The sequence below is a fragment of the Hypanus sabinus genome, chromosome 1 (genome assembly GCF_030144855.1).
Source record: "Hypanus sabinus isolate sHypSab1 chromosome 1, sHypSab1.hap1, whole genome shotgun sequence".
Taxonomy (NCBI): Eukaryota; Metazoa; Chordata; class Chondrichthyes; order Myliobatiformes; family Dasyatidae; genus Hypanus; species Hypanus sabinus.
Genome location: NC_082706.1, coordinates 110,859,286 through 110,931,374, shown reverse-complemented (window position 1 = coordinate 110,931,374; position 72,089 = coordinate 110,859,286). Strand labels below are relative to the sequence as shown.

Below are 72,089 nucleotides of genomic sequence, written 5' to 3'. Positions count from 1 at the left end.
ATCAGCTTTGCCTCAAACTTCTACCATGGACTTAAATTCACTTGGTCCATTTCTGGCATCTTGCTTCCAATTCTTGATGACTCTGTTTCCATCTCTTGTGACAAGCTGTCAACCGGTATCTTTTATAAACCTACCAGTTCCTATGGTATTCTTGACTGTATCTCTTCCCAGACTGTCTCCTGTAAAAGTGCTATTCCCTTTTCTCAGTTCCTTCATCTCTGCTGCATCTGTTCCTGTGGTCGTCCATTGTGTCTGGTGCTCCAGATGCAGCCTCCTCTACATTGGTGCGACCCCTCATAAATTGTTGTACTACTTCGTTGAGCACCTCCGTTCCATCCTCTAAAAGCAGAAATAGGTTGGCCATCCTTGCTAAAGCAGATAATTTTTTCTGTCCCCCTCCCCTCTTCTATTCCCTACTCTGGACTCATACTTCCTCTCACCTGCCTATCACCTCCTCCTGGGTCCCCTCCTCCTTCCCTTTCACCTATGGTCCACTCTCCTCTCCTATGAGATTCCTTCCTCTTCAGCCTTTGGCCTTTCCCGCCCACCTGACTTCACCTATCACTTTCCATCTAGCCTGTTTCCCCTTCCCCCACCTTTCCCACTTCCTTTCCAGTCCTGAAGAAGAACCTCTGCCTGAACCGTCAACTGTTTATTCATTTCCTTGGGATGCTGCCTTACCTGCTGAGCTCCCAAATCACTTTGTGGGTGTTTCGATGATTATAAGCAGTTTCTGATATCTTTCAGCAACTTTAAGATTCTGTATAGCTGCAGATTATTTACAAAGACAAATGATGGAAAATGAGCAGCAGGAAGTACTTGGCATCTGATTGTAACACTGGAGAGCAAACTGGGATTACCTTCTAGATCAGGGCCTACCAACCTTTCTTATATCATGGAGCCATGCCTCAGGTTGGGAGCCCCTGATCCAGAGGATGCCTCTGCATTCCGTGTTGCTGTCTGCTACTTGAATGATGGGCAGAATACATGTGTGGCAATTTTTCACAAGGCTGGATAGATGCCAGTTTGGGAACAGATTGATTGGAGGAGCAGCCAGTTCTGAAGTGCAGGTCCTCAGTACTATGGCGAGGATGTTGTCTGGTCCTTTGGCCTTTGCTGTATCCGTCGCTCTTAGACATTTCCTGAGATCAGAAAATATATTTTTAGGTTTCGTTTCAGTTTCTAGCATCCACGTTGCTTCTAAAGTTTTTGAGATCACATGGACTTGCTTGATGACTGGTTTCTCTGATAGGTCATCATTTTTCCGTGTGCCTGATGCTGTTTCTGTACTCCTCATTGAACAAGGGTGGCAATGGCAGGGGGAGGAATATCCCATGTGATGAGCTTATATATATATACTTGTAATATGTATTCCTGCTACTGATAGTCTACAGGATACCCTTTTCTGATATGCTAAATCTGTTCTGAGTCTACTGCATTTCAACACCTTTGTCGTCCCACAGAACACATAGAATGTGTACTCAGTGAGAAGGTGGGACATTGTCTCCACATTACCTCCACAAGGTAGTCCTCTTCTGTTATCTTAGACAAATATAGTCTAATGGCCGATCTTGGTTCAGTCAGTAACCACTACAGAATCACTTTGGCAGCAACATCCTTCAGGGCTCAGTCAGATCAGTCTGTGCTGGTGCAATCAAGCCACTCTCGGTGGTGGATATCGAAGACTTCAAGTCAAAATAGATCTTGTGCTCTTACTGTTTTCAGTGCTCACTTCAACATAGAGAAGCAAAGGTGAGGAAGGACAGGAGGTAGTAATCAGAAGGAGATTTCCTTGCCTGTGTTTATCTGATGCTGGTTCAGTCAGAGATATCTGTCAACCTGGAATCAGAGAAATCACCATAGTTACGTGCCTGGAGGACAATATCTGAATAGGTGTTGTACTGCACTGATCCCTTCCTCATTCAATTTCTCTGATGGTCCACTCTCCTATCAGATTCCTTCGACTTCATTCCTTTACCTTTTCCACCGATCATCTCCCAGCTCTCACTTCATTCCCCTCCTTCACCCACCCACCTTTCCCCTCACCCGATTTCACCTATCACCAGCTAGTTGGTGACCCTTTCCCTCCCCCAACCTTCTTATTCTGGCTTCTCCTCCCTAATTTTCAGTTCTGATGAAGTGTCACCTATTCATTCCCCTTCATAGATCCTGCCTGACCTGCTGTGTTCCTCCAGCATTTTGTGTGTTGCGTTACATGTCTATAGTTCTCTTCAGAAAGATAGTACTACAGTAAAGTGTCAGTCCAAGATATAGATTCAGATGTCTGGTGTGAGGTTTAGACTCAACATTCTGACTCGGGCAAGACTGCAGAATGTTTGATTTTAAAATGAAATTAATTGTCTTTAAATTGGTAATCATGTATAAATAAACAGGAACTTATAATAGGGATATTTATGAGGGATATTTCTCTGAGCATATGTTCTGATTTTAAATATAAACTAGCCTTGTTCTATATTGAAGATAAACTTCCAGAGGGACACTCTTAACAGATTGAAAACCATTAGGTTGCTTAACGGTCATGCTGAGGTTGAGATTGGCAGTTGCCTGTAGCATTAATTAGGATCATGGCAACTCTGCTGCTTTAATGAAAAAGAAAATTGGGGTAATGTAAGTCTGGCTGATGGGAATGTTCAGACTATTACTGGGATCAGTTTTTTGGTTCTCGGCTACAAGCCATCGATATTAACAGCTTGGATAAAGGAACCGAGTGTAATGCATCCAGCTTTGCTGATGATAAATAGCTGGGTGGGAAGTAAACTGTTAGCACAATGCAAAATGTTCCCCAAGAGCATTTCCTGGCATACCCCTGCAACTGTGCATAAGTTTGGGATTCCCATATTAACCTGCACAATCATGGAAATCCCAAACTTCAGCACAGCTGGTAGCCACATGGGGCTCCTTGTGTGTCTGACAGTGCAGTGTGATCTTCAACAAGCACAGGAGATTCTGCAGATGCTGGAAATCTTAAGCAACACACACAAGTTGCTGGAGGAACTCAGCAAGTTAGACAGCATCTAGGGAGAGGAATAAACAGTGTGAACTTCCAGATTCTTTGCACTTATTCAGTGGGGAAAAAAAACTAATTGCTATTTGATGGCAGTTTGGATATCCCCTAATTTTTTTTCGTTTGAATGAAAAAGATAGCTATAAATTGAGCAACACACACAAAATGCTGGTGGAACACAGCAGGCCAGGCAACATCTATAAGGAGAAGCGCTGTCGACGTTTCGGGCCGAGACCTTCGTCAGGACTAACTGAAAGGAAAGACAGTAAGAGATTTGAAAGTAGGAGGGGGAGGGGAAAATGCAAAATGATAGTAGAAGACCGGAGGGGGTGGGGTGAAGCTAAGAGCTGGAAAGGTGATTGGCAAAAGGGATACAGCGCTAGAGAAGGGAAATTATCATGGGACGGGAGGCCTAGGGAGAAAGAAAGGGGGAGGGGGGAGCACCAGAGGGAGATGGAGGACAGGCAGAGTGATGGGCAGAAAGAGAGAAAAAAAAGGAGGAGGAGGAAAAAGCTAAATATATCAGGGATGGGATAAGAAGGGGAGGAAGGGCATTAATGGAAGTTAGAGAAGTCAATGTTCATGCCATCAGGTTGGAGGCTACACAGCCAGTATATAAGGTGTTGTTCCTCCAACCGGAGTTTGGCTTCATCTTGACAGTAGAGGAGGCCATGGATAGACATATCAGAATGGGAATGGGACGTGGAATTAAAATGCGTGGCCACTAGGAGATCCTGCTTTCTCTGGCGGACAGAGCATAGGTGTTCAGCGCTTCTCCCTATAGATGCTGCCTGACCTGCTGCGTTCCACCAGCATTTTGTGTGTGTTGCTTGAATTTCCAGCATCTGCAGATTTCCTCATGTTTGCCTTTTATGTTCTCTATCTCCCTCTGGTGCTCCCCACCCCCTTTCTTTCTCCCTAGGCCTCCCATCCCATGATCCTTTCCCTTCTCCAGCTCTGTATCCCTTTTGCCAATCACCTTTCCAGCTCTCAGCTTCACCCCACCCCCTCCGGTCTTCTATCATTTAGCATTTTCCCCTCCCCCTCCTACTTTCAAATCTCTTACTATCTTTCCTTTCCGTTAGTCCTGATGAAGGGTCTTGGCCCGAAACGTCGACAGCGCTTCTTCCTATAGATGCTGCCTGGCCTGCTGTGTTCCACCAGCATTTTGTGTGTGTAGTTGCTTGAATTTCCAGCATCTGCAGATTTCCTCGTGTTTACAAAGTGAGTTCATTTTTTTCTCATATAATTGAGATAATCTGAATTATTTGTGAAATAGTCCAGATTATCTCAATAATATGTGGAAAAAATGGAACTCACTTTGTAGCTATCTTTTTGATGTTCTAACATTCTTATTTATTTCTTATATTCTTAACTAGTTCTCAAAACAATTCAGAGAGCAAAGCTGCCTGTTCATTGTTAGAAGAGGTCTGCACTGCATGATTCAGGATAGAGCCAGCTTCCCAGAGACAGTTCACACAGGCGAAACTTCTCCAGATAATATGCACAATTAATATATAGATGATGAGTGACCGGGCAAGTGAATTGTAGTATGATAATTCACTTTGGTGGTGCCTTAAGGTTGTAGCCAGGGGGAGATAATAGGGATAAGCTCTCACTACCTATTAAATACTCCCAATGGCGTACACCTCAAATAGCCTCTGACAACCGAGTCCTTCATGTGTGGGTTAGCTACTAAGCCCAGCAGAACCATTTCTACTGACAGGAGAAGGGGAAAGATGGGCCATGGTTGACAGCTCAGACCTCCACTACCTTGCAGCTAAACCCATTCTTGGGGGAGGCTTTGGGAATAAACCCCAAGGAAACATCCGCAGCTGGAGTCCCTAAGGTAGTCCCATATTGAGTTCAACACTGACCGGCAACTCCTACGATGCCGCTGGCGTCAAACTGTATCGGTCTCTGCCATCCCTTTGGATTTATCAGCTGCATGGAGAGGGGGAGCCTGTTACATGGCAGCAGCTTTCTTACCATATCGTACTGCCCTGGCCTGCATACTATCTTATGTACCACGTGGACAGCTAGGACGCAATAGAGCTCGACCTCGACCAATAGAAGGCCCTATTCATTTAGGTATGAAGATTGCAGTTGCCTGTAATTAGTTTGTAGGTTCTCCATTTTTCATTTCTTAGCCCACTAACTGATCCAAGTTCCCCTAGACTTTTCAATAACCTTCTTCACTGTGTACAATACCACCTAATTTAGTGTCATCTGCAAGCTTACTAACCACACTTTGTATATTCTCATCCAAATTGTTTACATAGATGACAAACACTAATGAGCCCTAATACCTAACACTAATACCACTCCCTGTGGTGCTCTACTTGTCATCAGTCTCCACTCTGATAAACGAATTTCCACCACTACCCTCTGCTTTCTACTATCAGGCCAATTATGTATCCACTTTTGTAGTTCATCCTGGATATCTTATATTTTAACCTTTCATGCATGAACTTTCAAGGTTATTTTCTCAGGATATGGTGTTAGCCTTATAACAGGACAGTTAGAAGAAGAAATTACTTCTATCTAGATAGAAGATGATACAGTTTTGGATTTTTCAACCCCAGAGGACTATAGGTTTTCAGTTGTTGAGCATTCCCTAGATTGAAATTCATAGATGTTTACACTGTAGGGGAACCAGGAGATCTGGAAGTCAGGCAGGAAGGCTGAGAATCTGCCGTAATCTTTCTTAATGATGGAGTAAATTTGAAAGATTTATTTCTGATGTTCTCATTTTCTGGTCTCCAAAGCTAGTCAAGAAAAACTGAAAATGATTTATCCATCTTCAAACCTCTTTTATTCCACTACAGACACCCTGTAGACCACAAATCTATTCCTTCAACCAAATTAACCACCCATACTGCTACTGAATGTTGCTTCTAAACACTTCAGTGACTTTTAGAGTAACATAAAGGCACAAGACACAACAAAATAGGGACAATCAAAGGCTGATACATGTTGGCCTTAACTCCTCATCAGTACCAATTCCTCATAACCTTCAATACCTCGATCTTTCAAATATTTATCAGTCTCCACCTTAAATATATCTCATGATCTGCTGAAGAGGATTCCAGTAATTGACTATGCTCTGACTAAGGACACTGCTGTGCACTTCAGTTTAAATGGCCAGTCCCTAATTTTGTAGATATGGACACTTTTTTGTGATTGTCCCACTCGAGAAAACATTCCTCCACTGACTCTGCCAAGCTCTCCCTTGGAACTTATATGTTCGAATAAGGTCACTCCTCATTTTTCTAAACTACAAGTAATAATGACCTAAGCCATCAAATTCTGCTGGTAGGACAATCCTCTCATATCAGTGAATCTCATCTGGATTGTCTCCAAAACTACCTTCCCTCAAGTCCCTTTATAGGTAAAGTGATCAAAACTGTGTACAATATTCCTCACTAACACCCTATACAACTGTTCAGAAAACTCCCTAATTTAAGTTAAAAGTTTTTCATTTGCTTTCCTAACTACTTGTTGGAGCCATCTGCTGACATTTTATAATTCATGTACTCTAGCATCTAGATCACCCTGTACTTCTCCACTTAAAATCCACCTTTTGATGCCCCTTACCTAAGTGTATAACCTTAACATTTCCCCATATAAAGCTACATTTGCCAGGTGTTCACTCACCCACTCACTCTGTCTATCTATGTTATGTTGCAGAATCACAATCCATCTATTTTTGTATCATCAGCAAGCTTGGAAACCTTAATTTTCATTCTCTCCTCCGGGTCATTAATGTAAGTCACGGACAGCTGAGGACCAAGAGCTGATCTCTGGAGTATTCTTCCAACTTGATAATGACCCATTTATCCCACTTCTTTTTGATTCAGCCACACAATAGCCAGTTTTCAATTCCTGTTCACACAGTTTCTTCAATGCCTATGGCTCTTAATTTATATATCAAGCTGTTACCTAGCACTAAAATATCTTTTGGAAATGTCAATACACTGCATCTACAGGTTCCCTTCTGTTAACTCTTCCCAGTTTGTTCTCAAATAAATCATGCAAATTAGTCAAACATTTATCTTCCATAAAACCACGTTGACTATTTTTGATTATATTTAGTTTTCCTAAGCATTTATTTATTTATTTTTTGATTATTGACTCTAAAATAGATGTTAAAATAATTGGCCTAGAGTTCGCCACCTTGGAACAAGGGAATTACGTTGATATCTTATGAGCTTTTGCTGTCCTCACATAATTTAGATAGGCTAAACTAGAAAAGTTAAAAAAATAACCAATGGGTTCACAATTCCTGCAACCAGTTCCTTTAAAGGCTATCAAACCATCAGGTCCCAGTGATTTGTCCACCTTTATTCCTGTGACTTTATGACTTGTGATTAGATTTTTACAAGTTTCTCCTTGTTATTTGAAATTAAACCATCTGTTATGGCAGGGATTTCCAACATCCTCCACAGTGATAATTGATTAAAACAGTTGCCATTCCTTTGTTTCCTGTTAGAAAGTTCACCAGCTTCACTCTCTTAGAGGCTCCTCACCTACCTTAGCTACCTTTATTCCTATTTATACAGTATATCCTATTTAAGTATCTTTTTGCCTATGTATATATTTTCCTGTTTTTTTGATATTACCCATAATTTTTCTCTCACTATCATTTCAACCTCTTCTTATATTTGTCTTTCACTGCTGAGACCTAAAAGCTTTTGAGTACTCTGGCCTACCCCTAAACCTTGCTCCTTCATGTACCCTATGTTGCAAACTAATATTACACCTAATCTCCTTTGTTAACAACAAATTGTCCCTTAGTTTTGTGGAATCCCTCCTCCTGAGAAATTCTTGCTGAATGCTATGGACTATCTGGTGGAATATCTGGCTAATATAGACAGATACATTGTTTGTTCAGGTATATTTGCCAGCAATCACTGTCAATTTGAAGAATGTACACTATAAACATGGTCTTTGCAAACTATGACATCATTTAGCGTGCCCCCATTCCTGAGGAGACGTTGGATTGCGTACTTAGAGAGCAAGTTTAAAAGAAGCGAGCGGGGAAGTCAAAACATTTTGTGTGCCACAATCCCCAAGGAGAGATTGGATTGTGTATAGGGGAGAGAGTATAACAAGGGGGACAGAGTTTAACAGAAGGAAATGGGGGGGGCAGTGGGGGGAGCCAGCATCATTTGTGCACCATAGTTCCAGAGGAGACATTGGATTGCACATAATTAGGCCAATTGAGAAGGTCCGATAAAAAGCAGAATGGTCATTGTGTGAGTGGGCCAGTGTTGGTGTGAGGAGAGGCTTAGGCCACTGGTAGATTTTTTTCACTATTTATTCTTTCTTTCCTATTGTTCATTTAGAGCAGAGGGGATGCCTGGCAGAAGAGTGAAATCCTCCTCTTGAAAGACTGAGAAGGTAGGGAGAGCATCAGCGTCCCTGATGACAACACCTTGCTGAAATGCATCCAGCTGCAGCTTCTAATAGCCCTTGTAATGAGTTGGAGCTGGAACTGAATGAACTCTGGGTCATTTGGGAGGTTGTGGGATTGAAAGACAGGGCATGCAGTGGACTAGTTACACCCAAGGTGCAGGGCACAGGTAACTGGGTGATCATTAGGATGGAGAAAGGAGATAGGCAGCCAGTGGAGAGTACCCCTGTGGCAGTTCCCCTCAATAACAGGCATACTGCTTTGGATACTGTCGGGAGGGTGGGGAATGATCTAACAAAGGAAACTCACAGTGGTCAGGACTGTGGTACGGACTCTGGCCCTGTGGATCAGAAGGGAGGGGGGAGAAGAGCAGTAGTGATAGGGGATTCCTTGGTCGGGGAACAGACAGGAATTTGTGTGGATGAGAACAATATTCCCAGATGGTATGTTGCCTCCTGGGTGCCAGGGTCAGGGACATCTCGAATTGAGCACACAGCATTCTTAAGTGTGAGGGTAAGCAGCCAGAGGTTGTGGTCCACATGAGTTCAGGGTGTTAGGTGCTAAGCTATAGGACAGGAACTCCAAGGTTGTAATCTCAGGTTTGCTACCTGTGTCACGTGCTAGTGAAGCCAGAAATAGGAAGATCATACCGTTCAACACGTGGCTAAGGAGATGGTGTAGGAGGAAGGACTTCAGATTTTTGAATCATTGGGTTCTCTTGCAGGGAAGGTGGGACTGGTACAGAAGAGGCAGTTTGCAGCTGAACTGGAGGGGACTAATATCCTAGTGGGAAGGTTTGTCAATGCTGCACGGGGTAGGGTTTAAACTAGAGTGAGATGGGAACTAGAGCCCCAGAACAGATGGTGAAGTGGATTAGGAGAAAGATGTTGTTATGCCTTTGTAAAAGTCAGGAATCAAAAAGTTGAGCGTGGTGAGACTAATGTTCTGAGCTGTGTAAATTTCGATGCAAGACGTATTGTAGGAAAGGTAGATGAGCTTAGCGCATGGATCAGCACATGGAATTGTGACATTGTAACCAATTGTGAGTCTTGGCTGTGCAAGGAGCAGGACTGCCAGCTCATTGTTCTGGGGTTCAGTTGTTTTAGTCATGATAGAGTGGGAGGGATTAAAGGGGGAGGGGTGGCATTACTAGTCAGGGAAAATGTCACAGCTGTGCTCAGACAGGACAGTCTGGAAAGTTCATCTAGAGAGGCTTTACGGGTAGACATGAGGAATAAGAAAGGTATGATCACATTATTGGAATTATATCATAGATAACCTGGCATTTAGGGGAACAAGTTAGTAAAAAGATTGCAGACTGTTGAAAGATACTTAAGGATTTGGCAGTAGGTGATTTTAACTTTCCACTTACTGACTGGGACTCCCATGCTGTCAAAGGGGCGGATGAACAGAGTTTGTTAATGTCTTCGGGAAGGTTGCCATAGTCAGTGCATAGATGTCTTCCAAGTACATATCACTTTAGTTTCAAGGTAATTATATAAAAGGATAGGTTTCATCCTCGGGTTGAGATCCTAAGTTGAAGAAAGGTCAAGTTTGTATGCAGGTATAGCAGACAGGAACAAATGGGTTACTTGAGGAGTATAAGAAATGCAAATGAACACCTCAGAAGGACATCAGGAGGGCTGACTCTGCTGTTATGGCTTGCACTCTCCTCAGGGCTGAGTGGACTCTATGGCTACGGCCTGCAGCCTTTAGGCTCCTGGACCAGCTTCACTTGCCTCAGCACGGAACTGGCTTGATGGCTATGGACTCATTTTTGGTCAATATTCTGTGTGTTATTTGTTTAGTTTTTTATTATTTGCACAGTTTGTTCTTTGTTTCACACGTTGGGTGTTTGACGGTCTTTGTTGTGCGGGATTGTTTAATGAGTTCTATTGTGCTTTTTTTTTGTTTTGTGGTTGCCTGCAAAAAGACAAATCCAGATTTGTATAAGTATACATACTTCGATAACAAAGGTACTTTGAATTTTAAAAGAAAGCATGAGGTTGCCCTTGTAGACAAGGTGAAGGAGAATCTTCAGGGCTTCTATAGATATATTAACAGCAAACGGATAAAAGGATAGCAAGGGACAGAATTGGTCCTGGGGAAGATCAGGGTGGTGATCAATGTGTGAACCAAAAGAGATAGAGATCGTAAATGGATTTTTTTGCATTTGTATTTACTTAGGAGTTGCAAACAGTCTATAGAGGTGAGGCAACGCAGCAATAAAGTCATGCCCTCTATACAGATTGCAGAAAAGGAAGTGGTTACTGTCTTGAGACAAATTATGGTGGATAAAGCCCCCAGGGCCTGACAATGTGTTTCCTCACACCTTGTGGGAGGCTGGTGTAGAAATTGTAGGGGCCCTAGCAGAAGCACTTAAAATATCTTTAGCCACGAGTGAGGTGCTGGAGGATTGCAGGATAGCTAATGTTGTTCCACTGCTTAAGAAAGGATCTAAGAACAAGCCTGGTTGTAGAAGAAGTGCAGCGTAGATTCACGAGGTTAATTCCTGGGATGTCCAGACTGTCTTACGCAGAGAGGTTAGAGAGACTGGGCTTGTACACACTGGAATTAAGGAGATTGAGAGGGGATCTGATTGAAACATATAAGATTATTAAGGGATTGGACAAGATAGAGGCAGGAAATATGTTCCAGATGCTGGGAGAGTCCAGTACCAGAGGGCATGGTTTGAGAATAAGGGGTAGGTCGTTTAGGACAGAGTTAAGGAAAAACTACTTCTCACAGAGAGTTGTAGGGGTCTGGAATGCACTGCCTCAGAAGGTAGTGGAGGCCAATTCTCTGGATGCTTTCAAGAAGGAGATTGATAGGTATCTTATGGATAGGGGAATCAAGGGATATGGGGACAAGGCAGGAACCGGGTATTGATAATAGATGATCAGCCATGATCTCAAAATGGCGGTGCAGGCTGGAAGGGCCGAATGGTCTACTTCTGCACCTATTGTCTATTGTCTATTGAAATTATAGGCCAGTGAGCCTGACATCAGTAGTGGGTAAGTTATTGGAAGGTACCCTAATGGCCCAGATTTGAGTATTTGGATAGGCTTGGAACGATTGGGGACGGTCGCCATGGCTTTGTGTGTGGTAGGTCATATCTAACCAATCTTATAGATTTTGTTGAGGAAGTTACCAGGAAAGTTGATGCCATCTACAAGGACTTTAGCAAGGCCTTTGACACGGTCCCGCCTAGGAAATTTGTTAGGGAGGTTCAGTTGCTCGGCAGTCAAAATGAGGTAATCAAGATGTGGGATTAGACATTAGTTTTGTGGGAAAAGCCAGATAGTGGTAGTAGGTAGTTGCTCTGTCCAACTGGAGACCTGTGACTAGCGGACTGTCAAGGATAACATTGTTGTTTGTAATCTATCAACAATCTAAATGATGATGTAGTTAACTGGATCAACAGGTTTGTGGATGACACCAAGATTGGAGGGGGGGGGGGGGTGTAGTGGACAGTGAGGAAGTCTAACAAAGTTTCCAGTGGAATCTGGAACAGTTGGAAAGAAGGACTGAAAAATGGCACAAATGGAATTTAATGCAGGCAAGTGTGAGGTATTGAGCTTTTGGAGGACCACATATTAGGGTGCTGAGGAGTACAGTAGAACAAAGGGATCTGGGAATAATTCCTGGAAAGTAGTGTCACAGGTACATATGGTCATAAAGAAAGCCATTGACACATTGACCTTCATAAGTCTATGTATTGAGTCCAGGAATTGGGATGTTATATTGAAATTGTATAAGATGTTGATGAGGCCCAATGTGGGGTATTGTGTGCTGCTTTTGGTCATCCACCTACAGAAAAGATGTAAATAAGATTGAAAGAATGCAGAGAAAATTTAACAAGGATGTTGCTGGTACTTGAGGACCTGAGTTATAGAGAAAAGTTGAATAGGTTAGAACTTTATTCCCTAGAACATAGAAGATTGAGGGGAGATTTGATTAGAGGTGTACAAAATTATGAAGGGTATAGAAAGGATAAATTTTTATGAACGGTAAAGATCGGCTTTTTCCACTGTGGTTGGTTGAGACTGCAACTAGAGCCAAGGCGAAATGTTTAAGGGAACATGAGGGAGTTCTTCTTCATCTAGAGGGTGGTGACAGTGGAACAAAACTGCTAGTGCAAGTGATGGAAGCAGATTTGATTGCAACATTTAAGAGAAATTTGGATAGGTACATTGATGGGAGGGATATAGAGGGCTATAGTCAGAGGGCAGGCTGATGGGACTAGGCATATTAATGGTTCAGTATGGACTAGATGGGCCAAAGAGCCTGTTTCTGTGCTCTAGTATTCAATGATTCTATAAGACTGAAGCATAAGACATCGGATTAAATCAAAAAATGGGGAAGATTTTTAGCATCCAAGGAAGTTTTGTTATTCAGCTTATATCTTCCCAAAAGTTGGAATTCAACCCTAATTTCCATTTTTCTTCAGTACAGGGGCAAAGACAGTTTGAAGTGAGTGCTTTCTGCTTCAGTAGTCAATTCATTGAGAACCATAGCTAAAAATAGCTGACAAGCTACAGTGTGTGTTCCAAGTCAGCAAAGCTGTATATTTTTAGACTGCACCTGCAGACAAAGCTGTATCAGTAAATGCAACGCTGCTCGTCTTCAGCCCGGAAATCAATGGCCCACAGTACTATTCCCAGTATTTGCTGGCCAGAATATCTTCGTGGTCACAATCACAGTCATGGATTTAACGTAGACTCTGCTGAGAATAAAAACTTGAATTTTCCTTTCATATCATCTGAATGGAAGGCAGACACTGACTCTTGGGAATGACAGAAGTAAATGATAATAAGATTACTAGACAATATGTTATTTTGATGTCTAAATGTATTGACCGTCATGCTTTTTTTTTAACATTGCATACTACACTTATTGAGTATATTTTCAAAGGGAATTTTCATTTAAAGGGATATCAGACAATTTATTTTTAAATGAACCTTTGAACTGAGATTGAATATGGAACTAGTGTTGCTATTTTGAAAGAATGAAATTTGAGATATGTAGTTAACATTGCACAACAAATTTGCTTCTGCTAATTTTAATGGAGAAAAACTGCTATTATTGACATAATGAGATCATGAATCTGTCGAGTACTCATGGAAACAGGATGCAAGATTCAAATCTCTATTTAGCTGGTTTATCTGCAAGTGAAGAAACTTGTATATAAGAGAAATATAAATTTTATAAATTAATATTTGATGATGAGCCATGGAATTGAATATTGTGCCTGGGAGATATCCATCATTTGTTCATCTTAATGTTCTGATAATTTTGACAGGGCTGCGTTGCATGGCCCAACATAAGCAAACATCTAAAATATTTTCTCACTGTGTGGAGAATGCTACATTTCACCCATGCTCTCATTGATTAAAAGGGGTAAATAGCCTATTCTTCACTCCATGTTAAGAATATATATGAGAAATAAGAGCAGGAGTAGGCCATAAGTGCTGTCATTCAGTTATCTCATGGCTTTATCAAAGATTTGATTCCTATATTATGTGATGTTTGAATTCAAAGATATATTGATTTTAACCCAATCTTTGAGCATCCATATGCTCTGAGTAAACAATTACAAAATTTCATAACTTTCTCAATGGAAAAAAAAGTGTCATCACGTCGCTTCTAAATACTCCTTCTCTGTTCTGATGATCCTATATTCAGTATAGCTTTACTAAGGCTTTCACAAAAATATAGATGTTTTATTGATTCCCAAGAAAATTACAGTGTCATGGCAGCATTACAAGTGCACAGTTATACAAATATTAGAAGAGAAGTAAGAAAGAATTTTTGAAAAATACCATTTCAAACAGTCTAACAGAATTTGGCCATCACTTCCCCAGCTATAGATTGACAGCTGATGGTAAAAATGTCCTCATGTAGCGCTCTTTGGAGCTGCGCAGTTGTCTTAGTCTATTACTACAAGTGCTCCACTGTTCGGCCAAGGTGGCATATACAGAGTGAGAAACATTATCCAGAATTGCCAGGATTTTCTGGAGGGTCCTTTGTTCTACCACAGCCTCCAGTGTGTCCAGTTTCTCTTCTATAACGGAGCCAGACTTTCTAATCAGTTTATTGAGCCTATTGGCATCACCCGTGTTGATACCATTGCCCCAGCATACCACTACATAGAAGATTGTACTGGCGACAACAGACTAATAGAACATGTGATAGAGAGGCCTACATACTCCAAAGGACCTCAGTCTTTTCAGGAAGTAGAGATGACTCTAGCCCTTGTACACAGCATCTGTGTTGGTGCTCCACTCAAGTCTGTCATCCAGGAGCACCCCCAGGTACTTGCAGCTCCTCACCACATCCACATCTTCATCATCAATAGTAACAGGGAGCAGTGCAGGTTTAGTCTTCCTAAAGTCAATCACCATCTCCTTTGTCTGACTGACATTGTTCTGCAGATGATTCAGCTTGCACCGTTTGACAAAGTCCTCCACCAGAGCCATGTATTCATTATCCCATCCTCCTTTTATACACCTATCTATTGCTGAGTCATCACAGAATTTCTGCAGATGACATAATTCAGTGTCATATATAAAGTCTGAGGTATACAGGGTAAACAGGAAGGGAAGCAATACAGTCCCCTGTGGGGCCCCAGTGCTACTTATAGCCATGTCTGACACACAACTCTGAAGCCGGACAAACGTGGTCTTCTTACAGTGCTTCATACTTAATGTGCATTCAAGAGGTTGAGACACTGTTATTAGGCTGAAATATGTGTCTGCCAGCTTGAGCACTGCATTCTCCTAAAGACGACATTGATTATGAATGACCAATAAATTTAATTTTGCTGTTTGTATACGAGAGCCACAAAGTTTACCTGTTTTTGTGTTGGCATCGATTTTGGTGAACAGCCGCCCCTCAAGATCTCATTTACATCAGATAAAAAGGCATAAGGTTCATTTAGCATTGTTCTATATAAAATATCTGGTGCTCATCTACCTGAACTAGAGGGTTCCCTAGGCCCACCTTCCAAATCACCAATGAATAAAAATGGGAATTATCTCTTGTTAAGTAAAGCCCCATTAGTGAAATGGCATTACAAAGATCTTTAGGACTATGAAATCAAATATAATAGGTGAAAGAATTTCTATTGCTTTCATGACTTTACCTCAAATTACATTCTCTGAGCTACCTCTGATGTGTGTCCTGTTAGCCTGTAGAAAATGTAACAGCATCCTCCAGCTGTGGATAGAGCTGAGGAAAATCACTGGTAAGTAACGTACCTGCTTTGAATTAAACTATGCCTTACCTGAGTAGAAGTCAGAAAATGCTTTTTTTTTTGTCCCTGCTGCTGGTGGAATCTGGGCATGCATAGATACGCTACAGAGCTTTCTGCATCAGTTCAGTAAGTGCCCTTCAAAAACCATTTGCTTAGCTGTATGGATATCTCCATAAAGAGGCCATGGTGAAGAATCTCACATTCATTCTTTCTTCAATGGCAGGACCCTGTGGTTGGTTAGTGGCTGTTAAATGAACGCAATGGCACCACAATGATCGTTTGTAACAAACCTGCATTACATTGTTGATCAGCATGCTGGCACTTTTTATCAAAACTTGAACATGAATAGCAATCTCAAGGAGGCAGACCAGAAGTGTGTGTAGCTGCACTGGGGTGTTAACATCAAGTGGCAAAATGAAATGATGGAACACAGTGTTACTGAGGGTTCTAAGTCAAAAAGCTCTGCACCAGTGCACCTAATATCATTTTCACTGTTGTCACATTTTATTAATGAAAATGTGAAATAAAAACCTCTAAATATATTAAAGCTTTGAATGGCGTCTGTGCACCGTTTTTGTTATGTAAATATCCATCAGACATAATTCTCAAAGAAGGAATGACACACAGCGGCTTCCAGGCATATAAAATAAATCCCTCAGCTGGTCCCTACGACAATCTTAATACTGCATCAGCTGAGTGACATGATATGGTTGCTTTGATCAGATATGAAACCAAGGAATGATTTGCATAACATTAGCCTGAGAGGCAATTTTCTGTTGGCTGTGAGAGATTAGGAGAAGGTCCTTGCAAGTACCACAGTCCATAATGAAAAATGGTTATGCTGGCTACTGCTGAGGAAGTGGCTCTGTGCCATGAACTGGTAGGAGAGCTTGCCTGCCCAGAAGCGAGAAAACAAATGCAGCCTTATCATATGGACTCACATCTGTGACTTTTTTGTCATGGTTTAAACTGCTCCCAGCTTGCCAGTGACAAGGGAGAAACCTTTCATCCTATCATTGTAGATGGGAGTAAAACACGGGACACAGAGGTTAAATGACAGCATCCATGGCTGCTGCACATAAACTGTAGTTAAAACTCTTTTCATCTTGTTCTGAATAAATTTTCTCTCACCGCCAAGTAAATTTCTGTTTGCTTTTAAATAAGGTCAACAATGCATATTCTATGATAAATTCATGCGTGCAACTTTCAATAGTTAACAGTCAGAACATGCTTTGCTGATTTTTCCTTATTTGCTCTTCGTTTGTTCAGGCAGCACAGTGAGCAATGGGTTGTCTGGGACTCTACTCCTCAGAAAAGTATATGTTAAGAGACTTGATGGAGATATTGAAAATTATTTTGAAACTTTTATTTATATTAAGAATTAATTAAACAGAAAACACTCTAAGACACACTTTTAGTGTGTTATCCAAAACTAACCTATTTTTGTTTGCTCCTGTTTAGTGAGGCCGTTAATATTGGGCCAATTCCAATGTACACAGTTGAGAACTTAGGACTTCATAGTTCAGAAGAGGAAACTTATAAAGAAATATTGGAAGAGATAGCCAAGAGTCAGATTAAAGACAGAAAGCAAGGTGAAGAAGTTTAGAATAATCCTACTGCTAAGGCCTTTGTTGTTGAAGGCACAGCTAGAAATAGTAGAGCAACTTAAAAGAGGAAATAAAAGAAATCAGAATTGGAAGAACCCAAATATCTTAAGATACAGTATGGTTGGATGTAGGTATAGAGATAGGAGGATGTCAGACTGAGAGGCAATAAACTACTGAGCATGAGATATGGGGTAAATGATCCTATTTTAGGTTAGGAAAGCCTTCTAAAGTCTTCGATGATCTCAGGTTTATGGATGGTGAAACTTCAGAAGCCAGCCAAAAGAACATTGGAGTGCTTAAGGTCAGAAAGAGCACATAGAAAATGAAGATTTCAGCAAAAGATCAGATGAGGCTAAGGGGATGTGGTCATTGGAAGGAAGGTAAAATAATGAAGATGAAATGGATATCTTATGAAAGTGCCTATTGATCTATGCCCAGACTGCATTTCTGGAAATCTGATCACTTAGCTTCCTACTCCTACCTGCATATAGGCAGATATTAAAAAGAGCAAGGATCCAGAGACAAGGACAACAAAGCAGTGGTTGTGGTAGGCTGAGGAGCGGCTGTGGGATTCCTTTGAATTGGTAAACTGTGCCTTGTTCAAAGACTTGTCAGAGGATCTCAACAAATACACCACAATTGTCATGGACTTTATAAAAAGTCATAGATGAGTGTGTCCCTACAAAGTCATTCAGAGTCTTCCTTAACCATAACCATCGGATGAACCATGACATCTGCAGTCTTCTGAAGGCCATTCAGGTCTGGCAACAAATTTAGGCCAAGAGGTCCAGATACAATCTCCAGAAAGCCATCTCACAAATGACTTGGTAAATCTGAACCAAATTTGAATCACTGAAGGATTTTCAACAGCTGTGGCAGAGCTTGAATGCTCTCACCACCTCCAAAGTGAAACCAAATAACATAGGTGACTATAAGGCTTTGCTTGCAGATGAGCACAATGCCTTTTATGTTCACTTTGATCACCAAAACCTGGAGGCACCTTCATAAACTCCAACAGCCCCCCGATGTCCCTGTGATTTCAGTCTCTGAGGCCGATGTGAGAGCATCCTTCAGGAGGGTGAAACCAAGGAATGCATTGACCCAGATAGGGTACCTGACTGAGTATTAAAGACCAGTGCTGATCAACTGGCTAGAGTGTTGACTGATCTCTTTTTTTGCAGTCTGAGGTACCCATCTGTTTCAAGCAGGCTTCAATTATACTAGCGCAAAGAAGGACGTTGTAACCTACCTCATCCAATAAGACTTACATCCACTATGAGGATGTGTTTTGTGAGGTTGGTGATGAAACAAATCAACTCCTGCTTGAGAAGTGACTTGGATTGACTCCAATTTGCTTACCTTCACAACAGATCAACAGCAGATGTTACTTTATTGGCTTCTCTCTCAATTATGGAACATTTGGACAGGAAAGATGCATATATCGGGATGCTTTTCATTGATTAAATCTTGTCTTTCAATCTGTCATCCCCTCAAAACTGATCAATAAGCTTCAAGCCCTAAGCCTCAGTACCACTTTGTGCAACTAGATCCTCATTGAAGACTGCGGTCAGTTCAGATTGGCAACAATACTTGTTCTGCAAGCTCCCTCACCACAGGTGCACCATAAGACTGTGTGCTTAGCCCCCTGCTCTACTCACTTCATACTTATGATTGTAAAGCTAAGCATGATTCCAATGCCATATTTAGGTTTGCTGACGATACCACAGTCACTGGCAGAATCAAAGGTGATGCTGGATCAGCAGAGAGAAAGGAGGTTGAAAATCTGAATGAGCGGTGCCATCCACTACAACCTTTCACTCACAGTCAGCAAGACCAAAGAGATGATTATTGACTTCAAGAGGAGGAAATCCAATGTCCGTGAGCCAGTCCTTCACGGAGTATCAGAGTCAGAGAAGGTCAGCAACTTTAAGTTCACCGGCGTTATCTTTTCAGGTGATCGGTCCTGGGTCCACTACAAAAAGAGCATGGCAGTGCCTCTACTTTCTTAGCAGTTTGCATTGATTTAGCATGTCATCTAAAACACTGACAAACTTCTATAGATGAATGGTGGAGAGTATATTGACTGGTTGTACCACAGCCTGATATAAAACACCAATGCCCTTGTAGAGAAAAGCCTACAAAAGGTAGTGGATATGGCCCAGTCTATCACAGGTAAAGTCCTCCCCACTATTGAGCACATCTAAACGGAGCGATGTAGCAGGAAAGCAGCATCTATCAACAAGGACGCTCACCATCTTGGCTATGATCTCTTCTCACTGCTGTCATCAGAAAGAAGGTACAGGATTCTCAGGACCTGCACCACCAGGATCAGGAACAATTATTACCCCTCAACCATCAGACTCTTGAACCAGAGGGGATAACTTCACTCAACTTCACTCATACCATCACTGAACTGGACTCATTTTCAGTCTCATGTTCTTAATTTCTGTTGCTTATTTATTCTTCTTCTTACTATTATTATTTTTATTTCTTTTTTTTCTGAGGTAGATCAGCTTTGACTGGTCTCCTAGTGAACTCCAATTTTTAATAAATTGCCTCTATTTCAAACAGTAGCTCCATGTGACCTTTCAGTTTTGCTCCCACAAAAGTCAAGCATGTAAAAGGTGACTCAGCAGAGTGTCACTGGAATCATGTGGGATCACAAAAATAATTACCTTTCAGATGAAGGATTAACATTTCAGTCACATTTACTTGTTCAGATGAATATAGATATAGCATGTTGCTTTTCAAAGAAAAAATTCTCCTGTTGTATGGCCAGATTTTAAGGCTCAATCAACAACAATTTAAAAAAATTAAATTAGCTGGTGGTTCATCTCATTTCCTATGTGTGGGCCCATGTTCAGAGAAATGTGCCTGTTACTTTTAGCTGCAATTAATCATGATTGCATTTTTAAAGCAACTATTGAAATATATGATATCCTGAGAAATAAATTTTATTCTGACATAAATCAATAACTTAAAGCTCCAAGACCTGCCTCAGTGGATTTTCAGTCATACTTGTTTTGCTTATAACTTCGATTGGAGAATTCTTGGAACATTCCATGACCAAGAAATATTATGTCAGAGATATATCTTTCAGAAGCTATGTCAAAAAAAGTCAAATTCAGTAGGACCTGAATGATCCCACAACATGAACTGGAGTTTTCCTATTGTCTTGCTCAGAACTTATCAGAGGATCTGAATGAATACATCCCAGTTGTCACAGACTCAAGAATGAATGTGTCCCCACAACGTCATTCAGAATCTTCCCCAACCAGAGGCTTCAGAAAAACAAAGCAAAAACAAGCAACATAAACGACAGCAAGGTTTCACTCCTAGATGAGCGCGATCTATCAACAGAACATGGAGACACCTTCATGAACCCCCACAGCCCTTGACAACCCTGTGATTTCAGTCTCTGAGGCCTATGTGAGAGCATCCTTCAGGAGGGTGAACATACTTGGCCAAGTACCGAAGACCTCTACTCATCAACTGGCTGGAGTTTTACAGATTTGTTCAACAATTAGAGGCACCCACCTTCTTCAAGCAATCTCAATCCTACTGGTGCTCCATCATGGCAAAAATTTACCAGGGATACAGAGAACTTACTATGGGGATGTTTTCAAAGTTTCCTTGAAAAGCTGCAATCTCTTCTTACCTATGTAAATCCACAAGCCTCTTCTTCGGGAGAACATGGTAAGCCAGGGAAACCAGCCAAAGTAGCACATGGTCTCCTATACTGTCCACCTACCCGCCTCTTCTAGCACTTTCTGCTGCACCAGATGTAATAACTGTGTGTTTCACATTGACCTTATCAGCCATCTCAGATCCTTCAGAACTGCAGTAGAAACAAATAAGCTTTGACCCAAGGAATCGAATAGAAGAGGAAGGTGTTTCAATGAGACATCAACCCAAAATTCCTGCTGATTTTATGGAAGGTGGAACAAGGGTAATTTGCCTATTATCCTAATGCCTATTATACCTGTACCTTAACCATCATCTCTAATTCTAGGTTATTTTGTTACTAGTCCATTACCATTTTGGGGATCTTGTAATCACTAGTTGTAGCATTTTTCCATTACAGCAATGGTTATCATGCAAAACAATTTAACTCCCAGTGAGACACTTTAGAATATCCATATGTTAGAAACTTATCACATATAGTGTAATGAATTTATAACATACCAAGACAGGTTTTCCTTCTTTACATGTGTAGTTTTCTTCTCTCTATAACTTTATAACCCAGGAACATAAATCTGCAGTACAAAGTACAGTACTGTGTAAAAGTCTAGAACAGATATATATAGCTTAGGGTGCCTAGGACTTTTGCACAGTACTTTAGTAATTTTAAGTATTGCATTGTACTGGTATTGCAAAAAAAATCATGACATATGTGAGTAATGATAAATCTGGTTGTGGACTGAGAGTGGGAGGAAAATGATGGTTGGGAAAAGGGGAAGGGAGCAGGGAGGGAGTGGAAAGTACCAGAGAGACATTCTGTTAAGATCAATAAACAAATTGTTTGGAATCAAATGACCTTGCCTGGTGCCTCAGGGCTGGGTGTGTCTGCGTCCCGTCCCAGGCACTCCTTCTCTACCACCTGCACCACACCCCTCCTGCAGCACTCCACCCTCATTATTCCCAACATCCTTTGCACACAGCAGATTTACAAATTCGCTCTCCACTTGTGATAATGACTTTTGCACAGTACTGCAGGTGCAACTTCTGCTTTGCAGTTGGAATATGGAAACTAGAATAAACTGCATGACAAAAATATCCTTAATGGGTTTGAATAGTGACTGACAAGATACCAAAACTTATTATAGTGAACCCCAAAATCTGCACTTATCCAATCATCCATGGTAACTTACTGCATAAATGAGTCCTGATCCTCAATAGCAAGGCTGAATAATGGCAGAGTTTCTGAATGCCATCCTGTTATATGTTGATGGGTATTAGGGTACTATTGAGAAGCAACAAGCTCTGACCAAGATACTGCAGCAGAGAAGCTTTGTCTTAGGTAATTGCCCACAACTGTATCTAAATGGTTGAACATTTGAATGCATTTCAAAACTATCACAAAATTGAGTGCCACAGTAACATAGTTTTAGCACAACACTATTACAGCTTGGGGGTTTCTGGAGTTTAGAGTTCAATGCTGGCACCTTAATGAGTTTGTATGTTCTCCCCATGAAGTGCAAGAGTTTCCGCCCACAGTCCAAAGGCATACCAGCTAGTGGGTTAGTTGGTCATTGTATATTGTCCTGCTGTTAGGCAAGGGTAAAATAGATGACTTGTTGAGCTGGAAGGGCCTGTTCCATGCTGTACCTCTAAATATATAAATAAAAACAAATGGGATACCTTCAGTACATGTTGTAGGATTTAGGTCCTACTAAATTTGCTTCCTTTTCACATATCTTCTGAAAGATATAACTCTGAGGAGATAATTCTCCTTGCTCATTGAGTGGTCCTAAAGAAACATCTTCAGATTTAAATATAATGTTGATCATTACAAACAAAACAAGAATGACTGGAATACACTGGGGCATTTCTTGGAGCTTCAAATTATTCACGTAGTGATTCTGTTGGGGATATAAAGACTGAAGGACATATGGTAGTATTGACATCTTATGGGGTTATCATGTGAATCAGTTGAAAAATATAGAATTGCTTGCTGTGAACTAATTTCTATAGACTTCCTCATGTTAAACATCTGAGATCACAGTCCATTTTAATTGAACTTGCGATCCCACTTTATCAAGTTGCATCATAATTCGCACAATGATCATACCTGAAAGTGTCCTGGTACATGTGCACCACAGGCCAAGTAAGTTCTTGTTCCACTCTTACTGAGTAGCCCAATATCAGCAATACTATAACAAGCCTCAGTTCAAATAATTCCATGATATTACAAATTAAGCACAGAACGAAGTTCCCACTATAATTTTTGAATAAGCGCTATACAAGAAACATTGAACATTGAATAAGGTGTAGGGTTTGCTCTGCTAAACTCGGATAAATTACAATATTGTGATATGCAGAGCAAAATTCCCTTTATATTGCCTATCAGGTACCCCTTAGATCATCTAAAGCACAGGTTGTAGAAATAACTACATTTTTGATAGCATCTTGCACATACTTATGATGTCCCATGGTGCAATACAGTCAACTAATTATATTCTGAATTGTGGGCACCAATAGCAAAAATAAAATAGGGCATTTTATTCATGAAGGGTGTTTTTGGTGCGAGATTTATGGGGAAGGTACAGAGTAAACTTCCATGATACAACCACCATATGTCCATCTGGACTCTTACTGCATCAATGTGATGTTTTAGTCTCATTACATTAGAAAACAGAGAAAAAACTTGTATTACCATAACCTCTTGCATGTAATGAGTATTACCTGTCATCCAAAGCTTACTTTAAAAACAACAGTGACAGTTGTAACACAGCGAAACAGGGCCATCAGTTTACACAAGACAGGATCACACAAAGAGCAAGGGAGATCATTAACCAGTGAATCTGCTTCGGTGAACAAGGGTTAGGGACAACCATTGAGCAGACACAGAACATTCCCAGTATTCAAGTAGGTGGACAGGGCATCAGCTTAATTGCAAAGAGCAAGGTTCAAAGTAAAATTGTTATCAAAGGATGTATGGGTTACTATATACTACCTTAAGGTTCATTTCTTGCAGGCATTTATAGGAAAGAAAAGAAATACAATATAATTTACAGAAAACTATGAGTGAACAGACAAAGTCTGACCAACAGCCAAAGACAAACTTTGCAATTAAAAAATAGTCCTGAGAATGATTTGTAAAGAGTCCTTGAAAGTGAGTCTGTAAGTCATAGAATCCATTCAGAGCAGTGGCAATTGAAATTATCCACATTAGTTCAGGAACCTGATGGCTGTAGAGTAATAACTGTTTTGAACTTGGTAAAGAAGACTTGGGTGTTGGACTTAAGGCTTTTATACCTCCTGCCCAATGGTAGTAGTGATAAATTAGTCACTCTATGTTGCATCTATCCTCATTGCATAGAAGCTCATAGTATTGATATTCCTTGATTTAAGAATGATTGATAGATGAATTTTCTGTACAACTCCATTGCATCTTCAATTTATAATTTACAAGATCATTCTCCTACATAGAACATATAACTAGACAGTATTAGACAAGCCATTTGGCCAACTATTTTGTACTGATTTTGATGTCAAATTATACCAAATGTTCTCTTTCTGCATATCACCTATATCCCTCCACTCCTTTCATATTCATGCATCTATCAAGGTGTTTCTTAAACATCACCATATAACATGGGAGCCACTGCAATGTAGCAGTTAGCACAATGCTGTTACAGCTTGGGGCATCAGAGTATGGAGTTCAATTCAGGTGCCATCTGTAAGAAGTCTTTGTAAGTCCTCCCTCTGGAATGTGTGGGTTTTCCCCTGGTGCTCCAATTTCCTCCCACAGTCCAAAGATATATTGATAGATTAACTGGTCACTGTAAATTGTCCTGTCATTAGTTTAGGTTTAATTTGGGGTTGTCAGGGATTACCGGGGTGGCACAGCTTGAAGAGTTAGGAAGAGCCTACTCCACATGAGAACACTAAATAAATATATATGTTTTCCATGGAATTCAGGAATGACCGTGTTAGAATATTCAGCTAGGGATTGAGGGTCAATGAATATGGAATCCAGAGATTGGAGGATGTGGAATCTTGGGGATTGAAGAGGGACAGGATGTAGAACCAAAGGGATTGTAACGTCTGTCATCTGGAACCCTGAGGATTGGGACCTTAGGGATTCTAAGATTTGAACCTGGAACCTCAGGGATTAGAGTGTGGTTGATCTGGAGTCTTGGGGACTGATAGATCAGTGCCTCGAATCTCAATGGAGAGGAGACGCACTGGACATTACTGATGAATCTTCTGGAGATTTTCAAAGAGGTAACAACAACCCTAGGTGAAGGATGTTGACCATGGACTTTAGTAAGATCTTTGACAAGGTCCCACATGACAGGTTGATCTAGAATACAAGGTAATATGGGATTCAGGGGAACTAATGAGATGCATTCCAAATTGGCTCAATGACAGGGAGCAAAAGGTCATGGCTGTAGGTAGATTCTCTGACTGGAGGCTTGAGATTAGAGGTATGCCCCAGGGGTCAATGTTAAGAACTATGCTTTTCATTATTTATGTAAATGGCACGGAATCTAGCTCTGTAGCTCTGTAGATATGTATACAGCTAAACGAAACTTCGTTCCCTATGGCCAAGTTGCAAAACACAGTTCATACACTCTCACACAACACATATAATTATGATAGCACATACAGTCGCTAAATAATATTAGCACAAGTCCCAGAGTTACATGGCCCTGAAGATTGGTGGCCATGGGAGGTTGTTCTGGAACCCTATTTTTCCAAAAACAAAGGCAATCCAGCTTGTCTTCCTGGGAGCAAGCTCTACAGGACAGCCTGCCTGCAATGGCCAGCACCCAACCCAGGTCTCTCCCACACTGCCTTCGCCTGGAACACTGCAGCAAGTTTGTCCTGATTTAAGGCATTTGGATAGGTGTATGCAGGGGAAAGGCTTGAAAGAGTATGGCTGAGCATGGGTAATTGGGATTAGCAGGCAGGATGCTCCACTCAACACGAACCAGTTGGGCCAAAGGGTCTCTTGCTGTGCTGTATTACTCTATGAGTCTATGACTGGTCTCTTACTACAGTCAGGGTGAAGGCTGAAACCTCAGGTGACTTGGAGGTCCATGAACTTCAGAGGATTAAAGCAGTGAGGGGAATAGAAATATGATGGTATCAAGGGATTAGGTGATTATTGTAAATGGAGGATTTGGATCCGGGTCTTGGTGCGTTAGTGGGTGAAATTAAGAGGTTGGGAAGGGATCAATATTATGGGAATTTGGGGATGGTAGATAATAGGTAAGCATGACGTTTACCTTTTATGGTCCCAAGCCACCATTCTGGAAACAGAGTTGTTGCGAAGTCCATAACAAAGAACAATTTCAGTTCGGCTTTGCTTGCCTTTCATTGCATCACTCCAACAAAAACATTGCAGAACAACTGACTCATCCTATACATGGAAAAAGTAGGCATCATTTCAGTCACTTTCGAAAACGAGAGGTTCAGATCCATGTGAACTATCACATTCAACTTCAAGTCAATTTTCAGTCAAACATTGTTAAGAATTTGAATTTCAGTTAATGTGGAAGCAGGTTCATGGGTTTGGTGAGCAAGAAGGAAAACACTGACTGTGAATAAACATATTAATCATTTATTTACAAACAGTAAAAGATTCAACCAAATAGCTAAGTCCCTCCAAATTACACAAACTATAAAAATATATATTTAACAAAAAGATATTCAGCTAAGAGTGCAAATCTGGAGCATACTTTCCGAATGGTTCTTCAGCACAGGTCGTGACCTCAAGGTGAAGAGGAGCCCCTGGAGACAAAAGGACAGAGAGGCCAAGCCTCGTGCACTTGCTATTCTCTCACACCCAAGCCAGAAATTGGTGTTGTGGCGCCAACTTTTACATAGGCCAATCAGTGACCAACAAGGTGGAAGCGGCTTTCAACTAGCAAATAAACCACCACACCCCCCCCCCCATGTGACAATATATCATCAAGTCATTGCACCAAATGTTAACAGGCTTCACTCCCAGGTTGTGTATTTGGAAGTCTTGATGCTACTGGGTGAAGAAGTAAGATCATTTGCTTCCAACCGATATTCCATGACCAGTTAATGGGAGAGGGTTGGAGACAGATGTGAAAAATGAGTTTGGATTGGTCTTGCTTTTTTTTTCAATTAAGCATTTTTCCCCACTTTTCATCATTTTTGTTTAGGTGCAAAGACAGGACATGTTGACAATAAGAAAGAGGTGAAGTTGGTGAGACCTCCAAACAGTTTTCATCCAGAGGACATTTAGTTGCTCAATAAAGGGAGGCAATAATTCAGTATAGCATTCTGCTTCATTTCTGCAGTATAAAAATATTAGACACTAAAAAGACACATAGTTTGGATGTCAGTCTTTTAGATTCAATGTAATTTGTCACCTTATCTGCCCTATCAGGAGATCAGCTAGCACTACTTAGAAGAAAAGAATTCTTCTCTGGCCTGTGTTTAATATCAGTCTCTCTGTCAACATTACATTTTTTTATTATTTCATGGCTGCTCTGTGGATTGGATTGAGCAAATTTCCTGCCACATTTCCTACACTGTAACAATGACAACATATAAAATAATTTTTTATTGGCTTTGAGCTCTTATGTCCCGAGGGCCTGAAATTCTCTTTTTTTTCCATACACACTGGACGTTCTGTCCAGTGTATTGGTTTATAGTAAGAAGAAGACATAAGTGCACTTGTACGCGTGTATATGCACACACAGCCTGAACTGGGTTTCTTTAAGAAACGAAAACTCTGAATCAGCAAAGAGAAACATTGCACAAAGCATGTAGATGTGCACTGAATTACTGATCACTTAGATATTTGCCTGAATGACTTCAAGCACGTCAGGTCCCCCTAGTTACTTAGCAGCAAAAGTGTCATAGTTCCTCCACCAGATAGTTACCATAGCAACTGTGACATCATTATAGACATAGAGATGCATGAAAATTTAAATGACTAGAACTGGTTGCTAGGCTGTTAACTCAGAGATGTTACTGGCACTGTGTCAAGGGAATGGAATCTGCTGAACACTGTACTTTCATTGTGAATCTCTAACTGGGAGGCCCGCTGGTCACATGGGGCCCTTGCTCTGTGAGCAGGCACTGGTCCCAGTTGTACTTAATTCTTGAACGTCACAGGGCCTTTGCAGGATCTTCAGTCAACTGTGTTGTAACAGTAGGTGCAACTCATTTTGTTTAAAACCAATTAACTCCTATTTAATTGTAAGCAAGTACAGAAGAACAGGCATTGAACAGTTAAAATCAGATAAGGTGCTATATTCCCATTGGACACCTTATGAATGGGAGAGGAAATTTTAAAAAAGAGCCAGAAATGAGCTTTGTTCTGTCCCTTAAAATTAGTTGCACGAGGGATAATAGTTTTGGCATTGTCTTAGGTAATGCATTGAGGATAATTGGGACAGTTTTGGCTTTAGAAATTAAACAAACACATTTATCAAGTTGTTCCCCAATTAATTCAGTCCCATTATCTGGCTTTCAATTAGCTGCTATCAAATTCCTTATAAACAAATGTTTCTTTTTCATGTCTACAGCTTCATTACAGTCTCAGCTTGGGATAGAATTGAGTTCCCAGAAGCTTATAAAAAGAACACTTCAATGTCCAACACATGAGTAACAAAGATGCTGACAATCAGAATCCTGTGAAAACACATTGTCAATGGTTACCATTCTCAAGATAGCATTGAACAAATTTATGTTGCTGAACACCCCAGTTAGTGAAAAGAGCCAATCTACCTTCCTCCTGGAACCCACGAAAATGGGATACAATGGAAGGAGCATTCTTGGCCATCCATTCTACATGGGGTGCCAGGTATGCTTTTTGGGCCCATGTACAAACTTACTTGTCCCTCCATGAATGCAGCCCAGACATGTAAGCAAGCATCCAGAGAATGATCCTGGGAATGAAAGGGTTAATGTATAAGGAGGGTTCGATGGCTCTACGCCTGTACTCTCTGGAGTTCAGAAGACTGAAGGGAGATCTCATTGAAACCTATTGAATATTGTAAGGCCTAGATAGAGTGGACATGGAGAAGATGTTTCCCATAGTGGGGCGTATTGGACCAGAGGAAACAACTTCAGAATATAAGGACATCCCTTTAGAACCAAGATGAGGAGGAATTTGAATCTGTGGAACTCACTGCCTCAGATTGTTGTGGAGGCCAAGTCATTTGGTATACATAAAGTGGAGGTTGGCAGGTTCTTGATTAGAAAGGATGTCAAAGTTTATTGGAAGAAGGCAGGACATGGGATTGAATAGGATAATAAATCAGTGATGATAGAATGAGGAGAAGACTCAATGGGATGAATGAGCTAATTTAGCTCCAATGTCTTATGGCTTCCTGGTCTTAAAATCCCTCAAAAGGATATCTACTAACAACTCTCAGACAGAAATTGAAATGTGTTCATATGTTGCAGATCTCTGCCCTTAGAGCTCAATCCTTTTCTGTAGTAGCTCATCATTCCCACCAGGCAGAGTCAAAAGGAAAATTAATGCAATGCACTTGTATTTTTAGATACGGGAGACTCCCCATTACAGCAGTTTGAATAATGGAAATTTGCCCTTACACAGTTCACAAATCACTGCCAAAATATCTGGGATGCAGAATAGAAATCATTCGTATAAAACATATGTGAAGTAAGTGCTAAGTTAACTTTCTTACAGCTCTCATTTCAGCAACAGTCTTATTATCAGGGTCTTATATGATGTAAAATGTGTTGTTTTGGAGCAGCAGAACAGTGCAAAGAGATAAATTTATAATAAGTTACAAAATAAATAAATATTGCCCTACTGCAAGCTTAATTGGTATAATGAGCCACCCAATGGGGAATGGAGCATGCAAGAAAGGAATGATTCAGATTTCAATACTAGCCCATGACCGGTTTACTTAGATGGAAAAGATGCACAGCAACAGTGGTCCAGGCACAAGACAGATCACCCGGGTTCCACATCCCTGATCACCTTCTAATGCCACCTCCTAAGGGAAAAAAATCATTGGATATGACGCCCATCCTTACCTAATGGTCAGCCAGATTTAAACGTTAGGTTGCACATGAAGAATAGTCATGTGGCTAAAGTAAAAAAAGAAAAGTGGTTCTGAAAGAAATCCGAGAAAAAAAGGGAAATCTACAATTTCCAGAAACGTGATTAAAAAGAACATATTTATTATTTATTGATATACAGCACAGAAAAAGCCCTTCATGCTACACTGCCCAGCAATCCCCCCAACTCAATCCTTGCCTAACTACGGGACAACTTACAATGGCCAACCGGAACTTCTTTGGATTGTGTGAGGAAACTGGACCTCCTGGAGGAAAGCCACAGGGAGGATATACAAACACTTTACAGACAGCAGCAAGAATTGAACCTGGCTCACCTGTACTGTAAAGCGTGCTAACCACAATGCTACCGCGCTGCCCCTTTGACTTGGAAAAGTAATAAACAAATACAGAGCTTTCAGATATATTTAGCTTACAGGTTCAAATATTAGTTGTGATTTTTGCATGTTGAGAACCCTATTAGCTATGCACACTAAATAATTGGTGCATTATCATTACTGATTGTGTATAAAGTGACACTAGGTACAGGAGTGTCATACGTAAGATGACCCTGACAGGAAATGATAAAGTAGTGGTTGTGGGGGATGTGGTGGAGTCAGTTAATGGGTGGAGCTATTGATCAGCCTGATGGCTCGGGGGAAACAACTGTTTTCAGTCTGGTGGTCCTGGCATGGATGCTGCATAGCCTATTCCCTGATGAAAATGTGACAAACAGTCCATGAGCAGGGTGGGAAGAAACCTTCATTATATTGCTGGCCTTTTGCAGTGCCTTTCTGTATGTGTGTCCTTGTTGGTGGTTAGGCTGGGGCTGGTGATGCATTGAGCAGTTTTAATTACCTGTTGTACAGTCCTCCTGTCTACCACAGTGCAGTTTTCATCCCACACAACAGTGCCGCATGTTACGATGCTCTCAACCACCCATCTGCAGAAGGTCACGATGTCCGTGGTCCAGAAAATCTCACATAATCGATCCCAGATTTCAAAGTGGCAATCATGCACATGACTTTGAATGTAGATTCTTACACTTACACAACTAAATCCTCATCAGTACCAGTAACCAGTAACCAAGCACCCCATTTACAATAATCCCATTGTGTTCTTTTCCCAAACTTATCAAGTTCATCCAGACTCTACCATTCACCACTCACACACATACAGAGGCCTATTAATTTACCAACTCATGCTTCTTAGGATATGGGAACTCCCTACAGGCAATATGTAAACCGTAAGAGCAGATTCCAATCTGACTAGGTTGAACCCAGTTTTCTGGAGCTATGAAGCAGCAGCTCTAGTTTTTAATGGAATGAGTATCCTAATGAGGGACAAAGGAAATAAATAAAATAAGAGAACGGGTACTGAGCCATAGCGGAAGCTCTGAGATGCAACCAAAGTCTTGGTTATGAATTAGATTTTAAAAAGGGGTTTACTGGAAGCTGGAGAGGCAAATGAGGAGTTTTGGAAAAAAAATGTCCCAGAGAGAGGGCAGGGTGGAGAGGGAAGATGGGTAGTTAAAAGTTGAGCTATCCATGATAGGATTTAAGTTTGTAACACTAAAGATGAGGTTGAGAAATATACAAGTAGTAATGGAAAGAAGAAGAAAAAAGATTATACCTCATCTACAAGGTTGGGAAAAGAATGATCATCCATGATTGAATGGCAGAACAGACTCAATGGACCAATGGCCTAATTTTACTCCTATGTCTTATCGTCTAATGGTCTTAAATCACAGACATGAAAAAAATCTACAGATTCTGGAAATCTAAAACAACATGCGCAAAATATGGGAGGAACTCAGCAGGTCAGGAGGCATGTATGGAAAAGAGTAAACAGTCGATGTTTCAGGCTGTGACCCTTCTTCAGGACTGAGATTAGTGTATTTTTTCCAGAAAAATTTATGGTCTTGCAATACACCTTACTGCCACTAGGTGCCTGTATTATACTTTGTCGATAAGGGAAGTGACGTTTTACAACAAGTGATTTAAAACATTTGTACGACCCCTTAATCATTTTGTGCAAAATTGCTGAATTCAAGTGGCAGACCAGCTCTATGCAGTAAGCTTAGAAACTCACCAAGTATTCCACTCTTCCAAATTATTTTCCTTACTTAATACACAAAACTATTTGATTTCTATTTCAATAGGAAATTTTATTCCAAGCATGAGAAGCAAAATGTTGCAGATGCTGGAAATAAAATGTAGAAATTGAAAATGCTCGAAATAGTCATCGGTCAACTTACATCTTTAGGGAGAGAAACAGAGTTAATGTTTCAGGTCGAACTGAAAAGGAGACAAAAAATGCTTGTTAATCTGTCCCTCCCTTCCTGATGAAAGGTCTCAGCCCGAAATGTTGACCATACACTTTGCCATAGATGCTGCCTGGCCCGCTGAGCTCCTCAGGCATTTTGTGTGTGTTGTTCGTTAATCTGCAGGGAGGATGAAGGAATGGGAATCAGAATTACATTCATTGTGGGTGGGTGTTGCTCAGGTTTATTATCACTGACATATGTAGTGAAATTTGAGCAACAGACAATATGCTTTAGGAACTCAACAAGTCAGACACCATCTTTTATGGAGTGAATAAACAGTCGATGCTTCAGGCTGAGAATCTATAGAATCTCTTGGGCTAATGTTATGAAATTTGTTGTTTTGCTGAGGTACAGCGCAAGACATAAAATTTGCTGTAAATTACAAAAACTAATTGTGCAGAAGACAAATACAGAGGTAAACAGGAAAAAGTCTGTAGATGTTGGAAATCCAAAGCAACACACATAAAAAGCTGGAGAAACTGAGTAGGAATAATGATGTTCATGGGTTCATGGACTGTAAAGAAATCTCATGATGGAGGGAAAGAAGTTGTTCCTGAAACATTGGGTATAGGTCCTAAGGCTCCTCTCCACATCCCTGATGGTAGTAACAAGAAGAGGCTATCACCTGGATGGTTAAAGTCACTAATGATGGTGCCACTTATTCAAATGGATACCATTACAAAGAAGGCAAGACAGCACTTCTACTTTCTTAGAAGTTTGCAAAGATTCGAAATGTCATTTAAAATTTTGATAAGCTTCTATAAATGCTCAATGGAGGGTCCACTGACTGGTTGTATCATGTCCTTGTATGGAAACACCAATGCCCTTGTACGGAAAAACTTACAAAAATTAGTGGATACAGCCCATTCCATCACGGGTAAAGCCCATTGAGCACATCCACAATTAGCACTGTCACAGGAAAGCAGTTCCCTCATCAAGGATGCCCTCCAACCAGTCCATGCATCCTTCTCATTGCTGCCACAGGAAGGTCCCACACCTCGGAGTTCAGGAACGATTATTTCTACTCAAACAGTTGGTTCTTGAACCAAAGTGAATAACATCACTCACCCCGAAAACTGAACGTATTTCATAGCCAACGGATTCACTTTCAAGGACTATACAAACTTTATTTATTATTATAAATAGTTTGTATTTTCATAATTTGTCATCTTTTACGCATTGCTTGTCCTTTATTTGTGTATAGTTTTATATTGATTCTATTGAATTTCTTTGTACTTACTTTGAATGCCCACAATAAAATGAATTTCAGGGTAGTCTGTGGTGACATATATGTACTTTGATAATAAATTTACTTTGAACTTGAGCCAGAACTTCTTGAAGATGTCCTTGATAGTGGGGAGAGTAGCTTCCAAACTTCTACAGCCTCTTGTATCTATCTGAGCTATCTCATTCCTGTATGACTCCCCATTGTCATCTGAGGTTCTGTGAACAACAGCGGGGACACCAATGAATTTATAAATCACATTTGAGCTGTGCTTAGCCACTCATAGAGCAGTGGGCTAAGCATGCATGAGGTGTACTGGTGTTGTCAGTGAGGAGTTGTTTTCCTGTTGGCTAGGGGCTCCAAAGCAAAGTGAAACTGTATCCGCTGTAGGCCTATTGTGGTGGCAGGCGAATTTCAGTGGGTCCAGGTACTTACTTAGGAGCTAATTTTAGCTATGATCTCAAAGTACTTCACCACGGTAGACCTGAGTGCTACTGGTTGATATCTGTTGAGGCAGCTCATCCTGCTCTTCTTGAGCATCAGTATGATTGATGCACTTTTGAAGTAGGGGGAAGCCTCCAACAGTGAGAGATTGAAGATGTCCTTGAATACTCCAGACAGCTGTTTGGCATAGAATTTCAGTACTTGCCAGGTACACCATTGCAGACTGATGCCTTGCAAAGGTACACTATCTAAAAGGATGACCATGGGGATAAGCTACAACCTGAAGCATTAACTCTGTTTCTTTTCCCACAAATGTAGCCTGACTTGCTGAATATTTCCTGTATTTTCTGCTTTTTAATCTTATTCCAAACATAACATCCAAGCTTTATTCTTTGACAGATATGATAAAGTAATATTGAAAACCACAGTTTACTGACAGCAGTCAGGTTAATTTATCCTGACTCTTTCCTCTGCAATACTTTTATTCCAAGCAACACACCACATTACAAATTACCTGGTCAATAATAATGGGAATTCTTCATGAGTTGTTTGTGCTTCTGTGAGGGAACTGGGTGCAGCAGCAGACGTAACAAGCATAATGGTGTGATCCAAAGTTGCTTTTCTGAGCAAGATGACAATCTCCCAAATTCTGTTGCATTCCCAACAATCTTCATAGATTGAATATTTAGTGGAAAAAAACATAAGAAATTAACCTTGCCAGGAAAACATCTTTTATTAAATGGAAATTCCCTGCATTCTCTCTTGTATTATTGTAGAAGGTTAAGTTAAATAAGATTCATTTCAACATATTGTTAATCATTTTATTATTCAAATAAGCTACATTTTGCCAGCAAACTCTTGGCAGTTAGCTAGTAACTCAGCTGGCTCAGCCTGAGTAGGTGTCTGGTAGAAGCAGTGTCATCATCTGACATCAGAGACTGGATTGTTTCTTACATCATTTTATGAAACTGGGGAGCTGGAGATTAATGCTGTGTCCAGTTTACTGACAGCAGTCAGGTTAATTTATCCTGTGTCTTTCCTCTGCAATACTTTTATTCCAAGCAATACAACACATTACAAATTACCTGGTCAATAATAATGGGAATTCTTCAAGTGTTGCTTGTGCGTCTGTGAGGGAACTGGGTGTAACAAGCATAATAGTGTAATCCAAAGTTGCTTCTGCTGCCTGGACCTTTTAAGAAGAGCTTTGGAGCCCTGAAGTGGTAAATGGATTTGTGATCATTGGACTCACAATCACTTTTAATATCACTGACATATGTCATGAAATTTGTTGTTTTGCAGCAGTATCTAAAAAAAAACATAAGTTATAGTAGGAAATGTATTTTAAAAATTTGAGTTAAATAAGTCGTGCAGAAGGAGAACAAGCATAGTGAGGTAGTGCTCATGGGAGAATTCATTGTCCATTCAGAAATCTGATCATAGAATCAAAGAAGCTGCTCCTAAAACATTGAGCGTGTACCTTCAGGTTCCTATATCTCCTCTCCGATGGTGGTAATAAGAAGAGAGCACGTCCTAGGCGATGAAGATCCTTAATGATGGATGGCAGCTTTTTGATGCATCACCTTTTGAAGATGCATGTCCAAGATGGAGCTGACTGAATTTGTAACCCTTAACATTGCCCCCCTCCATATAAGACGGCAGCTGCTGCATGCTGTATGTAAGCACAAAATTGATTTCTGTCACGTTTAGCAAGCAGTAAAGGACAAGGAGGAAAAGCATGAGGATGACAAAGAGTAGGTCAAAGAGTATGTAGGATTATTAAACATCAGAGCCCCCCCCCCCCCACTATTTTGCATGATCTGGCCCTCCCATATATATGTAGCACTAGCCTGACAACCTTTGCTGCCAACATCCAATTACCTTCTCTCAGTCCCACCTTTTTAGTCTTTCTATCAATTTACTACAGACTTTAATGCCAACATTTAGGAGCAAGAAATTGTATCCAGCAAAGCAATTCCATTTGTGTTTAATAACTAACAGAGAGAATTAAAAATCACCCATGTGTAACCACTCAGTGTCTGTCTTCTGTGCTCATTTCCCTATCTAAAACTCCATCCTGGTGCTGCAAACTGAGGGATGGAAGGCTACTGAGCTACCATTGAGATATCACATGCCCATTTTAATTGACTTCAAGCAACTATAAACTTTGAGAGTCCTGCCATGGATAGTGGAAGTATGGTCTAGTTGGCAATGTTGCCCCAGTGAGAAGTCAAGAAATTAAGAATTATGTCATCCTGCAAGTCTCTCTCAAAGGGTCTAAATGACTCCCTCAACATCTCAGGTCAGTACCTGGGACTTGTCATTCAACTTGTTAAGCTCCTATCCCCAATCTACCTGTCCAAAGTAGATATGGTACTAGTCTCGAAGTCAATGCTTGTTGAGGATACCTCTGCAAGAAAGCTGATTGCCTTTTGAAGTTAACAGTTTTTCACCACTAGCAATGAGAGGCATATGGGTGGTAAAATCAACTTTGCATTCCCATGCAACTTTTAGGATGAGATAGAAGTAAAGAGAAGCAACAAGCCTATTGCAATGCACTATCCATTCTTCTCCTCCACAGGGAGGTGCGGGTTCACCAGCTCCTGGGGTAGAAACAAGGGTGCGCAAGGGGACCTGACAGGGAAGTGGAATGGCAAGGCTGGTAAGTTGTGCAATAGAGAAAGAGGCCAAGGGCCATTGAAAAGAACAAAGGGTTGTTATGTATTAAGAATGAGGAGTTGGTGTGAGAAGACTGGAATTCAGAAAGAATATTCAAGATGCAGTATAATCAATAGACAGTATGCTGTAAGGAAAAAGTGACCAGCGGAATAAATCTTGAAAAAAAGAATTAATCTGATCATTGGAATTCTGTGGGGTTTACAGGTGCAACTTGAGAGGTTTGTTGCAGGAAATTTAATTTCTAAAGTAAGACAGAAGAACCAATAACAGCTTATCTGTCATTTTCTCTACCAGTACATTCTTTGAGTGCAGAGATGAAATATGTTATAACTCAGTCAGGTTGAAGAGCTTCTGTAAAAAAAAACGGTGTAATTACAGATGGGAAAGGACTCAAAGTTGAACAAGCTCATGCTGAATATTTTTTTCAAAATCAAGCAATGGCAACAACTATGAGCCAGAGAAGCAAGCCCCCTCACTACAGAACAGCCCTAGCACTACCACAATTACTTTTTTGTTTGGTTATTCCACTTATACTGAATGTTTTCAGTTACCTTTCTTGATGATGTTTCAGAAATTCTGTTACCATTATGGTATATTCTTAACCACTTAATTTTCACTTGTATCTTTTGCTTTTGAAACTTCCTAGTGGTTCTGTTGTTGGCAGAATCTCAGATGGCAACAGAGAGGCATTCAAGAGCAAGATACAGTACATTGGCTCATTATGTGCTTCGCAAACAACAATTTCACTGTCAGCATCAGCATGACCAACAAATTGATTGGTGCCTTCAGCAAGAAGTCTTGAGAACACACACCAGTCCTAATAGAAATGTCAGCGGTGAAAAGGGTGAGCAGCTTCATCATCAGCATCTCCAACAATCTATCCTGAACCCCACACACTGATGCAATCAAGAAAAGGTGGCTCTATTTCTTTGGCAATTTGAGAAGAGGTTGTATGCCATCAAACATTCTTACAAATTTATACAGATGTACAGCAGAGAGCTTTCCAAATTGGCTCCAATGCACAGGGTCACACGAGGCTGCAGAGAGTTGTAAACTCGGCCACAGGCACATCCCTCCCTGCCACTGAGGACATTCTCGAGAGAGTGCTTCAAGAAGATGGCATCCTTCATTAAACACCTCACCATCCAGGAAGTGCCCTCCTCATGTTACTACAATAGGGGAGGAGCCTGATGATGCACACTCAGTGTTTAAGAAGAGTTTAAGACCATAAGACATAGGAGAAGAATTAGGCCATTCAGTCCATTAAATCTATTCAGCCATTACATCTTGGCTGATTTATTATCCCTTTCAATCCCATTCTCCTGCCTTCTCCCTGTAACCATTGACACCCTGACGAAGCAAGAACCTATCAGCCTCTGCTGTAAATATACCCAATGCCTTGGTATCCACAGTCATCTATTGCCATGAATTCCACAGATTCACCACCCTCTGTCTAAAAAAAATTCCTCCTCATCTCTGTTCTAAATGGATATCCCTCTATTCTGAGGCTGTGGCCTTTTGTCCTAGACTCCCCAACGATAGGAAACATCCTTTCCAAAGGCTCTATCTATGCCTTTCAACATTCAACAGTTTTCATTGAGATCCCCCTTCATTCTTCAAAGCTCCAGTGAATACAGGCCCAGAGCCATCAAACACTCTCCATAGGTTTACCCTTCCATTCCCAGAGTAATTCTCTGTGAGCCTCCATTGGACCTTCTCCAACGTTGTAATATATTTTATTAGACAATGGTCCTGAATTTGCTCACAATGCTAATTGTGTTGTCTGACCAATGCCTTATAAAGCCTCAGCTTCTCCTTCTCTGCCATCAGAATTTCCGAATGGTCCATTATTCATCTTGTACAATATGTTTTTCTTTTTGTAACTTATAGCAATTTCTGTCTTGCACTGATGGTATTGGTGCCACAGAACAGTACATTTCACAACTTAGTATGTCAGTAAGAATAAACCTGATTCTGATTCTGATATACAAAATGTTTTGCTATGCCCCAGTTTGTCATATTTCTGGTTACACTAATGGACTAGTAATTCCTGTCCAAGAAAAAAAGATCTCGTAATAGCAGAATTTGAAAAAATTAAAATTTTAAAAATCGTCAAAAGCTATCAGAATCATTGTCGTAGAACTGTACAGATCATCGTTTGCCCCACCATGTCCACATTGCCCATTTAGAACCAACATTATCCTATTTTCCAGCCCTTGCCCCAAGTCTTCTAATTCTGATTGATGCAAATACTGCTCAAGTATTTTATAAATACTATCAGTAGCTTGGCCAGAGCAGGCCACAGCCTCAACCTCAGTGCTACACAGAGCGGAGTAAATGTTTTGGATCAGTGAGCGGAACTGGCCCGACCCTTGCCTCTGGACCTGACACCCAGAGTTATCAGTCTTTCTGGCTTGATGTTTAAATCGTCCAAACTTCGGCTCTTCCTTACTTTAAGACCCGGGCTCTGTCACATTGATACACTCTGGGCCTGGACTCCACTGCTATGTTTCGGCCCATAGCTGGCCTTTCCAAATTGGCCCTTCGCTTAATATGATCAAACTTCACTCTCAGTTCAGGTGGATGGGCCTCAAATCTGTCTCCTCCTCCACTCTGCTCCCCTCGACTTCACCTCAAATATGCCACAACCTCAACCCGACTTTATCTCGCACCCGCACGCTTTGACTCTCGACTGAGCCTCACCTTCTCTCGCTTCTTCATTGTTTGCGATGATCATTTACCATAATTTTTTATAGAATAAGGGTTATTAATAAAGTACTTAGTTGTAGTTCTTGCTTTGTTAACTGCCAGTAAGTAGTCACTGAACTTCAGCAGCGCCATCTTAATCCTACTGGGAATAATTGTGCTGGGGATGTATTATCTTTATATAAAATGTTCCTTAACGGTTTGATTACTTACAGACCTTGCTCCATCATTCACAAAGTCTCAGTTCTAAAGATTTTATACATGTGGTTGTAAATCTTTCTTCATTTCATTGCTTGTATGTGCACTGTGTTACAGTGGCTCCATCTGTTTGTCTTAATGTCATTTCACCTGTTTCTTGCATTTGTTTATTGTCCTGGCGAGCAATACTGCAAAGTAACAATGGACATTAATCTGTTTAAGAACATTTTCACCATCCTTCTGGCTCTTGGGATGCTTTATTCCTTCAAGTGCTTTGACTACAGATGTGGAGGCAAAATTGTGTACACGAGGGAGCAGCTACTAGCAGCCAGGAAGCAGCCTTTGTTTGCCCAGCAAAAGCTTGATATTCCGGATAAGCAGAGATGGAGATACCAAGGCTGCAAATTGGGTAAAAAGCAACATAACAAACGACAGAGATGCAAACCATATCTCCTCTCTATCATTATGGAGAACATAAGATAACTGGCAGATAAAATGGAGGAACTAGCAGTACTCACGAGAACATAGAATGAATATTGAGAATGCAGTGTTATGTGTTTCACCGAGACATGGCTACACGAGCAAACCCCAGATTCCAACGCTGTTGTGAATGGATTTACAACTGTATGAGGAGACAGAGTTAACCTACAGAGGAAGGGAGCCAGGTTTGCTACAGTAAACAGTGTAATCCCGATCACATTTCTGTAAAAAAGTGAATCTGCAGTCTGGATGTTGAACTGCTTGCTGTGAGTTTGTGAACGTTTTGTCTATTGCGTGAGTTCAGCCACACCATATTGCTCGCTGTCTACATTCCACCCTCCCGACACTGTCCCGATGCTGTGTGTGACAATATACACACTACCATCACAAGACTCCAGACTCAACACCCCAAGGCCTTCATTGCAGTATTGGGAGACTTCAACCACATTTCTCTCTTGATAGTCCTACCCACCTTTGATCAGTTTGTCAAGTGTCATACAAGAGAAAATAAAACACTGGATTTCTTGTATGCAAATGTTAAAGATGCATCCAGTTCAATAGCTCTCCCGCCTTTGGGAGATCAGATCACAACCTGGTTCTCCTCGTATATCAGCCCAAAGTACAGCAACAGCTAGCTACCACCAAGATAGTAAAGAAATGGCTTCCAAAGACCATCGAGGCCTTGAAAGTCTGCTTTGAGGTAACTGACTGGAATGTGCTTTGTGAACCATATGGGGAGGACATTAACAGATTTACAGTACTGATTGCATCACTGGCTACATCAGCTTCTGTGTGGACACTGTAATACCATCATGGACTGTTCGCTGCTTACAACCATGGGTCACCAGTGACCTAATGGCTCTTCTCAACCACAAAAAGAGAGCCTTTAGGTCAGGGGACGGGGAGAAATGGAAATGTGCAGAGGGAGCTTAAGGAGAAGATCAAGGTGGCTAAAGAGGAATACAGGAGAGAGAGAGAGCTTGGGCAGAGTAGCACACAGTAGGTGTGGAGAGGCATGAAGAACATCACTGGCTTCAATCAGCCGAGCAGTAGAGCCTCGGAAAGCAGCCACAAATGGGTTAATGAGTTAAATCAATTCATCAATAGGTTTGACAATTGCCCTCCTGTTCACACTCCCCTCAGCACACCAGTCCAGGTGCAGAGGCACACATGCTCCGTCCTCCAACCTCTAATTCAACACGCAGATAAATAACACAGGCTTCCAGTGTCTACGTCCCTTCCTTGCCCTGCTCCCACCATCCACACCTCCACACCTCCACATACCAACTGCTGTCATCCCAATCTTCCCCCAGCCTCCACCTTCCATCAACTCCCCATTATCATGGACTACTGAGCAGATGAGAAGCACTCTGGGGAAACTCAGACTTAACAAAACATTGGGATCGGATGGTGTGACCCCCAAGGTCCGGAAGGTATGTGCTGAGGAGTTGTGTGGAGTTTTCTAGCACATTTTCAATCCGCTCTCAGCCTGGAAAATATCTCGACTGTGTGGAAAAATCATGTGTGGTCCCAGTACCCAAAAAGGGTCAACCGAAAGTCTTGAATGACTACTATCCAGTGGCCCTGATCTCACACATCAAGAAGACCCTGGAGAGGCTGGTCCTGGTTCACCTCTGACCCCTGGTCAGATCTGCCCTCAGTCCCCTGCAGTTTGCCCACCAGGAGCACATTGGAGTTGACGATGCTGTCATCTACCTGCTGAACAGAGCCTACTCCCATTTGGTAAACAGGGCAGCACTGTGAGGATTGTGTTTTTTTATTTCTCAAATGCCTTCAATACCACACAGCCCTCACTGCTGGGGAAAATGCTCCATTCAATGATGGTTGGCACTTCCACTGTATCCTGGATAATGGATTACCTGACTGGCAGACCACAGTTTGTGTGGCTTCAGAACTATGTGTCAGATATAGCTATAAGGAACTGTATTGGCTCCCTTCCTGTTTACCCTGCATACCTTGGACTTCAGGTACAACACTGAATCATGTCAGCTGCAGAAATTGTCTGATGACTCAGCAATAGTTGGACATATAAAGGAAGGACAGAAGGATAAATACAGGGCCCTGTTGGGGATTTTGTCAAGTGGCTGAATTATCTGCAGCTCAACATCAGTAAGACAAAGGAGATGGAGATGGACTTTAGGAAGATTAAGGCTTCAGTGTTCTCTGTTAATATTGATGGTGAGGAGTGCACCTGGACAACAGACTTGAGTGGAGCACCAACACAGAGAATGTAGACTGTGTACAAGAATGGCCGGAGTCGCCTCTTCCTGTGGAGACTGAGGCCCTTTGGAGTATGCAGGCCTCTCCTTCACACATTCTACCAGTCTGATGTTGCCAGTACAACCTACAGTGAAGTGCTGGGGCAATGGAATCAAAGCAGGTGATGCCAACAGGCTGAATAAACTGATTAGAAAGGCTGGTTCTGTTATAGGAGTCCAACTGGACACAGTGGAGGCTGTGGTAGAACGAAGGAGACTATGGAAAATCCTGGCAATTCTGGACAATGTTTCTCACCCTCTGCGTGCCACCTTGGCTGAACAGAGGAGCACCTTTATTAATAAATGAAGACAATAGCACTGCTCCAAAGAGTACCACATGAGGTCATTCTTACCCTCGGCCATTAAGCTCTATAGTGAGTCAACCTATAGCCAGAGAAGCGATGACCCCCTCCTGTTAAGACTGTTTGTCTTAACTTATTTTTTATTCTTTCTAGTTCCCTTCTAATATTTATAACTGTGCACTTGTAATGCTACTGTGACACTGTAATTTCCTTTGGGATCGATAAAGTATCTATCTATCAATTTCTTTTTGGGATATAGTTGAAGGAAGAATTTATTACTTGACGTGAAATGGCAGTGTACATTTTGAATGACCAGAACTCTTTTTTTATATCAATCAATTTTTTAATCTTATAGTACATTTAACATCTCAGCCAGCATTAAATTAGTGAAAATCATAAAGCTCCAGCTGCTGGAGAACTGAATTAAAACCAGAAAATGCTGAAAACACTCAACAGGTCAGATAGAACCTTCATCAAAGCAATTTTGATCAAGGGCCTTTAACATGAAGCATTTACTTTGTTTCTCTTCCCACAGGTACTGCCTAACCTGCTGAGTGTTTCGGCATTTTCTGTTTTTATTAAATAGGTGCAATTATCCATCAGTCATTTAAAGTAAACATGCAGGTACAGCAGGCAGTGAAGAAAGCTAATGGCATGTTGGCCTTCATAACAAGGGGAGTTGAGTATAGGAGCAAAGAGGTCCTTCTGCAGTTGTACAGGGCCCAGGTGAGACCACACCTGGAGTATTGTGTTCAGTTTTGATCTCCAAATTTGAGGAAGGACATTCCTGCTATTGAGGGAGTGCAACATAGATTCACGAGGTTAATTCCCAGGATGGTGGGACTGATATATGTTGAAAGATTGGAGCGACTGGGCTTGTATACACTGGAATTTAGAAGGATGAGAGGGGATCTGATTGAAACATGTAAGATTATTAAGGGATTGAACACGCTAGAGGCAGGAAACATGTTCCCGATGTTGAGGGTAGTCCAGAATCAGAGGCCACAATTTAAGGGTAGGCCATTTAGAATGGAGTTGAGAAAGAACTTTTTCACCCAGAGAGTTGTGGATCTGTGGAATGCTCTTCCGCAGAAGACAGTGGAGGCCAATTCTCTGGATGCTTTCAAGAAAGAGTTAGATAGAGCTCTTAAAGATAGCGGAGTCAAGGGATATGGGGAGAAGGCAGGAATGAGGTACTAACTGTGGATGATCAGCCATGATCACAGTGAATGGCGGTGCTGACTTGAAGGGCTGAATGGCCTACTCCTGCACCTATTGTCTATTGACTGCTAATACAAACGGAATATGCTACTGGACTTAATCAAGTAAAAGGTTTACCCTGGAAACACAAGGGTGCAAATGCTGGAATCTGGAGCAACCAACAATCTGCTGAGTAACTCAGTGCCTCAAGCATCATCAATGGGGAGAGTAATTGTAAAGGCTTTCCTCCAAAACTCTGCATGATGCTGTACGAATGATGTTGAACGATAAAACAGTGTATGTAAAGAAGAGACTTTGTGAGCCTTCTCACTCTGCAAAGTTGGCAGAAAGTTCCACCAGGTATCAGAGGATGTAAATGAGTATGCCACATCTGTCATGGATAGTCATTCGTGGATAAGTGCAACCCAACAAAATCATTCAGCGTCTTCCTCAACCAGAAGCCCTGGGTGAACCTGGAGATCCTCAATCTGCTGAGGGCCATATTAATGGCTTTCAGCTCTGGCGACTAAATAAAGTACTACAAGAGATCCTGATACAACCTCTGGAAAGCCATTTCACATGTGAAGATGCATTTCTGGACCGAACTGGAATCACAGAAGGATGCTCAAATACTATTACCTCCAACAAAACCAAGCAGCATATGTGACAACAAAATTTTGCTATTAGATGAGCTCAATGCCTTTTCTACCCAACAACCAACAAAACATAGAGGCACCTTCACAAACTCCAACAGACCTTGATGACCCTGTGATTTCAGTCTTTGAGGCCGACATGCAAGCAGCCTTCAGCAGGGCGATCCCAAGGAAACCATCTGGCCCAGATACATATCTGGCTGAGTACTGAAAATCTGCACTGATCAACTGGCTGAAATGTTCACCGAGATCTTTAACCTCTCGATTTGTCAGTCTGAGGTATCCACCTGCTTCAAGCAGGCTTCACGTATACTGGTGCCTGAGAAGAACGTGGTAAACTGCCTCATCTAGTAATGCTTACATCCACAGTAATGAAGTATTTTGAGCAGCTGGTAATGGAGCATATCATCTCCTGACTGAGGAGCAACTTGGATCTGCTCCAGGTTGACTGCCGGTGCAGATGGTGACTCATTGGCTCTTCTCTCAACCCTGGAACATCTGTGATGATGCATACATCAGGATGCTCTTCATTGACAACAGCACTACATGTATGATCCCCTCAAAAACCAATCGATAAGCTGTGAGACCTGAGCCTCAATAAGCTTCTTGTGCAAATGGATCCTCACTTGCAGACCCCAGTCAGTTCAGCTTGGCAACAGCATCTTGTCCACAATCACCATCAGCACAGGTGCACCACAAGGCAGTCTGTTTAGTCCCCTGCTCTACACACTTTATACTTATGACTGTGTGGCTGAGCACAGCTACAATTCCATATTTAAGTTTGTTGACAACACCACTGTCATTGGCCAAATGAAAAATGTCGACAAATCAGCATGGGGCGGGGGGGAATATTGAAAAAGTCGTGGATACAGCCCAGTCCATCATGAGTAATGCCCTCCCTGCTATTTACGAGGAGTGATATCACAGGAAAGCAGTATCCATCATCAAGGACAACTACCATACAGGCCGTGCTCTCTTCTTGCCATCAGGAAGGAGGTACAGGAGCCTCAGAACCCACAGCACCGGGTTCAGGAACCATTTTTACCTCTCAACCATCAGGCTCTTGAACCAAAGGGAATAACTTCACTCACCCTAACAGTGAACTGGAGGACTCACTTTCAAGGTTGCTTCATCTTATGTTCTTGATATTTATTCCTTATATATTTTTTATTGTTTATTTTGTGTTTGCACACTAAGTTGTATTTTGCACATTGGTTATTGGTCTATCTTGTGTGTGATTTTTCATTGATTCTGTTACGTTTCTTTGTACTTACTGTGAGTGCCCACCGTAAAATTAATCTCAGGGTTCTGTATGGTGACATATATGGACTTTGTTAGTAAATTTATTTTTGAATGATGTATTTATACAAAGAAGATGAGGCTGAAGCATTTGCAACTATCTTCTAGAACTTCCAAATGAATGACCCATTCCAGCCTCCTCCTGTACGCTAAAATCACTAGAGTTTTAGAAGCTTGGTTCATCAACAATCTTCTGTAATCAAGTCAGATATTTGGACATGGCTACACAGTGATCATTTCCATTTGCTCTTCAGATAATGAAGGAGCCTACTATATCCTATTGCATCAACAATGTAAGGACCTAACCAGCTTGTCATGACAATCAACAGTGTTACTGTCACCAAATCCTTGAAATCAACATCTTACATATAGATGTTGTAGCACTTACTGTTCAGAGGCTGAGTATTTTGTATGAATGATTCACTGCTGAATCACCAAATCCTCTTCTTCATCTACAAGGAACAAATTATGGTGATGATTCATTACTTTTAGCTGAATGACAGCATTAATGCTTAGGAAGCCTAATAACATCCAAGGCAAAGATATCTGTTTTATTCATAGCTCAGTGTTCAAGTTTTATTCATAACTCATAGTTCAAGTTCATACAACCATACATACCCATGAATACAGCCAAACAAAACAGTGTTACTTTAGGGCCAAGGTGCAAAACACAGTATGAACAGTCATACACAGCATAAAGCATATGGCACATATAAGATAACAGTAAAGTACATTCACACAAAAAATATAATCCAAATATTGGTACCCTAGAACAGGTGCTATTTTCTCCCAGTAGGGATTAGTTTTTAGTTCCAAGTGCTCCTGCCACGTTTTGTCACCCTGTAACCTTATCCTTCAATCTCTTTGAATTACGGAGGACAGCATGTGTATAAATGTCTCTCTCCAGCAGACTTCATCATGATCATCATGACTCCAGTATTTCTGTTTTTTTAATGTTTCTTAATTGTACATGTGATTTTTTTGTGTTCTATCGCTGAGCAGCAGTGAACCATCTGATTGGCCTATCAGTGTTTTCTTTGGTAACTAGTTGACTTGATCAGCATTTCTGATCTGGCTATTGTTCACGATTGCACTTAATAAAAAAAAAACCCTATTTGTAATTTATTACCCGGAACTATCATTCTGTCTGCCAATAATGTACCATGACTACAATATACTGCAGCTGTGTTAGAACACGTCCTTCCTTTACACCTCTGAGATCAGTGACTGACTATGTAAAGAACCCGCACAAGAACACAGCCAGTTAGTGCTTTTCCTCCATGCTGTGATGGAAATGTGTTCTTTCATTCCTGTAGGGTCAAAATTATGGAACTTCTTTGTTAATGGCATTGTGGGAGTAGTTTCCCTCAACCATGACATGGTTGAGAAAGATTCACCAACACTTTGTCAAGTATAGATGAGGTAATAATTATACACTGGCTTTTCCATGAATGACAAAATTAAGAGTACCATATAATAAACTGCATGTTACACTCTGCTTCCAAAGTTCAGTTCATTTGTAATCTCTATAGTGTGTCCAACCTTTGTGATCCATGGCTAATTTCCAGCTCTTAGTGCTGATTTGAATCCCATTTCACAAATACACACCAACAGGTGCTAATGATTAATTTATCTTGAATCTGAATAATTCCTTTTGTCCACTTACAATAATACTGGCTGGTTTTACATACACACCATTGCCAGGTTCCAGACACATCCAAAGGTCAATTTTGTCCTTTAGTTAAAAAATTCATAAAAATCTCTCACTACGGTAACCATTTTTGTACATATTGCAATCAGTGACACTAAAAACATGCATGACTGATAAGGAAGTACAATTTCTAAAAAAAGAAAAGAAACTAGCTCAGCTGTTTGTAAGGACAGAAGTATGTTCAAACATCAGACATCTGAATTTAATCATATTATGGAAGCTCATTTATATATAGGTAAATATATAAATACTGAGGCCCAGGTCTCGTAGCTGATAGTTGTCAGTCCATAAGTCAGTTGCCCTTAACCCAAGGATGGCCTGTACTTCAAAAAGTGTTTATCCTCCTCTTTGATAGGTGGAACATTCTCAGGAGCTGTGCTGGAAGAGTTATCTGAAGGACAGTAGTCTGGTTTGGAGCTTTTTGGTGGGAGATGCAGAGAGAAGAGCACCAGGAAAGATGCTTGGAGGATCCCATCTGAAGGGGAGACCTGATTGCAAGGTGTGATTTGCAAGGCAGTGGATACCAGGAAGGGAAGTTCTACCTGTGGTTGGTGATGAGAATTCAGCACTGTGAATAAAGCAATGCATTCAGTTAATACAGAAATGAGCTCCAAAGTTTATGTGCACATTTAGACTGGTTCAACTGTAACGGGTCCTCTTATCTTGTTTTCTTTCTCTGTTAACTGTTTGATAAAGTTGCAAATTGGTAAATACACTTTCTTTATAATTTTATGCTGGTGTACGATCTGTCATTTCTGGGCTGACAATTGTGTTTGGGCAGTATTTACACAACAATTGCTCAAATCAAGATTCTTTTAATCAGAATATCCTATAGTTTCTGTTTGGTTCAACCTCAAATCATACTGACCCCAGACAGACGTTGTTTATGAGAGGTGGCCTCTCACTGGTGAGTCACATGGCTGTTAGCAAAGTTAGCCAACTTGGTGTACAAGTCCTGGTGAGAGGGTTACATGCTCTTCTCTTGGGCTTCCACAAAATTAAACACTTCATTCCACATGAGTATACCTTACCTTGAGTATTTTCTTATTTCAATGCAATATTATTTATTTATCTTCAAATCAAGGACAGCTTCTATCCCACTGTTGTGAGACACCTGAATAGTCTTATTGCATGATAAAATGGACTCTTGACCTTGCAATCGACATTGTCTTAACCATGCACTTCAATGGATACTCGTACTGTGCTTTTCTGTAACAGTAATACCGTATTTTGTGTTCTGGTTGTTATTTTTCCCTTGTACTAGTACAACATACTGATGCTGTGAAATGATCTGAATAGAAGCCATGTTTATCACTGTACCTTTGTATGTGAATATAATAAATTACCAATTCAAAATTCATTAATTTTCTTTTAATCTTCCTTTCTATGTTAATTCTGCCTCCATACATATGTTCTGATTTGTTACTTTATTATATTCCCTATAAATAATATTTTAACTTGTAAATGCAGTTTATTTCAACCTTCTTCCAGAGTCCTAAGAATCCTAAGATTTTGGTTATTCCCTATAATATTCACTCAAATATATTTGTACTTCTTCTATTTCCTGTTTAACATATTTCTTGTTCATGATCAATACTTCCACTTCAGCAGTTTTTTTTCCATCCAAATGAGACAAATGCAGGAAGCAGAATTTACATAAACGATAGCAAGAATGCTTACAGTATATTGTACATTGTGCTGTTTTATCAGGAGGGGAATGTATCCTACATGAATAAAAGTTCACAGTTCAAAGTTCAAAGTGAAAATTATTAGCAGAGTACATACATGTCACTACATACAACCCTGAGGTTCTTTTTCCCAGGGGCATACTCAGCACATCTATAGAACAGTAACTATAAACAGTATCAATGAACAGCAAACTGGTGCAAATACAAATATAAATAAATAGCAATAAGTAACGAGTGTGAAATAACAAGATAAATAGTCCTTAAAGTGAGACCATCGGTTGTGGGAACACCGGAAATAGAATGAGTGTAGTTATCCGCTTTTGTTCAAGAACCTGACGGTTGAGAGATAATGAGTGTTCTTGGACCTGGTGGTACAAGTCCTAAGGCACTTGTATCTTCGACCTGATGACAGCAGTAAGAAAAGAGCATGGCCTGAGAGCTGAGGATTTTTGATAATGGATGCTGCTTTTCTACAGAAACGTTTCATAGAGATGTGCTCAATAGTTGGGAGGGCTTTATCTGTGATGTACTGGGCCAAATCCATTACCTTTTGTAGGATTTTCCACTCAAAGGCATTGACGTTCCCATACCAGGCCGTAATCCAGCCAGTCACTATATTTGACACCACACAACTATAGAAGTTTGCCAAGTTTTTGATGACATGCTGAATCTCTGCGGATTCCTAAGGAAGTAGACATGCTGTCATGCTTTCTTTGCAATTGCATTTATATGATGCATCCAGAACAGGTCCTCTGAGATAGCGACACTCAGGAATTTAAAATTACTGACTCTCTCCACTTCTGATCCTCCAATGAGTAGTGGCTCATAGTCAACACGAGGAAATCTGCAGATGCTGGAAATTCAAACAACAACGCACACAAAATGCTGGTAGAACACAGCAGGCTAGGCAGCATCTATAGGGAGAAGCGCTGTCGACGTTTCGGGCTGGGACCCTTCATCAGGACTAACCGAAAGGAAAATTATTAATGGTGTGTTGTGGCTCATAGTCTTCAGGTTTCCCTCTCCTGAAATTCACTATCAGCTCCTTGGTCTTATTGACATTGAATGAGAGGTGGTTGTTATTACACCAATCAGCCAAATTTTCAATCTCTATGCTGATTCATCACCATCTTTGATACAGCCCACAACAGTGATGTTATCAGCAAACTTGTATATGGTATTGGAGCTGTACTTAGCCACAGAGTCATGGGGTAGAGCAGGGAGATAAGTACACATCTCTGTGGTGCTCCTGAGCTGATGGAGATAGTGGAGGAGATGTTTTTGCCAATCCGAACTGACTGAGGTCTACAAGTGAGGAAGCCCAGGATCCAACTGCATAAGGGTGTATTGAGGCCCAGTTTACTGATTAGTTTTGAGAGGATGGTGGTATTAAATGTTGAGCTGTAATCGATAAAGGGCATCCTGATGTATTTCATCTTTGCTGTCCAGGGTTGTGTAAAGATGGCATCTGTTGCAGAGCGTTTGCTTCATATTCTGAAACTGCATAGGCCCTAATCCCAGCAACACTCCAGATATCAGGCATTACCTCATATTCATCTTACTCTCCCCCTCATGCCAGCCCAAAACTTGCACTGGCAACCTTTCTAGAAGGTGCACGGCAATTTGATGGGCATCCCATTTGATTTGAGATGGCTTGTCTAGACTACACTGTCTGAAAGCTAGTATGTGATCAGGTAATCCACAGCCTCTGCTAACATTTGAGCGGTCATTCAGTTTCCCTGTTCTGCAAGAAGCAACTCAGAATCAGAATTATGTTTGTTAGTTCAGACTGACTGTAAGTCATGAAACATGTGATTTTGTGGCAACAGTCCAGTAAGTAATAATAATGTGCTCCTGCACCTCACTGGCACATTGGGTGGCCATCTTGCTTTTTCTTTACTGCTTGTCTGTTTTAGGCCGAGTTGCTGGCTAGACACTCAACCCAGCATGGATGGAAAGTGTGCAAGGAGCTGGCCAGATTTGAACCCAGGTCCACTCACCCCAAAATCTGTTGAGGATGCCATTACACCACCAGCCGGCTTAGCAACAGTACAGTACAAAACATTAAAAGCTAATATTATGTTACAGAAAATAAATGCACTACCTGTTTAGCCTACTTCATAAAAAAGTCAGTGGAGAGAAATGATCTCCCTACCTCCGGTGTTTCCTGGAATGGATTTATACAAATGGATTCTCTTCTATGGTTCCCAAAAATCTAATATCTCATTTCTTAGGCCATGGAGGCCTGCAAACATAACCAGGAAGTAACAATGGTGCAGTAGTTAGCATTGCTGCCTCATGCTCAGGGGCAAGAGTTTGATCCTAACCTTGGACGCTGACTGTGTGGAGTTTGCAGATTCTCCTTGTGGCAGCATTCTGGCAGATGCCTTTGTTACTTCCTGTCCTGAAAGGATGCTGTTCGGTCAATCAGCTGTGTAATTTGCTCCTGACTAAGAGCCTACATACCTGGATAACAAGTCACTTTTGTCATTTCGACCGTAACTGCTGGTACAGTACATAGTAAAAATGAGACAATGTTTTTCAGGACCATGGTGTTACATGACACAGTACAAAAACTAGACTGAACTACGTAAAAATAAACAACACAGAGAAAGCTACACTAGACTACAGACCTACACTGGACTACATAAAGTGCACAAAAACAGTGTAGGCATTACAATAAATAATAAACAGGACAATAGGGCAAGGTGTCAGTCCAGGCTCTGGGTATTGAGAAATCTGATAGCTTGGGGGAAGAAACTGTTACGTAGTCTGGTCGTGAGAGCCCAAATGCTTCGGAGCCTTTTCCCAGACAGCAGGAGGGAGAAGAGATTTATGAGGGGTGCATGGGGTCCTTCATAATGCTGTTTCCTTTGTGGATGCAGCGTGTAGTGTAAATGTCCATGATGGCAGGAACAGAGACCATGACGAACTTCTCAGCTGACCTCACTATCCGCTGCAGGGTCTTGCGATCCGAGATGGTGCAATTTCCGAACCAGGCTGCGATGCAACTGCTCAGGATGCTCTCAATACAACCCCTATAGAATGTGATGAGGATGGGGGGGGGGGGGAGATGGACTTTCCTCAGTCTTCGCAGGAAGTAGAGATGCTGCTGGGCTTTCTTTGCTATGGAGCTGGTGTTGAGGGACCAGGTGAGTCTCTCTGCCAGGTGAACACCGAGAAATTTGGTGCTCTTCACGATCTCTACCGAGGAGCTGTCAATATTCAGCGGGGAGCAGTCACTCCGTGCCCTCCTGAAGTCAACAATGATCTCTTTTGTTTTGTTCACATTAAGAGACAAGTTGTTGGCTCTGCACCAGTCCGTTAGCCACTGCAGCTCCTCTCTGTAAGCTGACTCGTTGTTCTTGCTGATGAGACCCACCACGGTCGTGTCATCGGCGAACTTGATGATGTAGTTCAAGCTGCGTGTTGCAACACAGTCGTGGGACAGCAGAGTGAACAGCAGTGGACTGAGCACACAGCCCTGGGGAGCCCCCGTGCTCAGTCTGATGGTGTTGGAGATGCTGCTCCCGATCTGGACTGACTGAGGTCTCCCAGTCAGGAAGTCTAGGATTCATTTGCAGAGGGAGGTGTTCAGGCCCAGTAAGCTCAGCTTTCCAATCAGTTTCTGAGAGATGATTGTGTTGAATGTTGAACTGAAGTCTATGAACAGCATCTGAACGTATGTGTCTTTTTTGTCCAGGTGGGTTAGGGCCAGGTGGAGGGTGGTGGCAATGGCATCGTCTGTTGAGCGGTTGGGTCGGTACGCAAACTGCAGGGGGTCCAGTGAGGGGGGCAGTAATGTGCAAAACAATTAAGAAGTAGTTTTTCAGCACATGAGAGAGTTGCAGGGAACAGGGAAAACTAGGAAGAGGAACTAATTGAACAGCTCTGTTGGGAGCCAACATCGACCTGGTGGGCTGAATGGCCTCCTCTTGTGTCTTGGAAGGTGAGCTTCTTTAAAACTGGGAAGTGGGAATCCATGATGCATGGATAAGATATTATCCGCTTTGAGCCCTTGTGAAATTGTAAGGAAAGGAATAATTTGTGTCATGGGATTGTTTTTATATCACTACGAATAATAAAGGTAAAATACCAGAAATGCTGTATACAGTGTAGATTTTAAGAATGCAAAATAAATACTAAGTTTAATGGCCTGGGTTGATCAGACCCAAATGACCCAAACTATCTGAGTGTCCAGGAGTTGTGGTGATAAGTGTATAAGCACAATTAAGTAACTTAACCCTAATTTACTATCATAAAATTAAAAATTAACCACACAAAATACTCTATCGTAAGCTACCAAGAATTTAGAGCTCATGATTCTTGGTCTCCACTTGATTATTGACATCATAGGGGGATATGATTATCAGTGTGATCGGGGATACACAGAATTCTGATTCGTGAAACCACCTTGGGTCTGGGACCTAGGCCCTGATCGATCATGATTCTTGAGTCTACATGAGGTCCCAAGAACCTAGTGAAAGGTATCCTAATAAACAGGGAGTTTCACAAGCATAGAGAGACACATGGAGACAGACAAGCTCTTTATCTTTTGTTCTCGTGCCAATGACTCAGCATCGTTTTGAAAGGAGTTCCACAAGCACTGGGAGACACGCAGAGATAGATAAGCTCATTGGTCTTTTGTTCTCATGCCGCTGGTGCCTGAGGCCAGGAGAGACTCCAGCTGCTATCAGCAAACATTAGACAGTAGCAATCCTGTGTTTAACTCATACAGACACCTTGACACCTTACATGCTGTGAGCTCACAAAGGGTTAAAGTGTCACTTAGAGCTGTTCAGACTTTCATCTAATATTTTACAAAATTTAATACACCCCAACCAGAGGGTGTTTTTTAAGAGAGGCACTGCTGTTGAGGGATCTGTCTTTCATTAGCTTTCCAGCTTGCAACGCTTTAATTTTAAAATGTTCATCCTCGTTTAAAATCTCTCCATGAATTGCCCCACTAAATCTTGGTAATCCCCTTCAACCCTACAATCAATATGATTCCATGGGTCAAATTGTCTCTGATTCTTTGATTTTTCTTTTGAAATGTGACAGATAAATTTGAGTGTGATCCTTGAGGTGTGACAGCTGGTAAAGAGAAATGTGGTAGATAGGGAACAGCTGCAGTATTTCTTTCAATTATAGTAAACTTTGCAGCCACTCTACCTCAACAGAAGAGAACCAGCATTTACCGGTGAATAAACTATCTGTGTGGAGTTTGTATACCCTCTCTGGGACTATAGCAATATCTCGTGGATGCTCCAGTTTTATCCCCTTTCCCAAAGGTTGTTTGGTTAGTTACACTTAAACTTAGGCCTTTGACTGGTCATATGTGAGGGAGAATAGGTTACAGAAATATACGACAGGGAATGGGATTGATTGCATTGCTCCAAGATTGACTTTGTGACTTTCTTTCATGTTTTGTGAAGCATGAGAAACAAGTTATGTCAATATAATCATCCCCTTAAAACTAATCAATAAGCCTCAAGACCTTGGCCTCAATGCCTCCTTATGGAATTGGATCCTCGAATTCCTTACTTGCAGACCCAAGTCAGTTTGGATTGGTCACAACACCTCCTCCACAATCTCCCTCAGCGTAGGGTGTGTGTTTCCTTTCTGCTCTACTCTCTTTACACCAATGACTGTGTGGGTACGCACAGCTCCAGTGCCATATTCAAGTTTGCTGACGACACCACTGTTGCTGGCCGAATCAGAGGTGGTGAGAAATCATCATGTAGGAGGGAGGTTGAAAATCTGGCTGAGTGGTGCCATAACAAGAAACTTTTACTCAATGTCAACAAGGCCAATGAGCTGTTTATTGACTTCAGGATGAGGAAACTGGAAGTCCATGAGTCAGTCCTCATCAGAAGGAGAGGAGGAGAGAGTCAGTGACTTTATCATCATTTCAGAGGACCTCTCCTGAGCCAGCACATAAGTACAAGGAAGAAAGCATAGCAATGCCCCAAGTTTCTTGGAAGTTTGGGAAGATTTGGCATGACTATAACTGGGACAAACTTCAATAGGTAGTGGTAGAGAGTATATTGACTGATTGTATCACAGCCTGGTATGGAAACACCAATGCCCTTGAATGTCAAAACCTCCAAAAAGTAGTGGATACAGCCCAGTCCATCATGGGTAACGCCCTCCCCACATTTAGTGCATCTACAGGCAGTACCGTTGCTGGAAAGCAGTATCCATCATCAAGGATAATCACCGTACAGGCCATGCTATCTTCTCACTTCTGCCATCAGGAAGAAGATACAGATGCTTCAGGACTCACATCACCAGGTTCAAGAACAGTAATTAGCCTTTAACCATTAGGCTCTTGAATCTGTGGGATAACTTCACTTTCCTCGTCATTGAACCAATCCCTCAAACTATGGACTCACTTTCAAGGACTCTTCATTTCATATTCCTGTTACTTATTGCTTACCTATTTATTATAATTCTTTCATTCCTTATTTTGTTTTTGCATATTTTGTTGTCTTTAGCACAACGGTTTCTTGTCCATCCTGTTGGGTGCAGTCTTTCCTTGATTCTATTATTGTTCTTGGATTTGCTGAATATGCCCACAAAAAAACAAATCTCAGTGTTGCATATGGTGACACGTGTATTCGATAATAAGTTTACTCAGTACTTTGTATATTTTGTATCAATCAATATTTTGTACTGGATGGTGTACAGTTTTTTTTAATCACAAATATGAGAAAATCACACACAAAATGCTGGAGGAACTCAGCAGACCAGGCAGCATCAATGGAAAAGAGTATAGTTGATATTTTGGGCCGAGACTCTTCATCAGGACTGGGGAAAAATTGATGAGGAGTCAGAGTTAGAAGGTGGGGGAGGGGAGGAAGAAACACAAGGAGCTAGGTGAAACTGGGTGGGGGGAGAGGTGAAGTAAAGAGCTGAGAAGTTGATTGGTGAAAAAGATACAGGGCTGAAGAAGGGGAAATCTGATAGGAGAGGACAGAAGGCCGTGGAAGAAAGAAAAGGCCTCTGGTGCTCCTCCAAAGGGAGGGGATGGACAGGGTAAGGAGATAAGGTGAGAGAGGGAAATGGGAATGGGTGTGACAACCTGAGTGTGACATCATTGCAACAGTAGAGGAGGCCATGGATGGACATATATCGGAATGGGAAAGATAAGTGGAATTCAAACAGGTGACCACTGGGACATCCCACTTTTTCTGGCGAACAGAGCGCAGGTATTTGGTGAAACAGTCTCCCAATCCAAGTTGGGTCTCACTAATATACCGGAGGCCACACTGGGAGCACCGGACTCCATCAGACTCACAGGTGAAGTGTTGCCTCACCTGGAAGGACTGTTTGGGGCCGTGAATGGTAGTGAGGGAGGAGGTGTAGCACTTCTTCCCCTTGCGAGGATGAGTGCCAGGAGGGAAGCCAGTGGGGAGGACCGAGTGGAAAAGAGGGTGGTGTAGGGCGTGATCCCTGCGGAAAGCAGGAAGTCAGGGCGAGGGAAAGATGTGCTTGGTGGTGGGTTTTTTTTTTGGTGTTGTTGCTGCACTCATCCTGAGCAGTGGAGAGTATCCTGTCACCCTTCTGATTTATACCGTGTGGATGGTGGAAAGACTTTTCAGTGTCAGAATTTGAGTCCCTTGTCACGGGATATATAGCCTCTAACTGGCTCTTGTGGTTATGGTATTTCTGCAGCTGGACTGGTTGAGAATCTGCTCAATGTTAATTCACAGGACATTTATGGTGGGGGACTTGGTAACGGTGTTGCTTTGAATATACTCCAGCTTTAGAGATAGTAATTGCTTATCTGCTCAAGCTTGAATGTTGTGTAGGTCCTGCTGCATAAAGGCATGGACTGCTTGTTGAGAAGTTGCAAATGGAATTAAATATTATACAATCATCATCAAACCTCCCAATTTCTGACTTTATGACAGAATTGATGAAGCAGTGATAATAATTAAGCTTATTATGTCTTCCTAAAGAAATCATGCAGCTCTATCCTCGGCAAGAATGGTTGATGTCCAGAAACCATAGCTATCCTCCTCCATGCAAGTCATTCCTCCAGTGATCTTTCTGACTTCCACCTGAAAGCTGTCAACTTCAGCTTTTTTGAGGTTGGACGGTAGTGAAATGTTTAACGTGCTGAACCCGGTAACCACTGTGAATGACCTATCCAGAAATGTAAATTTAATTTCAACCATCATATCTGGGGTTTAAATTCAGATTTAGTGATAATCCCTAAGTTTAATAAATCTTTAACAACAATGACAATGTATCTGTCACCTGACCAGGTTTATTGCCTTTCCAGTACATTTATGTTTAAATTCCAGCACAGAGGAATCCTGTTTGATCATATTTTAAGCGTTCAGGTAGCCAACTGGTTTATAACAAACATCCTTTGATGGAGCATCAGACTTCTTCAAACAATGGAGAAGATTCCGCACTATCAGCAACAATGCACTTGGAATGTACACAACCCAGATATTTGAATGCCAACATTTGCACTTGTATTCTGCTGTTTGACGGCATTATCATCAGATATTTTATCTTTTGAATGTCCCAAGATACTTTGGTGCAGCAACAATCACCACCTTCCCTTAGCAACTGAAAATAGGCAGTGTGTCCACCCACATCCTGAGTTCGTTGAAAAAGACATTGTTATGTCAACTACCGTTTCTATTGTTCTGTTCATTATGAGGGTATCTCCCTGTTTCCTCTCTTCTTCCATTTTGTTTCCCTTCTTACCATAAGATCATAAGACATAGGAGCAGAATTAGGCCATTCAGCCTATTGAGTTTGCTCTGCCATTCTATCATGGATGATTTATTATTCCTCTCAACCCATCCTCCTGCCTTCTCCCCATAGCCTTTCATAACCTTAATAATTAAGAACCTATCAACCTCCAATTTAAATATATCCAATGACTTAGCTTCCATCGCCTTCTGTGGCAATGAATTAACATAGAAACATTGAAACATAGAAAACCTACAGCACAATACAGGCCCTTCAGCCCAAAAAGCTGTGCCAAACATGTCCCTACCTTAGAACTACCTAGGCTTACCCATAGCCCTCTATTTTTCTAAGCTCCACGTATCCATCCAGGAGTCTTTTATAAGACCCTATCTTTTTTTTTGCCTCCACCACCGCCTTTTTGTAGCCCATTCCATGTACTCACCACTCTCTGCGTAAAAAATTTACCCTTGACATCTCCTCTGTACCTACTTCCAAGCACCTTAAAACTATACCCTCTCATGCTAGCCATTTCAGCCCTGGGAAAAAGCCTCTGACTATCCACACGATCAATGCTTCTCGTTATCTTGTACACCTCTATCAGGTCACCTCTCATCCTCCATTGCTCCAAGAAGAAAAGGCTGAGTTCACTCAACCTATTCTCATAAGGCAAGCTCCCCAATCCAGGCAACATCCTCGTAAATCTCCTCTGCACCCTTTCTATGGTTTCCACGTCCATCCTATAGAGAGGCGACCAGAATTGAGCACAGTACTCCAAGTGGGGTCTGACTAGGGTCCTATAAAGCTGCAACATTACCTCTCAGCTCTTAAACTCAGTCCCACGATTGATGAAGTTCAATGCACTGTATGCCTTCTTAACCACAGAGTCAACCTGCGTACCAGCTTTGAGTATCCTATGGACTCGGACCCCAAGATCCTTCTGATCCTCCACATCACCAAGAATCTTGCCATTAGTGCTATATTCTGCCATCGTATTTGACCTGCCAAAATGAATCACCTCATTCTTCTCTGGGTTGAACTCCATCTGCCACTTTTCAGCCCAGTTTTGCATCCTATCAATGTCCCACTGTAACTTCTGTCAGCCCTCCACACTATCCACAACAATCCCAACCTTTGTGCCATCAGCAAATTTGCCAACCCATCCATCCACTTCCTCATCCAGGTCATTTATAAAAATCACAAAGGGTAGGGGGTCCCAGAACATATCCCTGAGGTGCACCACTGGTCACCGGCTTCCATGCAGAATATGACCCATCTACAACAACTCTTTGCCTTCAGTGGGCAAGCCAGTTCTGGATCCACAAAGCAATCTATCAGGTCATCTCTCATCCTCCATCGCTCCAAGGAGAAAAGGCCGAGTTCACTCAACCTATTCTCATAACGCATGCTCCCCAATCCAGGCTACATCCTTGTAAACCTCCTCTTCAGCCTTTCTATGGTTTCTACGTCCTTCTTATAGTGAGGTGACCAGAATTATGCATGGTACTCTAAGTGGGGTCCTTGGATCCCATGCCTCCTTACTTTCTCAATAAGCCTTGCATGGGGTACCTTATCAAATGCTTTGCTGAAATCCATATACACTACATCTACGACTCTACACTCCAGAACCTCTTCTGTCCTCATATCTTCTGGCTCAGCAATCTCCTCCCTTGCTTCCCACAGTAGCATGGGGTACTTCCCATCTGGTCCCAGTGACTTATCCAACTTGATGATTTCCAAAAGCTCCAGCACATCTTCTTCCTTAATATCTACATGCTCCAGCTTTTCAGTCCACTGTAAGTCATCCCTACAATCGCCAAGATCCTTTTCCATAGTGAATACTGAAGCAAAGTATTCATTAAGTACCTCTGCCATTTCCTCTGGTTCCATACACATTTTTCCACTGTCACATTTGATTGGTCCTATTCTCTCACATCTTATCCACTTGCTCTTCACATATTTATAGAATGCCTTGGGGTTTTCCTTAATCCTATCTGCCAAGGCCTTTTCATGGCCACTTCTGGCTCTCCTGATTTTATTCTTAGGCTCCTTCCTGCTAGCCTTATAATCTTCTAGATCTCTATCATTATCTAGTTTTTTGAACCTTTCGTAAGCTCTTCTTTTCTTCTTGACTAGATTTACAGCAGCCTTTGTACACCACTGTTCCTGTACCCTACCATCCTTCCCCTGTCTCATTGGAATGTATCTAAGTAGAACCCCACGCAAATATCCCCTGAACAATTTCCACATTTCTTCTGTATGTTTCCCTGAGAACATCTGTTTCCAATTTATGCTTTCAAGTTCCTGGCTGATAGCCTCATATTTCCACTTATTCCAATTAAACGTTTCCCTAACTTGTCTGTTCCTGTCCCTCTCCAATGCTATGGTAAAGGAGATAGAATTGTGATCACTATCTCCAAAATGCTCTCACATTGAGAGACCTGACACCTGACCAGGTTCATTTCCAAATGCCAGATCAAGTACAGTCTCTCCTCTTGTAGACTTATCTACATATTGTATCAGGAAACCTTCCTGAACACACCTAACAATTCTACAGATTCACCATCCCCTGGCTAAAGAAATTCTTCCACATCTCTGATACAATAGGTATCGCAGAAGCTGGAAATCTAGAATATTACACATAATGTGCTGGAGAAACTCAGCAGGTCAGCCAGTGTCTATGGATGGGAATAAACAGATGATGCTTTAGGCCGAGACCCTTCATCAGGACCATTTACCCAGTCCTGGCGAAGGGTCTCAGCCTGAAATCTCAACTGTTTGTTCCCATCTCTAGATGCTACCTGACCTGCTGAGTTCCTCCAGCACATTCTGCATACTGCACCTTCTTCATCACTGTTATAAAGTGATGTCCTTGTACTCTGAGGGTGTGCCTTATAGTCCTAGACTCCCCCTGTATAGGAAACATCCACTCTATAAAGGTCTTCCAATATTCAATAGGGCGGAGAATCTCACCTGGTCCCTCAACACCAGCTCCATATCAAAGAAAGCCCAGCAGCGTCTCTACTTTCTGCGAAGGCTGAGGAAAGTCCATCTCCCACCCCCCATCCTCATCACATTCTACATGGGTTGTATTGAGAGCATCCTGAGCAGCTGCATCACTGCCTGGTTCGGAAATTGCACCATCTTGGATCACAAGACCCTGCAGCGGATAGTGAGGTCAGCTGAGAAGATCATCGGGGTCTCTCTTCCCGCCATCACGGACATGTACACTACACGCTGCATCTGTAAAGCAAACAGCATTATGAAGGACCCCACCCACCCCTCATACAAACTCTTCTCCCTCCTGCCGTCTGGGAAAAGGCACCGAAGCATTCGGGCTCTCATGACCAGACTATGTAACAGTTTCTTCCCCCAAACCATCAGACTCCTCAATACCCAGAGTCTGGACTGACACCAACTTACTGCCCTCTACTGTGCCTATTGTTTTGTTATTATTTATTGTAATGCCTGCACTGTTTTGTGCACTTTATGCAGAACTGGATAAGTCTAGTATAGTTTCTCCGGGTTGTTTTTACATAGCTCAGTTTAGCTTTTGTACTGTTTTATGTAGCACCATGGTCCTGAAAAACATTGTCTCATTTTTACTGTGCACCGTACCAACAGTTATGGTCGAAATGACAATAAAAAGTGACTTGACTTGAGATCTTCCCTGCCCCATTCTTCATTCTCCAAGCAGCCATTTAGAACTGTGTGTGAAAGTAAACAGAGGGAGCTCTCCACTATTCCTGCCCCTTCTCGTCACTCCTGCCTATCACCTCTCTCTGGTGTCTCTGCTTCCCTTTCTCCCATGGTCCACTCTCCTCTCCTGTCAAATTCCTTCTTCTTCAGTCCTTTACTTTTGCCACTTAATTGCTCCCAGCACTTCACTTTGTCACCCCTCTTCACCACCCCACCCCACCCACCTACCTCTCCCCAACCAGGGCTCACCAATTACCTGTCAGCTTGTGCTACTTATCTGCCTCCGTAGGTACTGTCTAGGCTTCTGAGTTCCCACAACAGTTTGTGTGTGTTGTGTTTACTCCGTGACTCATTTGCAATGCGATAGACTGGATTACCCACGCCCCAATGATTCTGGTCAGTCCAACTGACAGCAATATTAAAACCATTTTAGTTGGTCTGTAACCATGCAGAGCCCCTCCATTTACTTTCACGTATGGTTCTAAAGGGATCCTCAGCCCTCTTTCTGAAATGGTAAGATGATTGTCCCAGTAATTGCTAACATCTCTCCTTCAAATGAATATTATCAAACATTAAAAGTTGTTTATCTCAGTCAAAGCTGCTTATGGATGTTTTTTATCTGCACGAGCTGGCTGTTATGTTTCCCACATTATAATATTTAAAAGCACACAATTGCAATTGCATTAGAATGTTTTAGAATTGCAGTATAAAGACACATACCAGATATGCCCTCAGCACAGTCTTCAGGAACTAGCTGAGTTCTTGGCCTGTCACTGACAGTAAACTGAAGTGAAACACCAGCTTTTTTCCATCTAAATTAAGCCTTAAACTAACTTCAGAGAGATGACTCAGTCAATGTTCGCCCCTTAGATTTGGAAAGCTTTCAACTGCAGTGAAAATTGTGGCTGAACCTTGCCCTAACAGCTCCCATCGCCAATTCCCTTTAACTTTCTAGGAGTTTGCTGGCCTTTTGTGGGGGAGAGGAGGGGTATGTTTGCATCCTGCCCAAAATAATGGAGCTGCCAAATTGTGCAACTTTATATTTAGCTCATCTCTCAACTCCATTCGTTGCAAAATAAAATAAAATTCCCCACAATAAAACACATCAGTTCTCTTTGGAGACACTGGGCAGGAAAGAGCAGTAAATGATCAGGATTAATCTGTAACTCATGAAACAAAAAACATTGTGCAGAAGTGTGCCAGAGATGTTCAAAGGATTAAAAGTCACAGCTCTACCCTGCGAAAGAGAGAGTGCTTCTGTTTCCTGTGCTGATCTTATCTCTTTCACACAAATGCATCCTATGCTGCTTTCATGTGAAAACTACAATTGTTGCCTCAAAACTGATCCCAGAAACACAAGCACAACCACAGTCTTTACGTTGCATTTAAATTCTGTACCCTTGCAGATATTTGCATCCATTTGCAAAGGTCAGAATGTCCCTCTCCTTATCATACAGATCCTCAGGGTGAAGGACACACACACACACACACACACACACACACCCTTTGTCTCGACCCGAAACGTCGACTGTTCATTTCCACGGCTGCTGCCCGACCTGCTGAGTTCCTCCAGCTTGTTTGTACGTGATGTTTATCTATATCCTCTTCCTCAATCCCACTGTTTGCCTTCTTTGCCATTCCTCCTCCATTTCCACTTTACCTAACTGCCTCTTTTAATCACTTCTGTCCCTCTTTTCTCCCTTCTCTTTATCCATCTACTCCCTCTCAGCACTTTCCCTTTCATGAGACCCCCCAAACTTTTCTCCTTAACTCACTCCCCCCCTTTACCAACATCCTTCTCAACGATTCATTCATCACAAAGGAGGGGAATGATTTAAGGTGAAAGCAAACTGTGATTGGGAAACATCTGGTGCTTATTTAGACTAACTAACGGAAGACCAATGGATTTGCTTGGAGGTGTGTGCTCTAACCCACCGAATATCCACAGACCTAAAACACTCCTTCCTAAAGCTGAACCCCTTGGAACAGACAGATGGATACGGGGGAACAGTTGAAGCTGCTGGAAGTGTGCTGCAACAAAAGATAAGACATTTGTACAGTTTGTCTTTCTTTGCAGATTGGTTGCTCAGAGTTCAAAGTTCAATGTAAATTTATTATTAAAGTACACATATGTTGCCATATACTACATTGATTTCATACAGGTGAAACACCCTGGTTTCCTTGGCTGTGTAAGTCAAAGGAAGACGACCTCCAGCCCCACCAAACTCGTGAGATTGAGGCACACTCGATTCCACCCCATTTCTGGGAATCATTTTCGTGAACGTTCTTTGGACTCACACAAACGTCAGCACTCACAGAAGACTATTGTGAGAGAGAAAAAAAGGAAATTCCAAGTGAAGTTCGAGACACAAACTGTTGCACATCAGCTAGAAGACCAACCTAACTTCATAAATGGCTATGATGCTTCTCTTCCCGATGAGTTTAATGCCTTTTATGCATTCTTTCAAAGGGGGAAAAGCTATAGCTGTGTGAATCCCTGCAGGGTCCAGTAATTCTGTATTTTCTGTCTTGGAGGCCAATTATAGAACACCCTTCCAGAGAGTGAACCCTTGCATGACATTAGGCCACAACGGTGTGCCTGGCAGAGCATAGACATTCTGTGCTAACCGACTGGTTAGCATGTTCATGGACACCTTCAGTCTTTCACTACCACAGTCAGAGGTTCCCAACTGCTTCTACAGGGCATCGCTCATACCGATACCCAAGAAGAGTATGGTCAGTTGCCTCAATGACTATCACCCAGTAGCACTCACATCCACTGACGATGTGTTTTGAGAGGCTGTTCATGGCTAGAATTAGCTCCTGCCTAAATAAAACCTGGACGCACTGCATAAAACCTACACACAAAGATTGACAAACAACTAAAGTGCAAAAAAAAAACAAATTGCGCAAATAAGTAAATAAATAATTCTGAGAACTTGAGTTGTAGTGTCCTTCGAAGTGAGTCTGTAGGTTGTGGAATCAGCTCAGAGCTGAGGCAACTGAAGTAATCTATGCCGGTTCAGGGACCTTGTGTTGTAGGGTAATAACTGTTCCTGAACCTAGTGGTGTGGGACATGAAGCTCTTGTACCTCCTTCCTTAGCAGTAATGAGAAGAGAACGTGGCCTAGATGGTGGTGCGCCTTGATGATGGACAGAACCCCGTCTTAATTTTGTATACTTCTAGCAAATGTTCTCTCAATCTCCTACATTCTAAAGAATACAGTTCTAACTTATTCAGCCTTTCCTCATAACTCAGGTCCTCCAGACCCAGCAACATCCTTGTAAATTTTCTCTATACTCTTTCAGACTTCCAATCACTCAAGATGGCATCAGCGTACAATGTACACTGCTCCCTCAGTTGACATCATTCAGACAGTTCACAAAAATATCCTTTTAACTTCTTTTATTTCTGTTTTTCACTTTAAATGTGTTTCTGGGACTATTAGAGTTAGAGCCTGCGATTTACATGTAGGGAACATTTGAGTGATCCAGCACTTTGCTGTCTCCGAGAAGATACCGGGAAGTGAGTGCGTACTCGGTTGGCCTCAATGGGGAAAAAACTTTGAGATGGGATGCCAGCTGATGCTTGACTCCATTTTACCATTTAAGCACCCATTAATAGCTGATTAAAGCAAAGAGGCAGATTGAGGCATCGAGGCGAAAGCACAAGCAAGCAAAAGCTTCAGCGTCAACTGCCTGCTTGTTGATCGTTGGCGGAGAAGGATTCTGTGAGTGGCCTATCACTGTGTGGCTCACTGTGGCAGACAGGTAGGCCTCTCTGCCTCATGTGGTGTCCCTCTGTTTCGAAGAATGTCGGTGATATCGTAGGATGGTATCATGGTTCTGTGTTTATGGAATTGACTGTTGCATTCATGGACTGTGGAGTTTTTCACGCTGATGGTTTTTTATATTCTGTGGTTTTTTTAAATGCCTGTTCCTTTTCCGTTTTGTTGTGTGAGGGCCGGGTGTTTGATGTTCTGATGTATTCTGTTCAGTTTTTTGTGCAGGGGAGGGGTTGTTTTTTGGTTGTCAATGTTCCCATTTCATTTTGTGTGGGGGTGAGGAGAGGTGTTTTGAGGGGGATTGATGACCGGGATGCTGATGGTCTTTGTATGGAGGGGGTGGGTTTGATGTTTCTCTCTGAATGACTCTCATATTCTTTCTTGGTTTTGTGGGCATCTGGAGAATACAAATTCCAAGTTGATTATGGATACACGCTTTGATAATAAATGAACCTTTGAACCTTGTCTATATCTTTCGGGTATGTAGGTGACCAAACTTGCACACAATACTCCAAATTAGGCCTCACCAACATCTTATGCAATTTCAACATAACATCCCATCTTCTGTACTCAATGCATTGATTCATGAAGGCCAACACACCAAAAGCTTTCTTAATGCCCCTGTCTACCTGTGATGGCACTTTCAATGAATTATGTACCTGTACTCCCAGAGCCCTTTGCTCTACCAAACTCCTCAGTGCCCTACCGTTCATTGTGTAAGACGTACCTTTGTTGATCCTACTAAACTGCAAAACTTCACATATGTCTGCGTTAAATTCCATCTACCATCTTTCAGCCTATTTCTCCAGCTGATGCAGATCCCACTGCAAGCCCTGATAGCCTTTTTCACTGCCCACTATACCCCCAATCTTGGTGTCACCCGCAAATTTGCTGATCCATTTAACCACACTATCATCCAGATCATTGATATAAATGACAAACAACAAAGGACCCAGCTCCGATCCCTGCGACACTCCACTAGTCACAGGTCCCCAATCAGAGAGACAACCCTCTGGCTTCTCCCACAAAGTCAAAGTCTAACCCAAGTTTTATTTGACATTATATTGAATCACTTGCAGTTACCTTTGATCTTAAGGGTATAAAAATATGATGTACTTTAAGTTTGGACAACTCTATTGGGTGTTTCTCCAGAAGAATGTCTGCTTGTGTGATGAATAAAGACCTTTATGTCATCAGCTTCACTGTCTCTCTGGTGATTTAGATCAGTCACAACAGTAATGGTGGAAACAATAGTGGTGCTTAGGAGGCTTTTAGATAGATATATAAATATACAGGGAATGGAGGGATATGGATCATGTGCAGGCAGAAGGAATTAGGTTTAGTTTAACATTGTGTCCAATGCAGACATGGTGAGCCCAAGGGCTGTACTATTCAATGTCATATATAAATTGCACCAGTCTAGAAATTCAACCAGGCACTCCCGAGGCAGTGTTTCAACATGAAATGTCAACAATTCCTTTCCTCTCACAGGTGCTGATTCACCCACCAGGTTCCTTTGTGTTGCTGCAATCTCTTATGTCTCCAATGTACTTGATTTATGTGAGCAACTCACATACAATGAAATGATTTTCCTGTGTAATATGCCTTAGAGAGTGGCCCAGGTAATGAATTCACCTGGTTCTGAGGTTCTCTTGTCATCAAGCACACTCAGAATAACGTTTTAACAGCATTTTTCCCATTTTGGAGTTAGGAGCTCCCATCAAATAGGTTCCATTACTCCTCTCATTTTGTCTGGACATTGCATGTCCCATGGTAGGAATGCTACCTCAAACCCTGGGACTCATGCCCCAATTCCACCATCACCTCAATTCAACCCACTAATCCCCTGTTGCTGCCACTGGTTCAACTTCTGACTTCTGATCTGCATACCTGTCCTCACCTAAGGTCCCAATCTAAACCACAAATCAGAATCAGCATAACCTAGGTTTGACCCCATGGCTCCCCAGTTTGGTGCTCAGTCCAAGCCAGGCAACTGAGTTGATCTGATAGTCTTTCATCAGCAGTTCAAAATGACCCAACATACAAAATAGAATGCATTTTGACCATCAGTAAGTCCTGGCCTTGCTTCGGCAGAATTTTGATGTGTAGACCGATGACCGCTGACACACCTCCCCTAGAACCTCAGATTGTTTTCAGTCTGTGTATTTATAACGATTTAAAGTTTCATACAATTGACTTACTTTGGTGTGCAGTGAATTTTAGTTTAAATAAGCACTTACCTAGTAATGGAGACTAAATTAAGCCATTTGATCTTATCTGAGGTGGAAATAAAATACAATTCTTAATAGCTAAAATTATCATTCTCACTTATTTCCTTTCCCTTCCAAATTCTTTTTTGATTTTTCAAAGGCTCCCCTAATTGCTCTGCATCTCTTATCTCTGGTAGCAACTTGACACAACTGGGTGGTTTGCTCTACTACTTCAGATGTAAATTAAGTACCACCACCATGATGAGGTTAAAATGGCCAGTTTCCTTCCCTACAACCTTCCACAGCTTCACATCCATGTATAATGATACAGTTTCTTACTTATAAAATTCTAATCTATGTTCACCTTACTATTGCACCTATCATTTTTCTTCTGTTTGAGAAATGCTTTCTGGTCAATAGTTCACATTCAAGACTGGTATGCCTTTTCTCTCCCTGTGTAATGTAACTAGCAGTGGGAGGTGTAGGGTTGGATTCAGCCGCCTATGTAATGTGTTAGGTTCAGATGCAACTGTGTATCTGACCCTCTGTGTCTGATCTATTTTACTGTGTTGTTGAATGACTGCAGTCTGTTGTCGGAGACGTGGTTATGAAGCAGCTGAAGGTTAAAATCCCGCAATAGCTTGTGAGCATCTGTCAGCTGCACTATGGTGGCTGGTTCTTTAAGGCACTCTGCCAATCCCTACCAGATGATGTTCTGTCATGAAGGTCTGTTACCTTGTGTTCTCGATTACACAAGCCTTTTTTTTCTGTCAAGTAAATGTCTATTAGTATTTAACTTCATCTATATTTTCAAGCAACGAACATTGAGAGGCAATCAAGAATGCAACTGTTCTGTTGAAAATGACAATAGTTTTCAATTGACTAGCTCACTGCCAGCAGAAGCTTTCCTCATTAGAAATTTGAAATGTGTCTTAGAAAGCACAACTCGTTAGAAACAAAAATTGTGTATCTGCATAGATTGTTAATTTTTAGTCCAGATATGTTTTAACCATAAGTTATAGGTACCAGATGAGCAGGGTTTTTATCACTCTTCTTTGTCTACAAACATGTAAAATATTAATTTTTTCCAGACTTTGCTAATCAGAGTATTTCCATATTTTATATATTCCCAAGATCATGAAGTAAACAATATTGACTGAACAATACTGCAAGAATTGGGAACTTTTAACATAGAGCTTAGCAGCTTATTAGATAAGTAATCTAAGATGCATTGATATCACCAAAGCAATTTGAGCAAAGGAATTCTCAGATTAATGTGAGGGTTGCTGGGCAGCACAGCTGAAGGGCCAGAAGAGCCTGTTTCACTTTGTATCTCAATAAATAAATACATTAGGAAAACAGTAAATGTTTTGGGAGAAATAGGAAGTAAAAATATCATGTCATAAATATAACAATTAAACTGCTGGATCACCATAATTTTGCACTAAGAATGATAGCTTAGTAATACAAGTCCACAATCCCTTATCCGAAATCCTTGGGTCCAATTGCATTTCGGAATTCACAATTATTTGAATTTCAGAATCCCTCCTTATTTGTTCTGGGACCTCCCCACTCCCCTAATGGATACCAAAAAACACGTATGCTCAAGTCCCTTATTTAACCTGTCTCAGTGCGGCTGGACTTTAGGATCTGGCGGAGCTCCAGACCTATGCACATCCTCCCGTATACTTTAAGTCATCTCTGGATTACTTATAATACCTAATACAATGTAAATGCTATGTAAATAGTTGTTATATTGTATTGTTTAGGGAATAATGACAAGAAAAAAATTATTTCCAACAAAAACATTCAATAAAACATAAAAGTATACAGCTTCAAACGAACCGAATCAAACACATGGTAAATGACTTATTGGAATAAATGTCACTGTCATTATAAAACTTCAGTAACTTGTCTTTCTGCTTCTCTAAATCATATACAGTGTTAGTTCCAACACCATATTCTTCAGTAAGACGCTGTGCAGACAAACCATGTTCAAGCTTCTGCAATAACTCCACTTTCTACGTTATTGATAATGATAGATGCTTCCTTCTCTTTTTCTCATTGTTACCCATAGGGATATCTGCAGCTCTTTTGGACATTGTCACAGTGAAATTAAACACAAATTCAACAGTGAAAACAAAATATCAGCGAACAACAAACGCGCGTGTAACCAGTACGAGCGCTGAGTCTCAGCTGAAGTCTGGCGGCCTCTGCTAGTACTGCCACGTCACACCTGAGTGACATCAGCTGTTGGCAAAAAAGTTCGGTTTTCGGAGCTTTTTGGATTTCAGAATTTCAGATAAGGGATTGTGGACCTGTACTTTGGCTCTTCTCTCAGAGGAGAGAGACGAGCCACAGAAACCAGTTATTCTTTACTCTTCTGTCAGAGTAAAGGATCGTTTGTTTCTATGGTTCGGAGACACTGAAAGAGAAAATTGCAGATTCTGCCACAGTGAGAGTAGGTGGTGTTTGATGGCGCAGCTGGGCGGGATGTTTTAGATGCTGAGTGCTGCTTCTACACTTTGGAATTGGTCTCCATGCACTGTTCTGTGCCTTCCCATATGGCCTTCTCCATGGTGAGTATCCACAACCTAGAGAAGTCCATGAATGAGTGTGATTGTTATATGCTTTCAGTGTGACTTTGGGAATGCTTTTGATGCCATTTCTCTGTCCTCTTGGCCTGAACTAAATCATCTGTTACAGAAGTCTGGAGACAGGAGTATAAATGCATTAGTCTACAGACTTGAGCTATTTAAGCATAATCAGAAACTCAATGCAGGGAAGACTGGTCTACGGGAGAAAGGACATTGATATAGATTTGTCTGTCCTGCCAATTGATTTAGAGGATTTTACGGTCAAGTCAAGACACTGATTTTGCCAAGACACCATTGTCTTATATCTCCTGTACTTTAGGATGCCATCTAAAGGTTCCCTACATCTGAAGCTTACAATTCAAGTCCTACCATGGCAGCTGGAAATTTAAATTCAGTTGATCAGTTAATTTAGACTTTAAAATACACAAGCAGTGAAAAGGTCACAGTACAATAATTGAAATTTTAAAACCCAACATTTTACTAACGTTCTTGCCATAAAGGAAATCTTCTATCCTTACCCGACAGACAAACAGCTATGTGATAGCTAGCCATTAACTGCTCCCTGAAATAGCTCTATGCTCGGAAGTGCCTTTACTAAACCTCACAACCTTTCTAATTTCATTAACACGATATAAACACTATATAAAAGTTAGGAGACAAAAGAGACTGCAGATGCTATAATCTGGCTCAAAAATTGTGCTTTTAAGATGTTAAAAATTAGGGTTTTGACCAAGACAATTTGTGCTAAAATTGTAATTCCTTGAATGGCTCAATGAATTCTATGCTTAATAGTGCACCTATGAAGCTCCTTGGATGTTCTACCACTTGAAAAATTACACATTAATCTGCTCTTATCCCTCTTATCCTTTCTCTTCTCTTCTCCTGCCTATCAGGTCTCCTTTAGGTGCTCCTCCTCCTTCCCTTTTTCCCATGATCTACTCTCCTCTCTTATCAGATTCCTTCTTCTTCAGCCCTTTACCTTTTCCACCTATCACCTCCCAGATTCTCACTTCATCTCCAAACCCACCCCTCCCCACCCACCTCCCTCGCCCATCACCTCTCTTCACCTATCACCTTCCAGCTTGTACTCCTTCTCTCTTTCCCTACCTTCTCATTCCGGCTTCTTTCTCCTTCCTTTCTATGCCTGATGAAGGTTTTTGATCCAAAACGTTGACTCTTTATTTCTTTCCATAGGTGCTGCCTGACATGTTGAACTCCTCCAGTATTTTGTGTGTGTTCCTTTGGATTTTCAGCACTACGGAACCTCTAGTGTGTACTAATGCACTCTGTGTGTTTAGTGTATGTGGTGATGAATTAGTTACACACAATGCCCAGCTTCTGACCTTCTCAAGAGGTTTGGATTTCACGTGTTTTGCCTAACACTGACCTTAAACATAGTGGGGAGGAGTTTATTTTCTTTCTTGTTGGAAACAGTTATCTTCAGACACTTATCTGGCATGAATGATACTTGCCCAGCAATCTGCCTGTATATTTTGAACTCTTGATGTAAATGAACATGCACTGGTAAATTTTCAAATGAATTCTGAATGAATAAACATTAGCAACCAAACACATTTCTGGCTTTCTAATAGAATATAATTGATGAATCAGCTGGAATTATTTATGCCAATTTGGGGGCCCTGAAGAAAAACTGTTGATATGATTGGTTTTAAGACCCCGGACTCTTCCAAGTATGACTCAAGCCACCATTAATCCTCCCTAACCAGATTTATTAGGGCTTCTTATTGTTGCACTTGGTTGAAACTGCCTTAAGATCAAAGATTTCACTTTAGTTTTACCACTGAATTTCATAGTCTGTGTTTAACTTTGGATCAAGCCTGAAATCAGGGTT

The 72,089-nt window shown here is 41.4% G+C and overlaps 2 long non-coding RNA genes across 2 annotated transcripts; one reads left to right on the top strand and one right to left on the bottom strand.

Moving 5' to 3' along the window:
* The first annotated feature begins 28,096 nt into the window (after positions 1-28,096).
* Positions 28,097-71,798, top strand: LOC132396689 (uncharacterized). Its single transcript, XR_009513076.1, has 3 exons — positions 28,097-28,164; positions 29,522-29,643; positions 71,432-71,798. It is a non-coding gene; the product is annotated as an uncharacterized LOC132396689 (long non-coding RNA).
* On the bottom strand, positions 46,381-62,502 carry LOC132396688 (uncharacterized). Its single transcript, XR_009513073.1, has 2 exons — positions 62,366-62,502; positions 46,381-48,114 (listed from the first exon to the last, which is right to left on the bottom strand). It is a non-coding gene; the product is annotated as an uncharacterized LOC132396688 (long non-coding RNA).
* Positions 71,799-72,089: the final 291 nt, after the last annotated feature.